Source organism: Neltuma alba, unplaced genomic scaffold (genome assembly GCF_004799145.2).
Source record: "Neltuma alba isolate B1F8T4 unplaced genomic scaffold, ASM479914v2 tig00011304_pilon, whole genome shotgun sequence".
NCBI lineage: Eukaryota > Viridiplantae > Streptophyta > Magnoliopsida > Fabales > Fabaceae > Neltuma > Neltuma alba.
Window position 1 is genome coordinate 1 of NW_021636013.1, and position 72,089 is coordinate 72,089.

At 31.4% G+C, this 72,089-nt stretch overlaps 5 protein-coding genes across 5 annotated transcripts; 3 read left to right on the forward strand and 2 right to left on the reverse strand.

The window, feature by feature from the left end:
* The first annotated feature begins 2,437 nt into the window (after positions 1-2,437).
* LOC114711631 (receptor-like protein EIX2) lies at positions 2,438-11,903 on the forward strand. Its single transcript, XM_028896052.1, has 2 exons — positions 2,438-2,534; positions 9,625-11,903. Exons 1-2 carry the CDS (start codon positions 2,438-2,440, stop codon positions 11,901-11,903), a joined length of 2,376 nt encoding a protein of 791 aa, XP_028751885.1.
* A 2,982-nt stretch (positions 11,904-14,885) lies between these two features.
* LOC114711632 (subtilisin-like protease Glyma18g48580) lies at positions 14,886-18,935 on the reverse strand. Its single transcript, XM_028896053.1, has 11 exons — positions 18,917-18,935; positions 18,585-18,670; positions 18,187-18,296; positions 17,881-17,978; positions 17,617-17,781; positions 17,342-17,459; positions 16,393-16,933; positions 16,240-16,274; positions 16,049-16,163; positions 15,752-15,965; positions 14,886-15,664 (listed from the first exon to the last, which is right to left on the reverse strand). Exons 1-11 carry the CDS (start codon positions 18,933-18,935, stop codon positions 15,105-15,107), a joined length of 2,061 nt encoding a protein of 686 aa, XP_028751886.1. The 3' UTR covers positions 14,886-15,104.
* A 17,341-nt stretch (positions 18,936-36,276) lies between these two features.
* Positions 36,277-37,487, forward strand: LOC114711633 (receptor-like protein EIX1). The gene is made up of 2 exons (XM_028896055.1): positions 36,277-37,315; positions 37,468-37,487. Exons 1-2 carry the CDS (start codon positions 36,277-36,279, stop codon positions 37,485-37,487), a joined length of 1,059 nt encoding a protein of 352 aa, XP_028751888.1.
* Positions 37,488-37,930: 443 nt separating this feature from the next.
* LOC114711614 (receptor-like protein EIX2) lies at positions 37,931-39,527 on the forward strand. The gene is made up of 2 exons (XM_028896034.1): positions 37,931-38,612; positions 39,408-39,527. The coding sequence occupies exon 1, from the start codon at positions 37,960-37,962 to the stop codon at positions 38,587-38,589; it is 630 nt and encodes a 209-aa protein (XP_028751867.1). The 5' UTR covers positions 37,931-37,959; the 3' UTR covers positions 38,590-38,612; positions 39,408-39,527.
* A 1,750-nt stretch (positions 39,528-41,277) lies between these two features.
* Positions 41,278-41,819, reverse strand: LOC114711634 (peroxisomal and mitochondrial division factor 1-like). Its single transcript, XM_028896056.1, has 2 exons — positions 41,697-41,819; positions 41,278-41,583 (listed from the first exon to the last, which is right to left on the reverse strand). The coding sequence occupies exons 1-2, from the start codon at positions 41,817-41,819 to the stop codon at positions 41,278-41,280; spliced, it is 429 nt and encodes a 142-aa protein (XP_028751889.1).
* Between the last annotated feature and the right edge of the window lie 30,270 nt (positions 41,820-72,089).

Sequence of the window (72,089 nt, forward strand, 5' to 3'; positions counted from 1 at the left end):
CTGCATTCTTTGATCCTTCATTAATTGGCTTCCCATAAAGCAATTGGTTTTAAGCCATCCCTCTTATACTAAGGTTTTCTTGTATTGGTTCACTCTCTTACTGTGTCAACCTTGAGGTATTGGCATCTATTTATCACATTTCAAAAAGAGTTCAGGTGTCTCTTTGTGCATGAAGATGGCTTATTATCATTTGTTAATTACCGAAAAGTTCCATCATCTTGTTCTTATATTTTTTTTCTATATAGGCATATTAATTAGAACTCCCTAATTTTAGTACAAAGTAATACGCTTTACTTTTATTTAAATATCACGTTCTTTTTGTAGTTATATATGAATATTTCTGAACATTTTAATCATGATTGATCTGATTACAGCTACACCATGATTGAATCACTAATTTTTAAACTACTTGGTGCTTTCAACGGTTTAATGATTGGTCCGGTTTGTGATCTGCATTACACTTCCTAGTGAGAATTATGGTATATTTCCAAATAGTTTATGAAAGACTGCTAAACAATGCTTCCATTGTAATTCACTGTCATGGAATTATGGAAATTTGGTCTTTTCCAGCAACTGGGAACCAAGTATTCGTGTGACGTTACAGTTTTCAAAATTGAAGAGATCAAGGTGCACCAATATCCTTGTTGGGAACAAAGTGTCACTTTCTCTATAGATGATGGTAATTAATGCATTATTTATGAAAACACTACTGCCATTGAAACAACAGAAGACTTGGACTTGGTCATAAGTCTTGTATAATGTAACCTAGACATGAATAGTCAAAGAATGACTTCACTTGTAGATAGTACTATAAACTACGGTGGAGAAATAACAAGAGCCTTCACTTACCGATCAAAACCTTTTGGAAAAACTTGATTTAAGACCATGGAAACTAGTTTCAGTTCAGTAACTTCTCTTGTTTAGTTGATGTTGCTATTTGCAGTGACATTGTTGTTAACCTTCAAACAAGGCATTGTTGATCCTTCAACCGCCTCTCTTCTTGGTCTACTGAAGATTGTTGTACATGGAAGGAGTTTCGTGTGATTACAACGACAGAGTCATATCCCTTCATCTGCAAAGTCCAAATCAAAAGAGTCCAAAATCCTTGAGAGGTGAAATCAACTTATCTTCATTGCTACAACTTGAATTTCTGGATTCCTTGTATTTGGACTACAATGACTTTGACCGCATAAGCACGCAACCTATCAATACTACTTCCCTTGCTGCAAATTTTTCTGAGCTTTCTACCCTGTCTTTTTCTTACAATCTTCATCTTCAATTTGATGATCTTCATTGGCTTCGACAACTCTCAAGATCAGTGGTTTTCGTCTTCTTATGGAGACCGTCATTTGACAGTCATTCAATTATTGGCTTCTCCATCTCTTGAGGAAGTAGTTCTAGTTGACTGTCATTTGACTAGCTTCAGTTTTCCTTCTGTTAAGAATGATGTCAACTTCAGCTCACTTTCTGGTGTTTATCCTAGTCTAATATGGACTACTTAGTTGGTTGTTCAATCTTAGTAAAGACTTGTCCTATAATTACTTCGACCAATGCAATTTAAGAGGTCCGATTCCAGATTTTTCAGGCTATCAAAACCTGCATACCATAAATCTATCTGACAACAAACTCGAAGGATCAATGCATGATTGGTTAGGTCAACACAAATACTTAAAAAATATAATTCTATCTAATAACTCACTCGGTAACAGCATTCCTTCAAGTCTTGGAAACACATAAGCTTTATCAGCTTTAGATCTTAGCTTCAATCACTTGAGTGATACACTTCCAAAAAGCCTTGTGAAGCCCTCTTTGGTTTTGGATTTGTCTCACAACTCAGTGGAGATATCTCAGACTTGTTGCTAACCGATGCATTCATATTTATGTCATTTAATAAATTAGAAGGCAACCTTCCTCATATATCAGCAAATGTCTCTGGTTTGGATTTGGTTCACAACTTTTTCTCTGGATCTTTATCGTCTCTGTTGTGTCACACTGAGGATGAGAAATATATGTAGTGGTATTTGGATATATCAAATAATTTTTTCACTGGAGAACTTCCAGATTGTTGGGACAATTTGCCATGCTTGTCTTACATATACTTAGAATACAATAAGCTATGTGGTGAAGTTCCTCCAACAATAGGTTTATTGAATGAGATTAAGATACTCGGTTTACATCATAATGGCTTTTATGTAGATATGCCATTGACTTTCCAGAACTTCAAATCTTTACTACTTATCAATCTGGAAGGAAACAATTTTTCTGAAGTATACCAAAATGGATCCCACAAAATGTATCAGCAGTGAAATTGAGATCTAATCAATGTAGAGGCAACATTCCTTCACAGCTATGTAGCCTCTCTAAGTTGATTGTTTTGGATCTCGCACATAACAAGCTTTCAGGATCAATACCTTATTACCTTCACAATTTAACCGGCATGGTTTTAGGATCTTTGAATGATCCGTTCATCACTCAAACAATACCTGCTGGTCTACCATTATCAGATGGCTTTGCAATCCCATTTAGACTCAGAAGTAATTTGCATACAAAGGGTCAAGAATTAGAATACGAGACAAGCCAATTCTCTATGCGCAGTATCGTCCCGGCAATATTAATAGTTTTCAAAGACTGACACATTCTTCAAATATTTTAAATGGACCTTCGGATCAAGAAATTAAAGAAGATACATGATTCCCACCAAATTCCTTGCTTCTCAGAAATACAAGTTTTAGTATTTGGATTCAGACTTCATAGCCTTCTCCCCCCAGCGATTTAGATTTCAAAGTCTACATTTCAGAATTTACATTCTTTTTCTTTTTTTATGAAAACGATCAACTATATTGAAGTACTAAAAAGTGTATATATATACATATATATTAAAACGCACTCTGGGGAATATAGCTCAAACAGGGGAAGACACAGAACAAACAGAGAACATGTGAACAAGTAAAAAAACAAACAGTGAGATATGAGTATTTATTTCAAAGATGAATATTTGTAACTTTGATGACTACTTCACGTTTCATACAAGCAAAGAAGAATTGGAAAAAAAAATAAGAAAGAAAGCAAAGGTCGTAAAACTTGACGATTATGTATAATGGCTCTGTTGGGCATTTATTTCACGGAGGGGAAAAAGTTGAGAAGGACTTGTCATGGATGATGATTTTTGGTAAGGCATAAGAGAGTATTTATTATCTTTTCAATTCATGTTTTTAAATAAGGATTGATTTGAAAATTTTTCATTCACAACATAGCTAATGATTCAAGACAAAAATGCAGATTTATTTTTTTTGACTTTATACAAGATTTCATTTTATTTCTTAATTTTATAAAATATTTTTCCCAGTACTTAACCCTAACCCAGTTAATCTTAGATAATGATATTTTTGTGCCAACCATTGTAATTTTAACCCTGATCCTATTTCTTAGTTATAATTTTAACTTTAATCTTTTTAATAGTACAGTTTTGACTCTGATTTTTTTGGGGTGCAGTTTTGATCCTGATGGGTAAAATTGCACTGAAAAATCAAAGGCAAAACTACACCCGAAAAAATCAAGAATAAAATTGTATTTGAAAAATAAGACTAAGGGCAAAATTACTTTACTAAAAGATTAGAGACAAAATTACACATAAAAAATAAGATCATGGTTAAAATTGCACTTGAACCCACAAACAATAAAAGGAGTGAGCTGTACAAATATTTTTTATTTATCTAAAATATCCTCTTTACTTATTTGTAATTGGAGCTACTTCTATATAAAGCCCTAATTTAATATTCGCAATAAATATGTATGGTTTGAGGATAAATTATAAATTTAAAAAATAAAATAAATTAGAGTCTTATATTTACAATCAAAACGAACATCTCAATAAGCTTTTGTATTAAAAACCGAATGGAGTAATATTATAAAGTTTAAGGTAGCTCAAAAAAATCTTTCAAACTAAATTTATGTTAATTTTTGCTGTAAGTTTTATTAATTTTGGGTGCTTAGCTTTGTTTCCAAACATTGGTCATGCTATAATTTCAATAAGATATTAATTATTTACTTGACAACTTTATCCTTCAATAAGGAGAGATGGAAAAAGAAAAAGATGTTACAGTATAGAATATTACATGGGTGAAATTAAACGGAGAAAATATCACATGCATGTATTTAACACCGCGGCATGCATGGATTGTGAGAGATATTTATTATTGCGTGGTGATGCTCAGGAATGAGGATACCTTGCCGCGGCAATCGATGGTGGTGATTGATTTGAAATTGAGGATGTTTTTTCCAATTACTTTGATGACGAATGATTCTTATTTCTTCTAATTTTTAACGTAAAAGCTACTTAACTAATTTTATATAGTTTAAAAAAATAAGATAAATTAGTTAATTTTTAGAAATGTGATGCAATCTCCCTGAAGTAATCCTGTATAAAATTAGATTCTATATTAACTTATAAGTTAGATAAATTAGTTTTAAAAAAAATGATATAGGAGACAAAATAAACTGAAATTTTATATTTTGAATTAAATTTAACCATTAACTAGCTCTTATATTAGCAATAAGAAAGAGTATTAATTAAAATTCATAAATTGAAGTACTCTTTCATCTTTGAAATATTCATTTAAATACTCAACTGCCGAGAACACTACTTCCTCCGTTGTTTATTATAAGAGACAATTAACCAAAACCCGTTGAACAGAAAATTAGTTAAAATTGGTTAAAAAATAATAAATAAGCAAAAAAATGTGATTTAATTATTTTTTAAAAAAATATCTTTAAAATTTCTCTTATAAAAAGAAACATGCCCTTTTCTCAGGGAAGTGTTTTTTATGAATAGAAATGGAGGGCGTAACATTCATGGAAAGTTGAATAATTATACAAATTTTTGTGTCATTTAGATTTTGCTGTTAATTATATAAATTCTAGCGCGGATGATGGGTGGGGTAGAAGCAATGAATGGAAGGAGAATAATTGTCTCCAAATCATTTTATATTTACTACATCCATTACTTAATATAAAAAAAAAAGTTAGTTGACTAATTTGAGTAAATTAAAAAAGTTTGTTGAATTAGTTATTTGTAATAAATATAAGTTAAATTCCTTAGAATACCATTAGCTAGAACTAATATTTGATGGAATCTTTAATATATGTAACTATCACAGTGACTGTTTTGAAACAAATAGATAAATATGAGGAACAAAATAGATTGGGATCTTATATTTAGAATCAAAATAAAACTCAAACCAGCTCTTATATTAAGGATTGAAACTACTATAATTCAGTCTTAACGCAGATAAAGACAAATAATTCAAAAGCAATGAGAACTGATAAGGAGTAATTCAAAAGTAATTCATAGCTATTCAAAGGGACCGTGGACGGGCCATTATATAGTTATTACCCATTTCACAGCAATTTCCTGAGAAAAAGTAGTTCAAAAGCAGTGGGAACTGCTGAAGATTCTTAAAAAATCACCAAGCTGTGTAAAATAATAAAGATCTATCAGTAGGGCCTCAAAAAGCTTAAACACAACCAAAAGCAAGTTAAACAGATGAAAATGACACGCGTAAACCCCAACAAACAAACAGAGAGAAAAACAAAAGCTTCATTATTTATTACAAAAACTCTGCAATCAGAGCTTCGTTATATATGAAGACTAATTAAGTTTATATAATATAATTTCATTTGGAAAAGCACAAAAACAAAAAATGTAGATAGTAATTATTTATTTAAGAAGAACAAGATTTCTGTTTTGGAATGGTTTGGATTACAAAGGAACAAATATCCTTAATAAAATCAAACGGTTCAATTTAATTAAATAATTAAAATTCGTTCAAAACAAACATTTTAACGTGTAAAAGTAAGAGGATAATAATTAAGTAAACAAAATTAAATTTCATGTTTAATAAATTATTTTCTATTAATAACATTACAAAACTTGTTAATCACGTTACTAAAGTTATAAAAATGCTACTTTTTGAATGTTTTTGGACAACTTATTATTCACTGTTATACCAAATTTATGAATAGTATTATAAATTTCATGATTCACTGTTATACCAAATTTATTAATAGTATTATAAATTTCATGATACATATATGATTCCCCCAATATTCCTTCTCAGATAGATACAAATTTTAGTATTTGCATTCAGATTTCATAGTCTTTTCCCCCTCAACGATTTAGAATTCGAAGTACATATTTCGGAATTTACATTTCTTTTTTTGAAGTATCATATATATATATATATATATATAAATATATACAGACACACACATTAGAACACATGCTGGGAAATACTTTCAGGTTCACTCGGCAAGAAAGATGGTAAGGGGGAAAAAAAAAGCATATTTAGTCATCTAACTTGAAATAAATTTTTAGTTTGGTCTCCTAATTTTATAAAATCTTTAGTCTCACATAATAATTTTGTGTGCCAAGAATTGTTATTTTTCAAAAATTAAATTTAATATTTTTAGCGTTTAAAAATATTTTATTAATTGCACGGAGAATAGCGTATCACTTGTAGCGTTTCGTGTTCGATGGGCATTAACTATTTACCCAATTCATAGCAATTTCCTGAGGAAAAAAGTAATAATTCAAAAGCAATGGGAACTCAACAAGGTTGTTGAGACAAAGTTATAATTAATGCAATTATTTTACTGTCTCTTTATGCTTATGGGTTGATGTTATATGTGTTGTCCACGTCTTTGTGATACTTTTATTGCAACAGTAATAGTCATCAATTATTAATCCCACTAACAAGGATTTGACGCGAAGACTGGGAAGAAAAAAAGGGTCAGAAGACTTGGAAAGAAGATTGGGAGACTCCTGTGAATTAGTCAAGAAAATAAAATTAAGAAAGTAACCTTTACAAATATATTTTTTATTTTGAGAAATTGGAAAGGTTAAAATCACCATCTTACCCTTATGGCTAGATTTTGTGCACAACAATGAGGAGATGGTTATTGTTTCGGGTTACAATGATAAGCACTATGGTATTGATTATTTTGTTAAGATCCAGACTGTGCAAAATTATTTTTTTATTAATGCAAATTTAAAATTTTAACTTATAATTTTGTATACGAAAAAAATAATTTTATTTGAGAGATAGCTGTAAATTTATTTCTTTATTTTAAATTCTCTATCTGTTAAACAATATTTCATTAAAAGCATACAAATAAAATCATATTAAAGTAGAATTAGAGAGTAGGCTTCTTAAAACAAATGAGTTAAACACAAAATGAAAACTTTAATTTGTATGCGTGATTATGAGTGACTTTTATGGCTTAATTTGTGTGGCCACATACTTGTTTCAGACAAACTTTGTCCTGAGTGTGTTGATGAAAACTTGGAAGCAAGCAACTGGGACTTCATTATTTCTGAAGATTAATTGAGTTTATATAACAAAATTTGGAAAAATACAGAAACAAAATAAGATAGATATTGAGGAGAATTTTTTTAATTTTAAAAAAGTTTAGATTCTAAAAGAAACAAACATTCTTAATTAAAAAAAAGGGTTCAATTTAGTTAAATAATTAAAATTCATTCAAAAGAATCACTTAATTAACGTCTAAAGTTAAGAGATTAATATTTAAATAAACAAAAATTAAATTTCATATTTAATTTTTATATAAATATAACCATATAATTAATGAAAATTTTAATTGTTAAACTACACAAAACTAACGAAAAAATTGAAACGTATGACCGGCGCAAAAAAAAAAACAAGTTTGTTAGGAATGGCTCCCAAAAAAGGTTGTTAGGAGTATTGTCTCCAAAAGCAAATTTCACTTAGTTTTCGAGTGCTCATTCCCTGCTCATCAAATTGATGAGCAAAGAGTGCCCATCCCTTTTGGCTTTGGGGGATGGATATCCAATATCCTAAATAATTTTTCAGTGACATTCAATATTGTAAATTTATTTTTCATTCATACTGAGTGTTATTGAAAAATATTTCAAGGTGTTGGATACGAAAAAAATTAGTTTAGCAATACTGAATGCTACTAAAAAAATACTTCAGAACATTAGATGTTTGTATTATAATTTTATATTATTCTATTTTTTGAAAATGAAAATAAAAAAAATCCGTGTACAAAAAGAAAAAGTGATAGACTTTGGAGCAAAGATATTGGAAAGAAGGTCGGAAGACTTGATGGCCCAAAAAAAGGGGATAGGAAGACTTGGCAAAAAGGTGGGAAGACATTTGTGGAAAAAAAAAAAAGACTCGAAAAAGTACGGCATCTTGAGTGAGAGTAACCTATACAAATATTGTTTGTATCTTGTATGTTGAATTAAAGACAATAAATATTGCCCAAAAAAAAGAATTAAAGATAATAAATGAAAATATTTTTTCCAAAAAAAAATCATCACTCATAAAAAAGAGAATGAGTAGAAAAAGTATGAGAGAGAGAGGGTATGTCTGGCAAAAAAAAAGCAGAGAATAAATGATTAATCAATATAATGAAGATAATATAAAAATAAGAAATTAGTTAAATAAAACCATGCTGATCCAAATACTTCTTCCATAGAACGAGAGGGAGCATTCTTGAGGTGGCGGAATATTTCACTACTTAAAAATTTTTCATAGACTAATGGGGGCATTAACTGATAACTATCACGGCCACTTCATAGCAATTTCTTGAGAAAAAGTAATTCAAAAGCAATGGGAAGGGATCCTGAGAAAAAGTTAACTAGCTGAACCCTTTTCCAATTTCTATGCTTGTGTTGGCTTTATGTCGTGGACGTCTTTGTAATTAGTATTTTATTACAAAAGTGAGTCATCAACTACTACTCCACTAACAAGGATTACTTTCTTTCCCCCACCGTGTCATTTACTTCTCTTTTTCTCATATCTTCCCATTTTTTATAGGGAGAGGCGATCATTTTGGATTTGCGGCAAATACGAGGAAAAGAAGATCGGAAGACTTGAAAAAAAGGTTGGAAGACTTCTGTGAAAAGGTTAAGAGAAAAAAACAAGAAAGAGTAAGCTATGCAAATATTTCTTGTATTTTGAGAAAATTACGCAGAGTTTTTCTTCTATTTTTGAGAATTATAGTAAATTCTCTTAAATTTTGCTAAACTTATACAAACATGCATTTTATTTTTAAGTGCTTTTGTACCTTCCTTAAAACAAAGATAATAATCATCATATCAATCTTCTTCAATTGTTTTTTAATCATAAAAACCTCCTATCCAGTCTCCACTTTCAAAAGTAACTTATCATGAAAATAGAAGGGAATTAAATCTTAAAAACCATTTAAAACAAGTCCGTGTATTTTATCTTTTGCTTTTTTTGGAATTTTTTATAGATTTTGAAAATAAAGAGAAATTTGTGAAAAAAATTGGAGGAAAAAATTCGTGCAATATATTTTTTTAAAATTTTAGCGCGCTGTACGTAAAATTTTTCCCCAAAAAAATATAGTTTCAACAAAATTACAAAAAAAAAATCATGTAATTCTCCCTTGAAATAAATAACCAAACATCAAGTTCACCATATATAAACATTGCTAGAGATATAGAACTTGAAGAAACAGATTTCATCGCTACTTCGTCTCTTAATCAAACAACCATCATGATCATTCTTCGTTTTACATCACAAATATGTCTCATTTTGTTGGTGTTGCTATGTGCAGTGAGATTCAACACAATCATTTGCTACCATGAGAGGGATCGAAGTTCACTGTTAAGCTTCAAAAAAGGCGTTGTTGATCCCTCCAACCGCCTCTCTTCTTGGTCCACTCTCCGAGATTGCTGTCAATGGGAAGGAGTTTCATGTGACTACGACAATAGAGTCGCAGCTCTTGATCTGTCAAGCTACAATCATCTAACATCCTTGAGAGGTGAAATCAACTTATCTTATTTACTTGCAATTGAATTTCTTGAAGTGTTGTATTTGGACTCCAATGACTTTGAACGCATAAGCATTCCGTCTATCAATAATTCCTTCGCAACTCGAAGTCATTTGCCAGCAAATTCTTCTAAGCTTTCTCAACTGAGTTTATCAGACAATATTCATCTTCACATGGATAATCTTCATTATTGGCCCTCTCGACTTCCCGCCCTAGCTAGTCTCGATCTCAGTGGTATTCATCTTCCTAGTGAAACAAATTGGGTGCAATCGTTGGCTTTGCTACCTCTGGAGAGATTATATTTGCATGATTGTAATTTGACCAGCTCTATTCGATCTCTCCAATATGCCAATTTTAGCTCAGTTTCATACCTTGGTCTTGGTCTAAATGATTTTGGACATGGATTACCTAATTGGTTGTTCAATCTCAGCAAAGATCTCTCCGATCTTCATCTCAGTCAATGCAACTTGAGAGGTCAAATTCCAGACTTTTCAGGCTATCGAAATATGAATTTCTTAGATCTATCTAACAACAAACTCGAAGGATCAATACCTGATTGGCTTGGCCAGCTTGATGGATTAAGTTACCTTGATCTATCTAATAACTCATTTAACAGCTCTATTCCTTCTAATATCGTAAACGAATCATCATCTTTACGATATTTGGATATTAGCTTCAATGAGTTGAGTGGTACACTCCCAAAAATCCTTGGCCATAATAATTCTCACAGCCCAATTAGAAAGCACATATCGGGCTTCTGGCTATCCGGTTTGAAAGTATTTATGTCATTTAATAAATTCACAGGACAGCTTCCTCGAGTATCAGATGGGGTCCAAGTTTTGGATTTATCTTCTAACTTTTTCTCGGGACCTTTATCTCCTTTGTTGTGTCACACTGAAAGTAACCAAACTGTTTTGGAGTATTTGGACCTATCAAATAATTTTCTCACCCAAGAACTTCCAGATTGTTGGGACAATTGGAAACTTTTGAATTGTATATACTTAGGGAATAATCAGCTATTTGGTCATGTTCCATCAACAATGGGCTCATCATTATATAATCTAAGGGCGCTAGATCTACATAATAACGGCTTTTCTGGTGATATATCTTGGACTTTCCATAGTTTCCCATTTTTGGTGCTGCTCAATTTAGGAGGAAACAACTTCTCTGGAAGTATACAAACATTGTGGTTGCCTGAAAATGTAATGGTTGTGGAATTGAGATCCAATCAATTTACGGGCAACATTCCATCACGGCTGTGTAGTCTCTCTTTGATTGTATTGGACCTTGCCAATAACAAACTTTCAGGGCCAATCCCTCCTTGTCTACTCAACACAACCAATTTTTTAGAATTTCCTGGTGAACGAGATTCAGCAAATGAATTAGCTTTTCCAGTATATGTCATCCCAACTTCACATGCATTCATGAAAATTGAGTTGCACACAAAGGGTCAACAACGAGAGTATGATAAAATTCTGAAGTTGGTTCGAAATATTGATCTTTCAGCTAACAATCTATCGGGAGAAATTCCTATACCATTAGCCAAGCTCATTAATTTACAATCTTTAAACTTGTCCTATAATAATTTGACAGGAGAGATGCCGGATCAAATTAGAGAGATGAAATATCTAGAATCTCTTGATTTATCCCATAACAACCTTCATGGGAATATTCCTCAGAGTCTGTCTGACCTTTCTTTTCTGAGTGTTTTGAATCTATCTTACAACCATTTTAGCGGACCAATTCCACTTGGAACTCAGATTCAGGGTTTTGATACATGGAGTTACATTGGAAATCCTAAGCTTTGTGGACCTCCTCTTCTAAAGAGCTGCACAGTAGAAGGAAAAACAAACAATACAGAGCAGGTTGAAGAAAATGATGATGGTGCTTTTTTGAAGTCATTGTATCTTGGAATGGGAGTGGGCTTTGCCATGGGATTCTGGGTAGTTTGTGGTTCTTTGTTCTTGAGCAGGACATGGAGGCACACTTATTTTCAATTTGTTAATGGTGTGTTCGATCGAATCTATGTCATCGTGGCCATAAAGCTACGAAGATTCCACTAAATGGAAATATGCTACAACTCCAGGTTGGTTATAAAGTTATTTTTTTTCCTATTTAAATTGAAAGTTTTCTTTTATAACAATTTTTATTTTTGTACACATTAGTAAGTGTTGTAATGATTTCATTGTTCTTTTTTATTTCTTCCTAAATCAAATGCATAATGAAAGTTAGGGCTTCGTTCATGTATTAATGCAATGTTAATTTCAACAGTTTAGATCGAACTATATTAATCTTTTATTCTAACACAATTAAAATGCCCAGATCTATCTTTAAAATATTTGGGTGTCCAAATTAAATTCATGTTCCTCATTTATCAAATGTTGTTGCTGTTTCAACAGCAGCATTTAGCTTTATGGTCTAAGGTTGCGTTTTCTTTTTGCTAGTTAATTGTCATTTAAAAAAGAAACTCATGCTTAGAAGATTCTTGTTGATGCTTGTTTTTGAAGTAATAGGTAGTTGATTCCAGATTTTCAAGACTCACGTGCACCCCAGACGCTTGATTCGATGCTTATGCACCTTTGATTGGAAGGAAGTTCTGATGAGGCTTTAGAACATTGTGGCAACTTTAAGTATTCAAATGTTTCGATTTGGTGATGTTTTGGAATCTCTGTGTAAATTTGTCATTGTGTTTATTGCTTGATTTGGTCGTTGAGACGAATTTTGTACGTTGGATTTTTCTAGGATGTGGTTACATGTTTTAGTCAATCTCCGAAGTGTTGTTTCTTAGTGAAAAAATGAGTTTGAAAGATGTTATGTTTATTTGAAGCATGTTATTCTTATTATGATGTTCACAATCCGTAGAATGCGACATATAATGAGTATTTAAAATTAAGGCTAATTGCCAGTTTTAAATTGTTGTTTTAGTTTTAAATTGCTTTTTGCCAGCAATTGCTAGTTCTCAATTAACCACCGTGTGCATCAAGAATATTATCCCAAGTTGGCATGTGATGAATTTCCCGAGACCCATTCGGTTGGGGGCTCAGCTTGAGATATTGGAAAAGCCAGGCAAGAAAAAATGACCATCTTATCCTTGTGGCTAGGCTTTATACAGACCAAGGCATTCCTGCAAGGGATATGATCATCTTTTTCATCACAGTATGAGATGTGAGCCATCTAAATTGATTTTAACGATCTGAATTTAAAATCTTTAACTTAAAATTTTTTATATAATTTTTTTTTATCAGAGTGGTTATTTCAAATGATATATCTATTAAAAGATATTTATAAAAAATATGAAAATAAAATCATATTAAATGCTCATCACTCATCCAAACTGATTTCCATCCTCATATGGAGCCATGGAGGGGAGCTCTCTAAAGGTCGGTTGCAAACTTTCATGAGATAGGGGATTCGCTGACGTGATTATTTTAATTTGAGGGATGTCAAAATAAAGGAAGGCCCTAATGAACAATGAAATAATCGAAGAATATAATATTTGGTGCAAGCAAGAACGTAACTGCCGAGGATTGCAATAATAATATTTATATGTGCAACAGAAATAAATCCTCCCCTCTCCCAGGAAACACATGCTTGGACGTGCTCTACTAGCTGAAACTGCGTGGAGACACTTGAATAACCCGTTAAAAAGTGTCTACTTCCCTAAAGATGAATTTGTGGATGCAAAAAATGGCCATATAAGGCCTCTTGGCGGTGGTCAAGTATACTAGAAGGTAGAGACTACCTCTCAAAAAGGACCTCTTCTGGGACCTTGGCAGAGGAAATTCTATAGGAATGTGGGAGGATTATTGGGTCCCAAATATTCTTTTTCCAGAGAAGCCGGCAGACAACCAAAGCTTTATTGTACAACATGGAAAAGCTTTATCTGTGTGTGTATTTAAATTATATAAAATAAAAAAAATATGATCGTAACTATATTTTGTTGGCCAAGTTCAACCTTTTCCTGCCCAATCGCAAAGTGAACATATAACAGAATTGGAAAAATTGCATAAAGCCTAATGTAGGACTAGCACAATATATATATATATATATATATTAATTACGATTCGTTATAAACTTCATATTTTATGTTGACTATGAATTTTTCTTTTATTATTATTTTTTTTATTCTCCTGAAAGGTAGAATATGCCCACCACGGAACTTCCAATATTTTGGAAAAGCAATCTCTTTCTGAAAGCAAACGAAGGGTTTTGCGCCCATCGGTCATCATAAGTATCTCAACATCCCAAGTATGCCTTTTTTCAAACAAAAAAGGAAATCATTTTGTGAAGATTTCTTGTGTTAGGACTGTGACCATGTTTGGCATCTTCCTAGAAACGTAAAATTAAAAAAAACAAAAGGAATCCATTAACAAATAATGTTTGGCGCATATAATATTGCAATACCGCAATATAATCAGGCATGGAGTATGGAACATAGTGTGCTTTCCCTCATGATTTGGTTAAATCTCTTTTGAAAAAGTACATGCATATATTTCTTTTTATACCATGCAAAATATGATTCATTTCATCCGTCCCATTCCTTTCATTGTTTCTTTTTCTTGGTCATTTATAACTTTCATTATTATTCTACATCCCACCCGACCAGCAACCTGTACATTTAGAGCCTTGAGAAACAAGCTATTTTATTTGCACTTCACAACATGTGAATAGTATGACATTATATATAAATATTATAGTCAACATTAATGACTAATTTTTAGATTACCAATTATATATCATTCCATATGATTCTCAGAGTGTCATTTTAAACTCTTTTGTTTATATCGTGCTTTCAATGAAAGTACCTTTGTTATAAATACAAGTTTAAAGGGAGAACTCAATTTCAGAAGACTAACCTATTAGAAGAGAGATTTTTTTGACTAATGGACCACACTACATTTGTGTGGCTCCTCAATGAGGAAATCCTTGTGCGTGCATCCATTTTTTTTTTTTTTTTGGCTCAAGGCTGAGTTCAAGGAGCTAGCAAAATTATAAAGTATAGAATATAAAAGCAGAAGTTAAGAAGCCGGTTGCGAGAGGTCCTATCGAATACGCTAGCCACTTTATTGTAAAATGACAAAGATGAGTACATCCACACACTGAGCACACATTTTTTTTATACTATCATCCGGCTAATCTGGTTCGAGATGCGTGGCTTTCCCTATTGACAAAGATGTCTCTTTTGGGACTCATATATGAGCACACACTAATTAACACTAGTACCTCACTATTTCGCAAAAACAAAGGATTGGACACATTGAATTCTATATAGCCATTTTCTCATATTGAGGGATTACTATGGGACTTCTCACTTTGTGCTTGCCATCAGTCCAAGTCAACTCTCCAAATGAAGGGTCTGAAGTTTGGGCTAAACTTGATGCCTGCAAAATAACCATATAGCTCTTCTTTTGGTTTGTCCTCTGAAAAGTCAAAGTTCTTGGAAGAACAACAACCTTAACTCCTCGAGGGGCTTTGACATTTACAGTGTACGTACTTGGAGGCCCAACATTTGTTACCATACGAGTAACATTTACAGGTTTCATACCCAGAAAAGGCAATGTGATAGAAGGGTAATTAAAATCTTCTAGTTTGTAAGACCTTGGACATCTGTATGGCCTATTATAATTAAAGACTTGAAGTAATACTCCCTCGTAACGAGAAAAGCATAAAAAGTTCAGGTAATCAGAAGGGCTGAGATCATAAACAAGTCCAGGGTCCATAGCAAGGTTGGGTCTGACAAAGCCTGCACCATAATGAAATGGAGTTGCTACTCGACCATCCTGTTGATCCAGAATCTGTCTAAAGGTGTTATCCAGTATGCTTGCTATATCAACATAGATTTTTTACACTCATTAGAAAAGGAGAGAAAGCAAATTGTAAACATGAAAACAGAGACTAATGCATGTTATACCAGTGGTCATGATTGCTGATTTGATCATTGCAGGACTCCAATTAGGATGATGATTTTTTAGAAGACCAGCAATACCAGAAACATGAGCACATGCCATGGAAGTTCCGGATAGAATATTATAGTCAAAGTGAGCTTCATCTGAATCTAGGCCTGTAGGACTTGCAACAGGTGAATAAGCAGCAATTATATCCTGGCCTGGTGCAGTTAGATCGGGCTGTAAAAATGTTTTAAAAAAAGAATGTTAAGAAGTTTAATACTTGATGAACGGGGGAATTAGACAATGTGAGAATGGATAACCTTGAGAATTGAGGGAAAAATCATGTTGGGTCCCCTTGCTGAGAATGCAGAAACTCTTGGAGCTGGTCTTACTGGTATAATTGTTTTTGCATTTTTCATAAATGCAAATGGGTTCCTGCAATATTGGAGAGCTTATAACACACTGGGCATCATGAATAGTGAAATTCATTCTTACGCGCACAGGAATTAACCTCTGAGATGACGAGTTCGGGGCAAGACTTGTGCCCTGATCAATATATAATTAATGTCAATAATCATAATATATAATTAATTTCATTAATCATAACACATAATTAATCTCAATAATAACCATAATAAATCTGAAAGAAGAGAAGCGATACGACCTTAAAGCGTTGGCCATTACTACGAGTAATATTACTGCTGAATTCTCTGTCTATGGAGCCAGCAGCAACAGTGAAGATCCAAGGCTCCACGGAGAAAACAGTCTGAAGTTTTGGCCCGTCATTGCCCGCCGGGACAACAACCACGATTCCTCTGGCAACCGCATGGAACGATCCTATGGAGATGCCACCCATGGACCAGTCATCAATATGCAGAGGAGTCGCCGAACCAAGCGAAACGCAGAGAATATCAACGCCATCATCGATGGCTTGATCAAAAGCATATATCAGATCTTCATCAGTGCAACGTTCAGAACCATGACTCCCCCAGCAAACCTTGTACACAGCAAGACGAGCTCTTGGAGATCCTCCCTTGGCTGTTCCATTCCCATTGTTGAGAACACTTACTTTTCGAACGAAGTTGCCGCCGGCCGTTGACAAAATATGGGTTCCGTGTCCGGCAAAGTCACGAGCGCTTGTATGGTCAAGGCTCCCGTGTTTTATCTGGTACCCTTTGTAGAAGGTTTTTGCTCCAAGGAGTTTCCTATTTCATATGCATACTAAATGTAATAAATCATTCTCGATCTCAACCGTTTAAACTTTACGTCCAGGTCATACTTCTCTTGTCCTGTTCACAGGGCAGAGGGAATTTTTTTTATTCCATTTACAAGTCACATTAAGATTTTTTTTACTCTATTTATAAGTTACGTTATTAAATTTGAAACATGAATATACTATTTTGTCTTTCATTTACTATAAGATAGATTGTTATTTCCTTAGAAAGTGTATGTATTAAACATGACTAAAATTAAAAAATTATTATATTTTAAAGTAGAGTTAATGTAATTTAAATTTTCTTTTTACTTATGTAAAAACATGTTAAAAATCTCCTATAAATAGGACCAGAGAAGTATATATTTTTAAATTATGAAAACTCAAGTTTTGATCAAACCTGTTGCAAAGAGTTCTGTTACGTGGACTATAAAGCTCGCATTTTGATCCACCGCGCCACTTCCTTGGAATGGGACCGTACCCATCATCTCTGAAGCTTCTGGATTCTGGCCAAACACCTATATATCCAATAAAACAACTCAATGGTAAAAATTCTCATTTTGGTTGCAAATGTTTCCAGATTTATAGGAACTTAAATAGCTTGGTCGTGAAATGGAGAGACATAGAGAAGTAATATATAGACAGACTTCATTTCATTTGCAAATAGTTAACTACCGGTGTCGAGACTGCCAATAATCACATTTTGACCAAATCTTCCTTTGACCCAAGCTGAGTCAGCTCTGACTCTTCCGTTTCTTTCTTGTCCTAGAAACTCCCATGACCTGGTTGTATGCACCTTATGCGATTGGCTCAAGAACACTGACACTACTTTTGGATTTTCTGCGTCCATTTTCCAACCATTTCATATCAATCATCACTTATCAATATTTAATATCGTATATGTGTACACACACACACACAAGGCTACGGGTCTCTCACTCTTGATCTCTGCTGCCTCATCATCTTCAAGTAATGCAGCAAAGCCATTGATGTGCCGGTTATATGAGTAAAAGATGGCTTCTTTGGCCCTTTCATGGCTGTCAAATCAAACATGTAACTGTTAAAATAAGTACTAAAAACATAGGATTCTCTAAAGAAAGAGAAAGGCTAATTATACCATTCAAAATAAATGAATTAGAGGTTGATTTAAAAAAAGAGAATGAGGATCCAAAAAACGAAAAGAAAGAGAGAAATAGTAACTTTGAAAATAAGTCAAACACAGAGATCTATGAAACTTGCATGCACCTTCCTAAGACCGAGGCAAGGAAATTATAATGGGAAGTTGTGGCAAAGTCCATATCAGCAGAGGAAGGTTTTGGACCATGAGAATGTGATCCCAAGTATACAATGTATGGCTGCAAGATGAAATTGATTAAGGTGATAAACAACCACAACAAGAATAACACCATGAGCATCCGATATCTTGGCCAACCCCACAAGTAATTACAAGTCAGACTAATTCAAATCCGGCCATAATAGGACCCATATGGGTGGCAACCTTACCAACTATACTACTGTGTTCTCAAAGGATTGAACCCATGACTTTTGATTGAGCTTGAAAAACTCCTCCTAGTTGATCCAGGTGCGTGGTAGTAGAATAATACTGCTGTTAATTAATTACAAACCAAACTATGCTTGCTTACCTTTTTAATGGCATAGGCAGGTTGTTGCAGGTGTACCAAGCTGCAGATCAGAAATGACGAAAGAAGAAGGTGAAACATAGTTGAGCCTGTCAATTTGCTTCAACCTGAATGCGTGAGAAAGGCGACTCTATTTCGTCCCTTTATATAAATCCGTTCTCACGTGTTTGTGGATGAGTGGAACTTTTCTTTCTTCTTTTGCTTTTGTTTTGTCTTTTTAAAAATGTAATAAACAAATGGGCAATCATGACTTTGACTTCAAGAACTATAACAACCCATCTTTTGACATATTTATCAATATCTAAGAATATATTTACCTAGTTTGTTTTAATCACCTTGAAGATTTAGACCCATCATTATTGGACATTACCATTTTTTGAATTTTCTTAAAAAACTGTTCTTAACTATTATACTAAACTTGTTGCTAGCATTACAAGGTTTATGATGCATATATGATTCCCCTATTATTCCTTCTCAGATAAATACAAATTTTAGTATTTGCATTCAGACTCCATAGTCTTTTCCCCCTCAACGATTTAGAATTCAAAGTATATATTTCGGAATTTACAATGCTTTTTTTTAATGAAATCGATCAACTTTTTTGAAGTATTTCATATATATATATATATATATATGTATGTATGTATGTATGTACACACACACAAACAGACACACACATTAAAACACATGCTGGGAAATACTTTCAGGTTCACTCGGCAGGGAAGGTTTTGGTCATAAAAAATTATACGAGTGTATATTTAGTCTTTGATAAAAAAAAAAAAAGAGTATATTTAGTCATCTAACTTGAAATAAATTTTTACTTTGGTCTCCTAACTTTATAAAATATCTTTCATCTTCTAACCCTAATTTTATAAAATCTTTGGTCTCACATAATAATTTTGTCTGCCAATTATTATTATTTTTAAAAAGTTAAACTTAATATTTTAGCGTTTAGAAATATTTTATTAATTGCACAAAGAATAGCGTATCGCTTGCAACGTTTCGTGTTCAATGGGCATTAACTATTTACCCATTTCATAGCAATTTCCTGAGAAAAAAGTAATAATTCAAAAGCTAAGGCAACTCATCAAGATTGTTGAGACAAAGTTATAATTAATGCAATTATTTTACTCTCTCTCTATTCTTATGGGTTTGTGTTATGTGGTCCACGTCTTTGTAATACTACCTCCGATCCTTAATTGACTAAGTTAAATAGATTAAGAAAGTTTGTCAAGTTAGTTATTTGTAATAAATATGTGTTATCTTTCTTAAAATACTTTCAGTAATTATGTGTATTAATTAAAACTACCACTTGATGGAACCTTTAACAAGTGCAACTACTATAAAGTCTACTTAAAAAAAAAATAAATAAATATGAAAGACAAAGTGGATTGGAATCTTATATTTATGATCAAATTAAATGTTAAATTAGTTCTCATATTAACACCAGGTAGTATTTTATTACAACAGTAATAGTCACCTCAATTATTAATCCCACTAACAAGAAATTTCCGTCCACAGCGTGTTATAGACTTCGTTCTCTTTTTCTCATATCTTCTATTTTTTTATTGGGAGAGACGATCCTCTTGGATTTGAGGCAGAAGACTTGGAAAAAAGATTGGAAGACTTCTGTGAATTGGTCAAGAAAATAAAATTAAGAAAGTAACCTTTACAAATATATTTTGTATTTTGAGAAAATTACGAGGATATTTTTCTTCTATTTTTGAGAATTAATGCAAATTATCTCAAATTTTGCTAAAATTATACAGATATTCATTTTATTTTTAAGTGTTTTTATAAACTTTCCATGAAACAAAGATTAAATTATATTAAATAATAACATTATAGAACTTGTTGACTGCATTACTAAAATTATAAAATGCTACTTTTTTGAATTTTCTGGACAACCTATTGTTAACTGTTATATCAAATTTGTTAATAATATTACAAATTTCTTGATACATATATGATCCCCCAATATTCCTTCTCAGATAAATACAAATTTTAGTATTTGCATTCAGACTTCGCAGTCTTTTCCCCCTCAACGATTTAGAATTCAAAGTATATATTTCGGAATTTACATTTCTTTTTTTGAAGTATCATACAAATATGTATATGTGTGTGTATCATACAATATGTGTGTGTGTGTGTGTAAACAGACACACACATTAGAACACATGCTGGGAAATACTTTCAGGTTCACTCAGCAAGAAAGATGGTAAGGGAAAAAAAAGTATATTTAGTCATCTAACTTGAAATAAATTTCTAGTTTGGTCTCCTAATTTTATAAAATCTTTAGTCTCACATAATAATTTTGTGTGCCAAGAATTATTATTTTTAAAAAATTAAACTTATATTTTTAGCGTTTAAAAATATTTTATTAATTGCACAGAGAATAGCGTATCACTTGTAGCGTTTCGTGTTCGATGGGCATTAACTAGTTACCTATTTCATAGCAATTTCCTGAGGAAAAAAGTAATAATTCAAAAGCAATGGGAACTCATCAAGGTTGTTGAGGCAAAGTTATATTGGTGTTATATATGTGGTGCACGTCTTTGTAATACTTCTATTACAACAGTAATAGTCATCAATTATTAATCCCACTAACAAGGATTTGAGGCAAAGACTGGGGGAAAAAAAGGTGAGAAGACTTGGAAAAAAGATTGGAAGACTTCCGTGAATTGGTCAAGAAAATAAAAATAAGAAAGTAACCTTTAGACATATATTTTGTATTTTGAGAAAATTGAAAGGATATTTTTCTTCTATTTTTGACAATAAATGTAAATTCTCTTAAATTTTGCAAAAACTATACAAATATTCATTTTATTTTTAAGTGCTTTTATAAACCTTCATATCAATCTCCTTTTTTTTTTTTTCCAATTTTCGCACAGCCAGATGAAACTCCAATCTATGAACTCTAGGCCCCTCCCTCTCAAGGTGTTGTATCTTAGTGAGAGATGTGAGTTTGATTTGAAGTATATGACATTCTTAATTATTGCGGTGTTCGTGATTTGGGGAATGTGACATATAACGCGTCTTTAAAATCAAGATTAGTAGCTAGTTTTAGGATCCGTATGATATAAAGAAAAATGAGAGCAGGGGAGGGGAAGGGGAAAATTTTTTTAATAAGCTCAATTTAAAAAATTAAAAAAATGGATTTAAAAGCTTTTCATTAATTTTTATTACTCTTTTATATTACTTCTTCTCTTTATTAAAATTTCAAAACTCCACTTCTTCAATTTTTCAAATAGAGTTCATTAAATTTTTTTTCCCCTTCCCTTTCCTTCCCTCTCATTTCTCTCGTACCAAATAGTACCATAAACTAACTCTGAGTATATGGATCAATATTGCACAAAGTTCGCATGGGATGAATTAATTCCCCCATATAGCTACAGATCCATTGGGTTGGGGACCCATCATGAGAAATTGGGAAATGTTAAAATCACCATCATACCCTTATGGCTAGATTTTGTATACAACATTGGGAGATGATTATTGTTTCGGGTTATAATGATGAGTAATATGGTATTGATTATTTTGTTGAGATCTGGACTGTGCAAAATTATTTTTTTATCAATGCAAATTTAAAATTTTAACTTATAATTTTGTATACAAAAAAATAATTTTATTTGAGAGATAGCTATAAAATTATTTTTTATTTTAAATTCTATATATATTTAAAAATAATTCATTAAAAGTACACAAATAAAATTATATTAAAGTAGAATTAGAGAGTAGGTTTCTTAAAACAAATAAGTTAAACACAAAATTTAAACTTTAATTTGTACGCGTGATTATCAGTGACTTTTATGATTTAATTTGTGTACCCACATACATACTTGTTTTAGACAACCTTTTTGTCTTTTATGTATAGAAAAACTTTGTCCTGAGTATGTTGAGGCAAAGTTGGAAGCGAACAATAGGGACTTCATTATCTCTGAAGATTAATTAAGTTCATATAATATAATGTGCAAAAATACAGAAACAAAATAAGATATATATTAATTATTTATTTAAGAAGAAATTTTTTTAAAAAAAATAGTTAGATTCCAAAAGAAACAAATTTAGAAATACCTTGTATGACTTTCCATCTATATTGAAGCGGTTGTTGTATGTCTTTCTCCCATAATTTAAAATTTAGTTAATGTGCCACTGGCTGTTTGGCCGAGTGGCGTGTGTGTTGGGTGGGTGTGTTGCGGGTTCGATCCCGCCTTAATGTAACCAAAAAAAAAAAAATAAGTTAATGTGTTTGAAAATTTGCTTTCAATTTTTATACTAACTAAAACTTGACGTATCCATGCATATTGAAAAAAAAAAAAAATAAATAAACGGACTTAATGACCCCAAAAAAACAAACTCACATCTCAATTATTATCTTCTTTATAATTTTCTATACTCCCATCTTAAGTTGATCATAATAAATATGAAAGGTTTGAAATTGCCTTTTTTATAATTATTTTTTTGAATTTTGAGGATGCAATGTGCATAATAAAATAAAGTTTGAAATCAACAACTGAAGCATCATAGTTGAACCAATATCCTTTTGGTCAAATGAAAAGAACTCGAAGCTGAAATGAAAGGAATATTAAAGAATATTTATTCATGATTTGATTTTTTTAATAATATTATTTTTAAATTATAAAGGGCCATTTTGATCCTTTAACAATATTCATAAATCCCTAATTAGGCTCATTGGCCTGATTAAAAATTTGTTAAAAGTGTAAACCTTAATTTAAATTTTAATATTTTAGCCAGATTTAATTAGGATTCTCCCAGTTCAATATAATAGTTATAAGAAACTGGATCTCTATTTTTTCTTAAATTTAATATATCAGCATTTATGAATGTTTTGTAAATGTTTAAAATTTTAATACCAGTATTTTTTTTGGCTAATAAAGTTAACGATGTTAGAAATAAAAGACAAAAAAGTTATTTTATTAAATTAAGAGATGAAAATGAAATCTTACATAAAATTAAAAATGAACAAAAATTCATCTTTGACATGGCTTAAATATCTCTTCTTCATTTTAATAAGATGGTTAGAAATGATTTAGATGCAGAAGTTGAGGAAGTACAGTCGGAAAGTAGTGAAGCTGCTTAGAAAAGAGCTGAAAGACCGTAAAAGCAATCTCCAAGTTTGATTGATGCAATTTCGCAGAAGCAGAATTAAGTATGAATAAGCCTTTACACTCTTTGCATAAAGTGATAGCCAGGCTGTTATGTGGGGCAAAGGCGTGGGAAAGAAAACAGGAAGACTTGAAAAGGTCGAAAGAATTTTGTTTAATGGTGATGAAGAGGGGAAAAAACAATAAAAAGAGTAAGCTATATAAATATTTTTTGTTTATTTAAAATATCCACTTTAATCATTTGTAATTGAAACTACTATATAAAGTCCTCATTTAATATATGCAATAAATATGTATGATTTGAGGAGAAGTTATAAAATTAAAAGATAAAATAAATTGGGATTTTACATTTACCACCAAAACAAACATCAATTGAATAAAGTAATATTATAAAGTTTAAAGTAGCTTAGAAAAATCTTTTGAACTAAATTTCTGTTAATTTTTGCTGTAAGTTTTATTAAAGGAAAATCTCAATAAAATCCAGCCAAACTACATAAATCCAAATTAAGATCTATATTTTTAACAAATTCCCAATCAAGCCATAAGGCCCAATTTAAGATTTTTAAATGTTGTCAAATGACTAAAATGCCTTTCTTCAATTAAGAAAATGATTATTTTGTCCTTTATAAATCTCTCATCTCTTATGATTATTTTTTAGGAATAAAAAAACAAGTAATTTTATAGTGTTCAAAATCTGTATGTATAACTAAGCTTAAAATAATATTTTAATTACATGAAATATTTAATATTATATTCCTATAATTTACATCAGTTTTATTGACTAAACATTCGATTCAGAAAATATAAAATATATTTTATTTTATTTTTCTGTGAAATATTATTTATATCAATTACAAATATTTTTTAAACATAATATTTTTTTTCTAAATGTTTATTTAAAGGGTACTTATGTTGTAATTTAAAGTGTTTGATTAAAATATTTTTGAAAGTTTTAGTTATATATATACAAATTTTAGACATTGTAAAAATTACTTATGTATTTTTTAGTCTCAAAAAATAATCATAAGATATGAAAGACCATTTTAAAGGGATAAAATATTCAATTTTTCTTTCTAATTAAAGAAAGTATTATGGTTATTTAGCAACATTCATAAATCCCTAATAAGATGGCATGACTTAATTAAAAATTTATTAAAAGTGTAAACTAGTACTATATATTCATGTTTGTTCTAGAGTGGCATCCATCCCCAAGGTATGGCTACTTATGTCATTTGGTTGATGGAAGTTAGGGTGAAGCTCTAGTGTGGCAGCTTTAAGTGTTCAAATGTCGTAAGCTGTTAGTACAACAATGTTTTTTCTTCGGATTTTGTGAGGTATGCTTGATTTGGTTGTTCATATGAATTTGGTGTGTCCAATTAATTATTACTCCTTCGATCCTAAATATAAAACCCTTATACACACTAATATAAGGGTCATATATTTAGAAGCGGAGGAGTATTAGTTAATCTCCCAAGTGTTGTTAGTGAATCATGAGATTTGGAGGATTTTATAATTTGAAGTGTGTTGTTCTTCAGTATGATTTTTAGAATGTGATATGTGTGTCTTAAGATAAACTAGTTTTAAATTAACTTCTTTTACACGTCAACCGGAGATTTTATATTGTAGTAACAAAACAAAAAATTGTTAATGTAAGTTTCTTGTCTTTGCTGGTTCAACTTTTTGACAACAACATATAATTTAAAGAATCCTGATAAAATTTAAAACAAATAAAACAAATATTATTTAATGCATATTTTAAAATGAGTAAAAAAAAATTCTTACACTTGCTATTGATGATGAATTAAAGTATTAAACTGGAAAAAAAAACCTGATAATTCGCCCCACCCCAGCTGCCAATGGTTTTGGTTTTTAAAATTTTGACCCATCTTACCAAAATTAAATGGGCTTCTGCATTGGTTCTCTCGTTCGTGGGCCCAAAATCCTCGCTTCTGAAAAATACAAATCGAAATTCCCGGGGGAAGGTTCGCGGGGACTTCTTCTGGTGTTTTTTTTTTGGGGGGGGGGGACAAGTAAAAAAACAAGGTTTGGCATTTTGACTGGTTTAGTTGTATGAAACTCTCTAGAGACAGCCTTTTTTTTTTTTTAAGGGAAAAGTAATTTAGAAGTCCTCGTAGTTTTTATTGATTTTGAATTAGATTCTTAATTTTTTTTCCTCTTTATTGAGTCCTTAAACTTTCCACTGTCAAATCTGTCAGCCCTTGCCATTAAATAAGGACTATCTTAAAATTTTCAGTTTAGAAAGCAGCGATACAACTTTGAAACATCTCCCTCACCATTCAGCTTGACCTTGTTTGGAGCATCTTGATGCTTGAGTCATCTCTTGCCCAGGAGGCACAATGAGGGTCACCCGTTAAAAATTTTCTAACAACATCCCACACTCATCAGTTCCTGCGACTGCAACTTGGCCCTTTCACTGCAACTCGACCCTACCCTTCCACCATAGTGGAACTTAATTACAGTACGTACGGTGTTTATTGATTTTCCAGGCAAGGCATGAAAAATGTTAAGAAGCCCACATGAGCTTTTAATATATATAATTGCAATTGGGAAATCAAAAGCAAGATCAGGTCCACCATTGACTACTCTAGCCATATGCATGTTAATGGTTCGATGAAAATTACAAATTTCACAATCATATAATGTAATATTATATATACATACATATATATAGTGAAGATTTCAGGAAATATTAATTGATTCTTGAAGGGGTGGGAGACTGCAATAGTAGTCGGATCATTAGCAAAGGCCTTGTTTTGCTAGTGGGCGGTTCAGTTTACTTTGTTTTTTTTTAATTATTACTAAAACAGAGGAGGCTCTCCTACTTTTGTCACTTTTTTTTTATCTCACTCCTCACACAAAAAGATGTTGGGGTTGGGTCCTTCTGTCTCTAGTTCAGTTCCAACATGAGCGTAAGGGTCGAGGCGTCGTGGCATGAACGGAAGGGGAAGGAGATGTGTTGAGAGGTGTATCGCTGCTCCTTAGCGAAAACTTACAACAGAGTTAGTACTTATTTAACAACAAGGACTAATGAATTTAACAGTTAAAAGTTTAAGGATCTAATAATAAAAAGAAAAAAAAAACTTAATGATTTAATTCAAAATCAATGAAAACTATATAGAGACCTCCAAATTAGTTTTCTCTTTTTTGTATAACTAAGCATAGGTATTCTCTTATTAGAGATAATCATAATTACAGCATTCTCAGGTGCTAAATATAGGCATGATTCTCTTATTCTCTTATCAGAATCAATCGTAATTGAAGCATTCTCAAGCACTAAATATGGGCATGGTTCTCTTGTTTATATAATCATATATATTAGATAGAACTATCATTTGATGAAACTTTTAACAAGTGCAACTACTATGAAGACCACCTTAAAAAAAAAAAGATAAATATGAGAAATAAAGTAGATTGAGGTTTTATATTTAAAACCAAAATGAATACCAAACTAATTTCTTATATCAAGTATTCAAAGTAGTCATTTAATTTGTAGCCCAAAGAACTATTATTAATTAATAATGTAAATACATGCTAGTAGTAATAGGTACGGAGATTGTTTTCTCTGTTACTTAGTTTTGGTTGTGCTGAATAATTCTGAGTTTCTAAACAAATTGTTATTCCACAAGATTAATTTTGATGGAAAAACCGGAAAACTTGGGCAAATATTTCCCAACGTCCTAAATATAAAACTTAGGGAAAATCTCAAAAAAGGTCATTGGAATATGGGAAATGCCAGACTGGGTCTTTAAATTTCGAAAATGACAGAATGGGTCATTGACCCAATCTGTCATTTATGAAATTCAGGCGAATTGACAATTTTGCCCTCATTTATTCGTTCACTACAATGATTCAAGGAATCACTATAAGAGTTTAGGTGTTACCTAGATTCGTGTAACGAATAACTACTCACTTTTTCATAGTCAGGTGTCTTGTTATTAACTACAACTAATGCTGTAATCACTAGAACACTGTAAGCATTACCTAGATTTGTGTAGAGAATAACTACTCATTTTTTCATAGTCAGGTATCTTATTATTGTCAGGTACCTTATTATTAACTACAACAAATCTTGTAATCACTAGAACAGTGTAAGCGTTACCTAGATTTGTTTAGAAAATAACTACTCACTTTTGCTTAGGGGCAAAATTGTCAATTTGCCTGAATTTTACAAATGACAGATTGGGTCAATGACCCATTCTGTCATTTTCGAAATTTAAGGACCCAATCTGGGATTTGGTATATTCCAAGGACTTTTTCTGGGATTTTCCCTAAAACTTATTGAAGGCTTTATTTTATCTTTTAAAAAGATAAAATGATTCAAATTCTTATTAAAATTTAGGGACTGATATTTTAGATAAAAGGAAACCTTAAGAACTAATTAAAACTCATGGTTTAAAAATATACAGACCAAAACCAAAATAAAAATAAATTACTATATAGGCTTATCAGCTCTGGTTTATACAATTATATGACAATATTATGGTAATTCTTTGTTTATTTTTCTTATCATATTATTTTTAAAAAAAATTAGTGATTCATATTTTATAAAATAATCTTGTATTAATTAGAAACACTTAAAAATGACTTACAAATAAGAGATCACAAATTTAAGTTATATTTAAAAAAAACAGAAAAAGAAAGAGAGGGCATACGTTTACAAAAAAATAATAATAACTATTATATGTATAATAACTTAATGACAATATATCTTTGATCAATCCATCTTCTCTATCTTGTTATAAGGGGGAATGGGGTTCTTCATTTGTTTCAGCTTTCCTTTCAGTTTTTTGTTTTTGTAGTTTTGTTCCCTTTTCATCTCTATACATTTAAAAAAATCTATTGTACTTTATGTCTTAAAAAACTGTAGTCCTTACATAAACCTTTTATACTTTTTGACGAGTTCAAATATTGTATTTCAAAATTAAAAAAATTAAAAATAAAAAAGATTTTTCAAGCATGAGTCACTCAGTGTGTTCTTATCCCAAAAATTTTTGTGGTGTTGGTTTGAGCACATATATAGGTAACGGTGGCGATTGATTGACTTATCACACGGCCATTAAATTAGACTGGAATTATTAGAAGACTTCACAAAACTAACATAGAGACCACAATTGAGTGTGATTTGGGCAAAGACGTGGGAAATAAGGTTGGGAAGACTCGGAAAAGAAGCTACAGGACACTTGGGAAAAGGTCATTTTAAAAGAAAAATTAAATAAATAAAAAGAGTAAGCCATACTAATGGCAAAATTATATTTTCCTTTTCAACCTAAGCACCCAATCGACCATCTATTACCATAATATGTTTATTGTAATGTTTAATCTTGAAGTTTCTTTAATTATCACAATATTGATCATGGAATGTACATTTTTATTTCAATTTCTTTTTTTTTTTTGCGGCGAAATTTTTATTTACAATTTCTTTGTTATAGTGAAAGACGGAAAAACACAACACATGAGAGACCCATATACTCAGTTAATAAGAATAATTTTAAAAAAACCCTAAAAAACAATGTTGAAATCTTATTAGAACTAAAATAATGCCTTCAATAAGCTTCCAAATTTAGAAGATGAGGAAATATTTGTTAAGTTCTAAGGTTTCTTTCCCCTCAAAATTAATTTTTTATGGAATAAATACCAATCGAGTCATTTATAAAAATATTTTTTAAAAGTATTTTTATGACAAAATTTTTCTGACATATTTATTTTGTATTCTGTAAAATTACTTTTAAAATAATGATTTGGTTTTCACTTAAATACTCATTAAGTCAATATGTTTGTGATAGGTTAATTAAGTCTTTAGACCTTTTTTTATTATTATTGTTTTCTTTTTCAAAATCGTTTTATTTGTCGTCGGTACGACGGTAAGGATATCTTCTATTGGTTTTTAAACGTGGTTTTCATCTATTTTAATATTATTCATTAAATTAATTTTCCTGATAATCAATTTGACTCAATTTCAAATCTAAAATTTCTATAATTTAACGTTTTTTTTTTTGGTACTTGTATAATTCAACAATTTGAAACTAAACTGTATTCATTATTTTGTCGTGGCCTTGACTTCTTTCTGTTTCCTTTCATTTTTGCTTTTTTCTGTTAGAGTTTTCTTCCCTTTTCTTCTCTATCAGGGAAAAAAATATATTGTACTTTGTCTTAAAAAATTTAGTCCTTGCATAAACCACTTATAATTTTTGACGAGTTCAAATATATTATTTTAAAATTAAAAAATTAAAAAAAAATTTCAAGCATGAGCCTCTCGTGTGTTCTTATCCCTAAGATTTTTGTGGTGTTAGTTTGAGCTTATATGGATAATGGCAGTGATTCACTGATTTATCACACGCCAGCCATCAAATAAGATTGGAATTATTAGAAGACTTCAGAAAACTAATATAGAGACTGCAATTGAGCGTGATTTGCGCAAAGACGGGGAAATAAGGTCGGAATACTTGGGGGAAAAAAGGTTGCAAGACTTTTCCACGGAGAAATAACAACAAAAAAAACTACTGAAATAAAAAATTACACATGGGGACCGGTTTGTAAAAATTATTGTCAAAATCCATACTATTGTTGTCAAAACCAATAATAATATTGTTATGAATCTTTATTTGTAATTTTTTTATTTTAGTCGTCTTTTTTTGCAAAATAATCTTGTATTAATTAGAAACACTTAAAAATGACTTACAAATAAGAGATCACAAATTTAAGTTATATTAAAAAAAACAGAAAAAAGAAAGAGAGGGCATGAGTTTACAAACAAATAATAATAACTATTATATGTATAATAACTTAATGACAATATGTCTTTGATCAATCCATCTTCTCTAGCTTGTTATAAGGGGGATTGGGGTTCTTCATTTGTTTCAGCTTTCCTTTCAGTTTTTTGTTTTTGTAGTTTTGTTCCCTTTTCATCTCTATACATTTAAAAAAATCTATTGTACTTTATGTCTTAAAAAATGTAGTCCTTACATAAACCTTCTATACTTTTTGACGAGTTCAAACATTGTATTTCAAAATTAAAAAAAATTAAAAATAAAAAAGATTTTTCAAGCATGAGTCACTCAGTGTGTTCTTATCCCAAAAATTTTTGTGGTGTTGGTTTGAGCATATATATAGGTAACGGTGGCGATTGATTGACTTATCACACGACCATTAAATTAGACTGGAATTATTAGAAGACTTCACAAAACTAATATAGAGACTGCAATTGAGCGTGATTTGCGCAAAGACGGGGAAATAAGGTCGGAATACTTGGGGAAAAAAGGTTGCAAGACTTTTCCATGGAGAAATAACAAAAAAAGACTACTGAAATAAAAAAATTACACATGGGGACTGGTTTGTAAAAATTATTGTCAAAATCCAAACTGTTGTTGTCAAAACCAATAATAATATTGTTATGAGTCTTTATTTGTAATTTTTTTATTTTAGCTGTCTTTTTTTGCCATTTTTCTTTTTGGAAAAGAGATCATTAAAAAATAAAAAGAGTAAGCTATATAAATATTTTTGAGAAAATTGTAGATTTTTCCTTCTATTTTTGAGCATTAATGTAAATTCTTTTCAATTTTGCTAAAATTTTACTAACTTTCATTCTATTTTTAAGTGCTTTTATCAGCCATCCTTGAAAAAAAAAACAGAGAGATTTAATTATATCATTCTCCTTCAAATTTTTTTTTCCTTTTAAATCATACAAAGCTCCTATCCGCTTTCAAAATTAACTTGTCATGAAAATGGAAAGAACTAAATCTTGAAAAACATTTAGAACAAGTCCATATATGTTATGTTTTGTTTTGCTTGGAATATTTTTATAGATTTTGAGAATAAAGAGAAATATGTTTTAATAACTGAAGGAAAAAATAACGCAATTTATTTTTTCTTTTTAATTTTAGCGAGGTGGATGTACAATTTTCTAGTAAAAAAATTAATAGTAAAAAAATATATTTAGTCTTTAACTATATATAAAATTTCAGTTTGATCTCTTAATTAACTTTAAAAAGTATATTTTTGGTTATTTAATTTTAATTTTTAGTTTTAAATGATAATTTTTTGTAATAATCATGATTATTTGGAAAATTAAACATGATATATTATCATTTTAGAAGTTTTTATCAATATTTGAGATCCTAATATTATCATTTTTTGTTAATGATTTTAGAACTAAATAGCTAAAAGTATACTTTTTAAAGATAAAGATAAGGTACCAAAATAAAACCTTATATAGACTAAATATACTTTAACCAAAAATTAATATGGTTTCAAAAAAATTTTAAATTAAAAAAAATCCACAGGAGCTCATACAAATATTTCAAGGAACCGTTTCGATCACTACTTCATCACTTCAAGAAACAGTTTCATGATGATTCTTCATTGGACGTCACAAATGCCTCTGATTCTGTTGGTGTTGCTATGTGCAGTGAGATTCAACACAATCAGTTGCTGCCATGAGAGGGATCGACGTTCACTGTTAAGCTTCAAACAAGGCGTTGTTGATCCCTCCAATCTCCTCTCTTCTTGGTCTTCTCTCCAAGATTGCAGCCAATGGGTTGGGGTTAAGTGTGATCGCAATAACAGAGTCGCAGGCCTTTTTATGTTAGTTTTTTGCTGTAAGTTTTATTAATTTTGGGTGCTTAGCTTTGTTTCCAAACAATGGTCATTCTATAATTTCAATAAAATATTAATTATTTACTTGACAACTTTATCCTTCACTAAGGAGAGATAGGAAAAGAAAAAGACGTTACGGTGTAAAATATTATATGGGTGAAATTAAACGGAGAAAATATCACATGCACGTATTTAATACAGCGGCATGGACTGTGAGAGATGTTTATCATTGTGCGCGGACACTCAGGAATCAGGATACCTTGCCACGGTAATCGACGGTGGTGATTCATTTGATATCACGGATGTTTTATCCAATTACTTTGATGACAAATAAATCTTACTTCTTCTAATTTTTTTATATAAGAGCTGTTTAACTAATTTATATAGCTTAAAAAAAAGATAAATTAGTTAATTTTTAGAAATGTGATGTAATCCCTCCAAAATAATCCTCTGTAAAATTAGACTCTATATCAACTTATAAGTTAGATAAATTAGCTAGGAAAAAATGATATAAAAGACAAAATAAACTGAAATTTTATATTTTGAACTAAATTTGACCCTTAACTAGCTCTTATGTTAGCAAGGAGAGATGGAAAAAGAAAAAGACATTACGGTGTAAAATATTATATGGGTGAAATTAAACGGAGAAAATATCACATGCCTGTATTTAATACAGCGGCATGGATTGTTAGAGATGTTTATCATTGTGCGCGGACACTCAAGAATCTGGATACCTTGCCGCGGCAATCGACGGTGGCGATTCATTTGATATAAAAGACAAAATAAACTGAAATTTTATATTTTGAACTAAATTTGACTCTTAAATTTGACCCTCATCTTTAAAATACTCATTTAAACACTCAATTGCCAAAAATACTATTCCCTTCATTTTTTATTATAAGAGACAATTAATCAAAACATGTTGGTCAGAAAATTAGTTAAAAACAATAAATAAGCAAAAAATGTAATTTATTTTTTTTAAAAATATCTTCAAAGTGTCTCGTATAAAAGAAACATGCCCTTTTCGGGGAAGTGTTTTTTATAAATAGAAATGGAGGGGGTAACATTCATGGAAAGTTGAATCGAGCTATAGCGTGTCAATGTATGCGTCTGTCCCTTTTGATTACCAATTGTTCGTGTCATTTCGATTTTGCTGTTAATTATATAAATTCGAGCGCGGATGATGGGTGGGGTAGAAGCAATGAATGGAAGAGAATAATTGTCTCCAAATCAATCCAAATCATGTTATATTTATTACATCCGTTACTTCTTACTTGATATAAAAGTTAGTTAATTAATTCGAGTAAATTAAAAAAGTTTGTTAAGTTAGTTATTTATAATAAATATAAGTTGAATATCCTAGAATACCAATTATTAGTAGAACTACTATTTGATAGAATTTTTAATATGTGTAACTATTACAGTGACTGCTTTGAAACAAATAGATAAATATAAGAGATAAAATGGATTGGAATCTTATATTTAGAACCAAAATCAAAGTCAAACTAACTCTTATATTAGTGATCGAAGCTAGTATAATTCAGTCTTAACGCAGATAAAAACAAATAATTCAAAAGCAATGAGAACTGATCAGGAGTAATTCATAGCAATCCAAAAAGGCGGTGGACGGGGCATTATACAATTATTACTCATTTCACAGCAATTTCTTGAGAAAAAGTAATTCAAAAGCAATGGGAACTGCTGAAGATTCTTAAAAAATTCATGAAGCTATATAAAATAATAAAGATCGATCAGTAAGGCCTCAAAAAGCTTAAACACAACCAAAAAGCAAGTTCACCACATAAAAATGACACACGTATACCCCAACAAACAAACAGAGAGAAAAACAAAAGCTTCATTATTTATTCCAAAAACTCTGCAATATGTGTTTAGGAAAATGTGGGAGCGAGCAATGAGAACTTCATTATATATGAAGACTAATTAAGTTTATATAATATAATTTTGGAAAAAGCAAAAAAAAAACAATATAGATATTAATTATTTATTTAAGAAGAACAAGATTTCTATTTTAGAATGGTTTGGATTCCAAAGGAACAAATATTCTTAATAAAACCAAACGGTTCAATTTAATTAAATAATTAAAATTCGTTCAAAATAAACATTTTAACGTCTAAAAGTAAGAGGATAATATTTAAGTAAAAAAGAAATCAAATTTCATATTTAATATATTATTTTGTACTAATAGCATTATAGAACTTGTTAATCGCGTTATTAAAGTTGTAAAAGTGCTATTTTTTAAATTTTTTGGATAACTTATTATTAACTGTTATACCAAATTTGTTAATAGCATTACAAATTTCATGATAAGTGTATGATTCCCCTAGTATTCCTTTTCAAATAAATACAAATTTTAGTATTTACATTCAGACTTCATAGTCTTTTCCCCCTCAACGATTTAGAATTCATATAATATATTTCAGAATTTACATTTCTTTTTTTTTTTTAAATGAAATCGATCAACTTTATTGAAGTATCTCTCTCTCACACACACACACACATATATAAACAGACACACACATTAAAACACATGCTGGGAAATACTTTCAGGTTCACTCGGCAGGGAAGATTTTAGTGATGAAAAATTATAAGAGTGTATATTTAATCTTTGGTAAAAAAAAGAAAAAGAAAGTATATTTAGTCATCTGACTTGAAATAAAATTTTAGTTTGGTCTCCTAATTTTATAAAATATCTTTAACCTTCTAATCCTAATTTAATAAAATCTTAGGTCTCACATAATAATTTTGTATGCCAATTATTATTATTTTAAAAAAACTAAACTTAATATTTTAGCGTTTAGAAATATTTTATTAATTGCACAAAGAATAGCGAGTCACTTGTAGCGTTTCGTGTTCGATGGGTATTAACTATTTACCCATTTCATAGCAATTTCCTGAGAAAAAAGTCATAACTGAAAAGCAACGGGAACTCATCAAGATTTTTCTTCTATTTTTGAGAACTAAATGTAAAGTCTCTTAAATTTTGCTGAAATTATACAAATATTCATTTTATTTTTAAGTGCTTTTATAAACCTTCATATCAATCTCCTTCTATTCTCTTTTTTTAAAAAAAAAAAACTTCATATCAATCTCCATCTATTCTCTTTTAAAAAAAAATAAAAAGAGTAAGCTATACAAATATTTTTGAGAAAATTGTAGAGTGTTTCCTTCTATTTTTTAGCATTAATGTAAATTCTTTTAAATTTTGCAAAAATTTTATAACTTTCATTCTATTTTTAAGTGCTTTTATCAGCCTTACTCCCAAAAAAAGAAAACAGAATTAATTTTATCATTCTCCTTCAATATTTTTTTGTTTTAAATCATGCAAACCTCCCATCCACCTTCAAAATCAACTTATCATAAAAATGGGAAGAACTAAATCTTCAAAAACATTTAGAACAAGTTGTTGTATTTTATGTTTTTTGTTTGGCATAGTTTTTTAGATTTTGAGAATAAAGAGAAATTTGTCTTAATAACTGAAGGAAAAAAAATCACGCAATTTATTTTTAATTAGGGAAAAAAACAATTTAATGTAAAATTTTCTATAAAAAAATTAATGGCTAAAGAATATGTCTAATGCTTTAACTATATACATAATTTTAGTTTAGTCCTTTAATTAAATTTAAAAAGTATAGTTTTAGTCATCTAATAATCGTTAGTTTTAAATGATAATCTTTTGTAATAAGTATGATTGTTTTGAAAATTATATTAAATTTTAGAATTTCTTATGAATATTTAAAATCCCAATATTATTATTTTTTGTTAATGGTTTTAGAACTAAATAACTGAAAATATGTTTTTTAAATTTCAAGTACTAAAATGAAACTTCACGTAAATTTAAAAAAAATTAAAATTAAAAAAAATCCACGGGTGCTTATATAAATATTTCAAGGAACCGTTTCGATCGCTGCTTCATCACTTCAAGATACAGTTTCATGATGTCACAACTGTCTCTGATTCTGATTCTGTTGGCGTTGCTATGTGCAGTGAGATTCAACACAATCACTTGCTGCCATGAGAGGGACCGACGTTCACTTTTAAGCTTCAAACAAGGCGTTGTTGATCCCTCCAACCGCCTCTCTTCTTGGTCCACTCTCCCAGATTGCTGCCAATGGCATGGAGTTCAGTGTGATCGCAACAACAGAGTCGTTGGCCTTTCTCTGTGGGACGACGGGGATTCAGAATTACTGAGAGGTGAAATCAACTTATCTTCTTTACTTGCTATTGAATCTCTCGAATGGTTGTATTTGGACGGCAATGACTTTGAACGCATAAGCATGGCGCCTATCAATAATTCTGTTGCAACTCATACCCATTTGCTACCCAATTCTTCTAAGCTTTCTTATCTGGATTTATCACACAATATTCATCTCCACGCTGATAATCTTCATTATTGGCTCTCTCGACTTCCGTCCCTGATATTTCTCGACCTCGGTGGCATTCATCTTCCTAGTGAAACCAATTGGGTTCAATCATTGGCCTCGCTGCCTCTGGTGGAACTATTTTTGATTGATTGTAATTTGACCACCTCTATTCTGTCTTTCCAGCTTGCCAATTTTACCTCACTTTCATCTCTTGATCTTAGTCTGAATGATTTTGCATTTGGATTACCTAAATGGTTGTTCAATCTTAGCAAAGATCATGATGGCTTTGATCTTCAACTCAGTCAATGCAATTTGAGAGGTCAAATTCCAGATCTTTCAGGCTATCGAAATCTATGGCGGTTAGATCTATCTAACAACAAACTCAAGGGGTCAATACCTGAGTGGCTTGGCCAGCTTGATAGCCTAACTATCCTTGATCTATCTAATAACTCGTTTCACAGTTCCATTCCTTCTAATCTCCTAAACGCATCAGCTTCATTAGACTATTTAGATATTAGCATCAACCACTTGAGTGGTCCGCTCCCAAACATTCTTGGCCAAAATAAGTCTGCCACCTCAAATAGAGCGGAAACGTTAGAAAATTGGCGGAAAGGTTTGAAAATATTTATGTCATTTAATAAATTTAAAGGAAGGCTTCCTCGAGTATCAAATTGGGTCCAAGCTTTGGATTTATCTTACAACTATTTCTCGGGACCTTTAGATACTTTATTATGTCACTCTGAGATTAATCAGTTTGTTTTACAGTATTTGGACCTATCAAATAATTATCTCACTCAAAAACTTCCAGATTGTTGGAACAAATGGGGGAACTTGTCTTACATATACTTGGGGAATAATCAGTTGACCGGTCGAGTTCCACCAATGATGGGTTCATCATTACCTCTCTTAGAGGCGCTAGATCTACATAATAATAGCTTTTTGGGTGATATACCTTCGACTTTCAATAATTGCATGTCTTTGGTGCTTCTCAATTTAGAAGGAAACAACTTCTCTGGAGGTATACAAACATGGATGCCCCAAGATATATCAATTCTAAAATTGAGATCCAATCAATTTACGGGGAACATTCCGCCACAACTATGTTGTCTCTTGAACTTGACGATATTGGACCTTGCTAATAATGAATTTTCTGGATCAATCCCTCACTGTCTACACAACGCGACCAGTTTGCCTTCATTTACAAATGTTTTACCCGGTCTAGTATCAAATGATTTCTTTACAACTGCAAAAGAATTCATGAAAATTGATTTGCACACAAAGGGTCAACAATTAGAGTATGGGAAAACTCTAAAGTTCGTGAGAAGTGTTGACCTATCAGCTAATAAGCTATCAGGAGAAATTCCTGTACAGTTGTTCAAGCTCACCGAGTTACAATCACTGAACTTGTCCTACAATTACTTGATAGGAGAGATACCAGAGCAGATTGGAGAGATGAAAGATCTAGAATCTCTTGATTTGTCCCACAACAATCTTCATGGGAATATTCCTCAGAGCATGTCCGGTCTATCTTTTCTCGATGTTTTGAATCTGTCGTACAACCATTTCAGCGGCCAAATTCCACTGGGCACTCAGCTTCAGAGTTTTGATGCATGGAGTTACGCCGGAAATCCTGATCTTTGTGGGCCTCCTCTTCAAAAGCACTGCACAATACCAGATAATACAGAGAAAGTTGAAGAAAATGAGGATGATGGTTTTTTGAAGTCATTGTATCTTGGAATGGGAGTTGGCTTTGCTGTAGGATTCTGGGTAGTTTGTGGTTCACTAGTCCTGAACAGAGCATGGAGGCACTCTTATTTTCGATTTTTTAATGGTGTGGTTGATCGAATCTATGTTATTGTCGCCATAAAGCTTCAAAAATTCCGCTGAATGGGAATATGCTGCAACTCCAGGTTGGTTATAAAATTATACTTCTATCTATTTAAATCTAAAGTTATTTTTCATAATAACTTTTATTTCTACACAAATTCATCAGTAGTGTTGTAATGATTTCATTTTTTTGTTTGTTGCTTCCTAAATCAAATGCATGATGCAAGTTAAGGCTCCGCCCATGTATGAATGCAACGACTAATTTCAACTGTTTAAAAGAAATTAAGTTGTTAGTCTTTTATTCTAAAACAATTAAAATGCCCAAATCAATCTTTAAAATATTTAAGTGTCCGTATATCATGTTCGTCATTTTTCAAAGGCAGAATTATATGACTGGTTCTTTAATTTTATGCAAGACTTTAAGTTGGTTCTTTAACTTTAAAAAGTATATTTTTAACACTAAAATCTTATATGATAATTCTTTTTGTAACAATCATAGTTATTAAACTTCGTATATTAACATTTAAGAATGTTATTTCAGCATTCCAGATCTCAATATCATTATTTTTTTTCTTTGTTAAAAGTTTTAGGGTTAACAAACTAAAAATATAATTTATAATGTTAAGGTACAAAATTAAAATCTTACATAAAGTTAAAGGGCCAAAAATATACTTTAACTTTTTTTAAAAGTTATTGATATTTCAAAACAACATTTAGATTTATGATCCAAAAGTTTAGATTTTCATTTTCTCTTTACAAGTTAATTGTCATTTTAAAAAGAAACTCACACTCAAAAGATCTTTTTCAGTTCTGATTGTGGCAGAATGAACTCATATTATTCATGCTTGTTATTCTAAGCAATAGGTGGTTGATTCTAGATTTTCAAGACTCGCATGAGTCCCAAAAGATTCGGCGCTTAAGCCCTTTGATCAATGGAATTTTAGATGAAGCTTTGATAAATGGCCGCAACTTCAATAAGTATTCAAAAGTTTGGGGCTGTCCAAGTTTGGTGATTTTCTGTAATATGTGTGTCTGTCTCTGTACTTGCTGCTTGATTTGGTAATTTACGCAAATTTGGTATGTCGGATTTTTCTATGATGTGGTTTCATGTTCCTAGTCAATCTCCCAATTGTGCTATTTTTTAGTGAAAAATATGAGTTCAGATATAATTTTGATTTGAAGTATGCTATTCTTGTTATGATGTTCATGATTCGTAGAATGTGACATATAATGAGCCTTTAAGATTAAGGTTAATTGCTAGTTCTAAATTAACCTCAATTATGCATCATCTCAAAAATATTGTACAAAGTTGGCTTGCGATATATTCCCTAGACCCATTCGGTTGGGATCCCAGCTCGACAAATTGGAAATGCCTGGCAAGATATAATGATCATCTAGTCTTTGGGGTTAGATTTCACATAGAGCATGGCATTCTTGCAAGGAGATTTCAAGTGCCGAAATAAACTAGTTCTGATATAATATCTTTCTACCTTGTCCAATCTAAATTAAGAATATTGTTTTAATTATAAACACAAGATGTTAATGTTTTTTTATCTCACGTATTTACTATATTTTTTTTCAAAATATCGCTATAGCTATGTTGATTACACTCTAATATAAATATGTAACAGGATAAGTGTTTTAAAAAAATCAACACATTTTTTTACAAATAATTAATTGAATTAATTTTTTTAATTCATGCAAACTAGTTAATTTTATATTTAGCATCAAGAGAATATATTTCATGGTATTGCACAAAGTTAGCACACATTGAATTCCTTGAAGAGGTCCACTGAGGATGCAATCATGCATCTTGAGAATATTTTGTGGTTGGAACTTTTTTAGGGCTATAGAACAAGAAAAGCCATTCAAAGGAAAATGATCATCTTGCCCTTATACGCCCAAAATTCATATCACAGACCAGATCATCCATTTTGTTAATAAATTTGGCAGTGTGAATAACAATGTTTTTTATACAAGGAAAAAAAAACAATATTTTAATAGCATGGAATGAACCCCAAAAAAAAGAAGAATTTTTTTACCAGTCTATCAATAACTACAAGCATTTTTTATCAAAACATAATATTCTTAGTGGAAGGGACTAGTCCACCAAGGTTTGAATCTCCTATATTAGGAGAAGTGCCCCTTTTTGTGCTCAATAAGGCCTCAAACACCAGCACCAAAAGCCAAATTTAAAAAAAAAATTATTTAATGTGAAAAACTATACTAATAGAAGATGACTTTAAAAACTGAAGAGACTGATAAAGAGGTGATGCAAGCATAGATTACTTACACCTTCATTATGCTTCCAACCAAGCTCAATATTTGGCTACACTAGATAAGGCATATAATTACTAGTTTAATTTAATCTCAAATGGTCGTATGACCGCCATTATTACTGAAGCAAACCTACGGATTAGAAAGCACATCATCGTGCTCTTCTTCAGCAGGACGAAAACCTACTGCTTGCTGTAAGTCAAGGCAGGGCATTCTTCCTGTACGCAAATGGTTTTAGTTCTCTCAACCACCAACTAACATGCAGATATGAATCAAAATTTTATTAGCTCAAGGAAAAAAAATAAAAACCAGAAAGCATTAGTTCTTTTTCCCCTGTTGAATAAAAGCATTAGATTTATGAATAACAAAATTGAAGTATTCTTCTTACTAGAAATGGAAAATCCTTACTTGGGCTGACCTTGGTCATCCAATTCCTAGTTCCTCCTTCCTCTATTCCTCTGCTCAGGGAAATCACCTACGCTTTCCATAGCAGACAAAGATAACAACAGCTGCTGCAGCAATAGCTCCAGTAGATGCTGCAACCACAGGCCACTGCGGCTTCAACCCATTCAACCCATTTGCCTTTGCTTCATTATCCATTCCATTCACAGCTTCATTGACTGCCTCATTAGTTTTCTCCGTCAAAGATTTGATAATGTCTTTTGCTTCCTTAACTGTCTCCTGCAGTTTCAAAATATTTGATTCCATGCTTCTTGTTTTCTCCTCTGATTCTCTCAGTGCCTCCTCCAGATTTAGCTGTTCTTCCAATACAGATCCCTGCTCTGGGACAACCCTTTGCAACTCCTCAAGCCTGTGTCTAAAACCACAAATTTCCTTCTCTTTCTCCCCAATTTCCTCTCTCAACTCCTCCAACACCCTAATTTTCTTGCCTTTTCCTCAGTTTCCTTCATCTCAACAACCCCAGTTTTCCTCTCTAAGTCCTTCGCCTTCTTGTCGATTTCTAATTTTGCTTGCTTTAACCCTTCTAATTCACACTCTAAATCCAACACCATTGATTCTCTCTCTTCCAAAACGCTCCTCAATTTAGCGCACTCTGTTCTAGATCCCTCAGCAGCACTCTTTACAGATATTTAATCACGATTAAGCCTGAAAACCTCGGCCTCGAGGTCGGCCCTTCTCGCCGCCATAGCTTGCACTGGCTTCTTGGCCACCTCAGACCGTTCGAACCCTCTCTCCAAACCTTCAATCTTCTCTCGCATCTTCGATTCATCTTCTCTCAAGCCGTCAATCTCTTGCGTCAGTTTATTGATTTCGGTCTTCCTACCTGCAATTTCATTCGCCAATCCACCTCTCTCACATTCCAATGCATCGATCCTTTTCATCAATTCCTCGACGTGACCGTCGCTCTGGCGTACGTCAAGATCAGAAAATTCCCCGCCGGTTTGATCATCAACCGTATCATCCGCCACTGTTAGTTCTGGAAGAACAAGGAACGGCAACCTGAGCGATAAATCGGCTAAGATACTAAAAATAGTAAAACGACAATGCTAATTGGTTAATTTGCCAAATCTTTTTTTTGGGAGGGGGGGTTATGGGGGCATGAAAGAGATTTACATAAAGGTGAGAGTAAGAAGAATCACACATCTCACCATCCAAACAACAACGATGAAGTATTTCTTACGAGAAACTAATAAAACCGGAGGACAGCGTCGGTGTTCAAACTCGAAAAGAATGAGTCACTGATAAATGCTTCAGTCTCCGAGAAAATCAAGGACGGACAAGATTTTCCCAGAATTCAGCAAATTATGAAACTCCCCATTTCTCATTGTCCCAAAAGTCGAGTCTCGAATGCATTGCCAGACGCTAAATTCAGAAGTCGATCTCCTTAGTCATATGATCACATCTCCGTAATCACAATTCACAAAAGACTCAAAAATCTATAAATTACATGTCTCTCGTTCATGCATGATAATAGAATCGTTATCTATAAAAGTTACATTATTCTGTCCTAATAAACTAGGCCAATCGATCATGGAGAGTCTAGACTCGTCCAAGATTTTCAGACATCTATCGCGGCCCAATTCATTTAATCATCATAACTGTTGGTTAATTATGTCTTCGTACCGCTAATCTTCACAATTTACAATTGACATTTGATGATTTTTAGGAACTCAAGACTCCAACTTCATAGAAATCATGAACATCTCTTTTTTAAAATTTATAACTGATATCCTGTAATTTGCAACTTATATTTAGCAATTCACAATTCATTTGTAAGGATTTACAACTCGTTTAGCTAAGACTGAGGTCCTTGACCTTCAATGTATTCCAATTTTCATCTCCTTTTGAGGCCACTTAATCTCATTTTCTCAAGCGAGAATGACTGGAAAATACCCTAACAATATGCAAATCTCCATTTACATCTTAAGATGGACAAATTGCTCTGAAGTTCTTAATACTCCCTCTAGGTAATAAGGTGACTTGAATTTTATAACAAATTTAATGTTTTTAATTATTTTTAAGGAAAACCATATTGAACCTACCTATGCTTTCTCTCAATTTTTAATTTGGTATCTATTTGTTTTTTTCCTCTTAATTAAATTATTTAATTTCTCTTTTTTAGCAACATAAGCTTTTATGACTTTGTTCTATTAATATTTTTAGTCTCTATGCAGAGGTTAACATTGTTAACAGAGCAAAATTAAAAATTTATCATTATCATTGTCATTTGTTATGCAAAAAGTTTATTCCCTAAGATGTTCCTGTCATCCTTGAGCAATTTTCTACTTAATCTTGTCATTGCAAAAGCATATAGAACTTGTCATTAGCTATATTGTTCTTGTCATTGGTTATACAAAAATTGTTATTTGTTATGAAATTCAAGGATTTCAAATGAAAGGCGCATATGTAATCTTGCTCTCTGTAATCTCAAATAAACTCTGAAACACTTCAAAGTAGTCAGGTCATCATTTCAGGATCCTAAATTAAAATTTATATATTTTTAGAGTTTTTTTTGTTTTGGGTCTTTCTCCCTTTTATCAGCTATTAAGTAGTTAATGCAATATTTGTTTTATCCAGCCCAATAAAAATAATCTGAGTAAAATAAATGGACAAATATTTAATCTTTTTCCTCACTTAAATATTTTATTTTATTACTAGCTTCCACACTTAAATATACCAAATCCTCCCTCTACACATCATTTGTTTGAAGGAAAATTTTATGAAAAGAAGTTCGGAACGATTAAATTTTAAATCAGATTTAGTAATAATATTTTAATAGGTTTTCACAACACTAAACTTATATAATAATATGCTTTTGTAAAAAATTTCTTATAAATATGCCAAAAGAAATTAAAAAAAAAAATTCCCATGACATTTCTTGAGGAGACATCCATGTTGGCCATTTCAAGAGTGATGGGACCGAACCCAAAGACGAAAGTCACAGAACGTCGCTTTTTTGAAGCATCCTTGATGCACTAATACCGTAACACGCAACCACACTACTTTTGGTTAGGAAAAAACAAAAAAGTTTCCTATTTTTGAAGTTCATTTGATCTCCTAAGAAAATTGGACATAAATAAAAATAATAATAATTTTCAATTATTTTATTGACACCATGACGATGAAGTGTTGGAGAAGAGCAAATGTACAATAATGAGTCAGTCAGTCACTCAATTTCATTCCTAAAGCACAATTACACTAATTGCCCACAATATAAGCTTAATGTACCCCGGAAATCTCCAAATACTCCTACATAATTCCCAATCCCAAGTCCATAAACACCAACACCGACATTAATTTTTGTTATAAAATGACATATCGACCACAATTTTTTTTCCAAATAAAAAAAAAGAAGAGATTCTTGAGATCAATAACTGCTTCCCTTTAATGTCACCCCCTTCTCAATAATTTACAATCACTGACGTTGGCCGATGCCAGATTCTGACCGCTGAAACGTCGCCACCAGTGGCAACTGGCAGTCAACGGAGGCTTTTCTTTTTGTGTTTTTTTTTTGGGGGGGTTCAGATAATATGGTCATCTGGCGATAAAATCTAATGTCTAAGAAGTCCCTTGGGGAAAAAAATAAAAAATTATGCCACGGAACTATTTTGAAAATTTCACATTTCAGTGATTTATCTTTCTTGCTAATAAACTAATTTTAAAGAGTCAAACATAGTTCTTAGTAGAATACATAAAACTCCAAGGAAAAAACACAGATTAAATTTTCCTGACACTCTTTAGGGAACTTCATAACAAATACTAAAGATTTGCATACGATTCATCCATCTTATTAATCATAATTGAGTGGAGAGAGGGAAGGGGGGATATGAAAGAGGATCTCAATAAGTAGGAGTCAATTCTAATTATGCAGCTTCTTACCAAATTCTAAAGCATCTCTTGACCAAAGAAACCAGGCTCTTCGAAGGGAATGGCTGCCTCACGGCCTCGCTCACCCTTATTTTACAGAACCTATGAGAGACCTAAGTGCCTTCCCCCATAAAGGACTTTTCTCTACAACGATTTCTCCCTCATTAGCTGAAATATCCACTTGATAACTCCTAAAACATAGCAGTCGTGCCATACTGAACAGGACCAACCTTTCTATGAGCAGTAGTTGCCATTGTGGTGGCACCAATCTGACCATATTGAGCCTTTGTCGGTATTAAATTCGTGTCCATAGCTATTTGATTATCCTGTTCGATGCCGCTCACTCCTGCCCGTGTCATAAAAAAGGGTTTTTATCAATATTAATAGCTATATTTGGAGCTATTTTGGCACGAACTTCAGAATGCGCATGTTTGGCTTGCACAGATACACCCTTATCAGACTCTGTTGTAGCTGACCTTTCTTGATTTCCAGAGCTCGATCTGTGGTAACAATAAGCAAGGTGAACAGCTTGAGAAGGAAGCATGGGACCTCTGATAAATGTACTTGGATCACAAGAGTCCTTGACCACACTCGCGTACTCGTAAAGAACAACCGGCCCAGCTACTTTTCCGAGTTTTGCTGAGAAGTAAGACAATGTCAGCAATTCAGTTATTCATAAATGTAAAACATTAACTGAACACAACAATAGCAATTCCATACCCATTGGGACTCTCAGCTGCCCCTGCATTGACCTTGTAACAGAAATTTCTATGTCTCAGATCCAATCCTAACATCCAGAGGTCATAAACCGTTTAGGATTCAACCCACAGTACAAATATTTCATATATAGATTATTTGACACGTAATACCCAAAAAAAAAATCACTAACTAAACGAGTTAATTGAAGGAAGCCCCAGCCAAAAGATTATTTGCAAACTTTCGTAAGAGTGGAAATTATAGTTGATATATGACTTTAATTTGAGGAATATCTAAAATACAAGGAAGTTGTGACTGCTAATGAAAGAATTATAGAAGATAAATATATCGTCCCGGCAATATTAATAGTGTTTAAAGACTGACACATTCTTCAAATATTTTAAATGGGCCTTCGGATCAAGAAATTAAAGAAGATACATGATTCCCGCCAAATTCCTTGCTTCTCAGAAATACAAGTTTTAGTATTTGGATTCAGACTTCAGAGTTTTCTTCCCCCGACGATTTATTCCCATCAATCTGGAAGGAAACAATTTTTCTGGGAGCATACCAAAATGGATGCCGCAAAATGTATCAATAGTGAAATTGAGATCTAATCAATTTACAGGCAACATTCCTTCACAGCTATGTAGCCTCTCTATGTTGATTATTTTGGATCTCGCACATAACAAGCTTTCAGGATCAATACCTTATTGCCTTCACAATTTAACCAGCATGGTTTTAGCATCTTTGAATGATCCGTTGATCATCAAACGATGCCTGCCAGTCTACCATTATCAGATGGCTTTGCAATCCCATTTAAACTCAGAAGTAATTTGCATACAAAGGGTCAAGAATTAGAATACTAGACAAGCCAATTCTTTATGCGGAGTATTGACCTTTCAGCAAACAAACTATCTGGGAGAATTCCTAAGCAGTTGTTCAGGCTCAAACTGATACAATCAATCATTGAACTTGTCGTATAATGATTTGACAAGAGAAATACAAAGGAAATAGGAGAGATGAAAGACCTAGAGTATCTTGATTTCTCCCATAATAGTCTTCATGGGAATATTCCTCAAAGCATGTCTAGTTTGTCTTTTCTAGGTGTTTTGAATTTGTCATATAACAAATTTATGGGACAATTTTCACTGGGGACTCAGCTTCAAAATTTTGATGCATGGAGTTACATAGGAAATCCTAAGCTTTGTGGACCTCCTCTTCAAAAGAATTGCACAACAAAAGAAAAAGCAGACAACACAAAGCATGTTGAAGGAAATGAGGATGATGCTTTTTTGACGTCATTTTATCTTGGTCTAGGAAGTGACTTTGCTGTGGGATTCTGGATAGTCTGTGGTTCTTTATTCCTGAAGAGAGCATATGGAGACGCACTTATTTTCGGTTCTCTAATGGCGTGGTATACCAAATCTATGTTGCTGTGGCCACAAAGCTTCAATGATCCCACTAAATGGAAATAAGTTATAGTTCAGGTTAGTGATGAAGTAATTTTTTTCTTTATTTAAATTCAAAGTTCTTGTTCCCAGTATGATATGCTAATTGCGTCTCAATGCTGAGAAAAGGTTACATTATTATAGGTTTATTGCAATTGTATCTGAAATGTTTATCATTTAGCTATAATTGAGTCAGCGGTGAACTCATGCCATTCTATGAACCGTATAGTCTACTCATTTTAATTCTACTATGGTAGAAAAGAATGTGAACTATTAAGCACTGTATTACAGTAAAAAAGAATTTCACTGGTTAATATAAAAGTTAATCATGATATTTTAAAAAAAAGTACAGCCAATCAATAAAGATTGTTTTATGGTTATAAAAAGTTCAAGGTATAGATATATAAGACTCGATATCATATTTTCATAGTACAAAAGTGCCTTTTGTAGAGTAGAAAAGGATTAAATCTTATCTTTACTAAAAGCATTAGGCAAACCTTACAAGCTAACAAGTGGGTTGAGGCACTTTGACACCCACAACATCACAATTCATCCATAAACCTATAATTAGTTATTTCAAACATATAACATACCCGTTCATTCATAATCAATCATACTCATTTTAAAATATCTAAAATGATCAATCTAATTATCCAGAATATCATCAGCCAACTGTTAGGCTCAACTCACAGATAAAATTTTTCCTAAAAACATAATTCATAAGCTTCTATTTGCAGTATTTAAATAGATCCTAACATCCAGAGGTCATAAACCGTTTAGGATTCAACCCACAGTGCAAATATTTCATATATAGATTATTTGACAATAAACTTGACAATATCACTAACTGCACGTAATACCAAAAAAAAAGTCACTAACTAAACGAGTCAATTGAAGGAAGCCCCAGCCAAAAGATTATTTGTAAACATTCGTAAGAGTGGAAATTATAGTTGATATATGACTTTAATTTGAGGAATATCTAAAATACAATAAAGTAGTGATTGCTAATGAAAGAATTATAGACGAGAAATATATCGTCCCATCGATATTAATAGTGTTTAAAGCCTGACACATTTTTCAAACATTTTAAATGGGCCTCCGGATCAAGAAATTAAAGAAGATGCATGATTGCCACCAAATTCCTTGCTTCTCAGAAATGCAAGTTTTAGTATTTGGACTCAGATTTCATTCTCTTCTTCCCCCAACGATTTAGACTTCAAAGTCTATATTTCAGAATTTACATTCTTTTTCTTTTTTTTTTTAATGAAAACGATCAACTATATTGAAGTACTAAAGAGTGCGTGTGTGTATACATACATATATATATTAAAACGCACGTTGGGGAATATAGCTCAAACAGGGAAGACACAGAAGAAACAGAGAACATGTGAACAAGTGAAAAACAAACTGTGAGATATGAGTATTTATTTCAAAGATAAATATTTGTAATATTGATGACTACTCCACGTTTCATACAAGCAAAGAAGAATTGGAAAAAAAAAATAAGGGAGATGATTATGTATAATGACTCGTTTGGGCATTTATTATCTTTTCAATTCATGTTTTGTAATAAGGATTGATTTGGAAAATTTTTCATTTGCAACAAAGTTAATTATTCAAAGCAAAAATATGCTTTTAATCTTTTAATTTTATATAAGATGTCGTGCATTTTGATTTCTTAAGTTTATAAAATTATTTGTTTAGTTCTCTGGCCCTATTACAATTAGTATTAAATAATGATAATTTTTGGCGCAAATTATTGGAATTTTAAGAAATTAAATTTAATATATCAGCATTTGTGAATATTCTGTTAGCGTCTAAAATTTTAATTTTGCCAGTTTTTGTTAACAAAACTAATAGTATTAAGGTTAAAAGACTGAAACTATATTTTATATGATGAAAAATTCTTGCCTAATTAAAGTTAAAGCAACAAAAATTCACTTTGCGATGATTTAAATATCTCTTCTTACTTTGAATATATAGGATGGTTAGAAATGATTTATACATAGAAGTTGAAGCAGTACTGAAGTTGCTTGGAAAAGGACTGAAATTTGTTGATGCAATTTTGTAGAAGCAGATGAGAAGGGACGCTTTCCTCTGTGAGTTCCATTAATCCAGAGGAATTGAAGACGAAGACTTTACAATCTTTGCATAAAGTGATAGACTGTGATTTGGGGCAGAGACCTGGGAAAGAAGGACGGAAGACTTGACAAAAAAGTGGGAAGTATTTTGTTTGGGGGGGGGGGGAACAAGAACAGAAGACGGGAGAAAAGGACGGAAGCTTGAGAAAGAGCAAGCTATACAATACATACATACATATATATAACTTAATACGCAGTCCTTATATAAAAATTGCTAGAAATATGCATAGCAAGCCTTCACTTGAAGAAAAACCTTTTCATAATGATGCTTCCTTTCACATCACAAATCGCTCTTATAGTGTTGGTGTTGCTATGTGCAGCGCAATTCAACAGAGTTACTTGTTGCCTGAAAGGGATCGAAGCCTACTACTAATCTCCAAACAAGGCATTGTTGATCCTTCCAACCGCCTCTCTTCTTGGTCTAATCTGCCAGATTGCTGTCAATGGCATGGGTTGAGTGTGATCGTAACACCAGCAGAATCATATATATCTTAACCTAGCAAATTTGAATCGAAATCGTTCAGAATCCTTGAGAGGTGAAATCAACTTATCTTCTTTACTTGCACTTCAATTTCTACGAGTGTTGGATTTGTCCCTCAATGACTTTGAACGCATAAGCATGGCGTCTATCAATAATCCTGTTGCAACTCATCTTCTAAGCTTTCTGCACTGAGTTTATCAAACAGTATTCATCTTCAAATTGATAATCTTTCATTATTGGCTCTCTCGACTCCCTTCCCTGACAACTCCCAATTCTGGTGACATTCGTCTTCCTAGTGAAATCGTTTGGGTCCAATCATTGGCTTTGCCACCTTTGGAGATATTAGATTTGCATGATTGTAATTTGACCAGCTCTATTCTGTCTCGCCGATATGCCAATTTTAGCTCACTTTCATATCTTGATCTTGGTCTAAAGGATTTTACAAATGGATTAGCTAATTGGTTGTTCAATCTTAGCAAAGATCATCTCTCTGATCTTTTTCTCAGACAATGCAATTTGAGAGGTCGAATGCCAGATTTTTCAGGCTATCGGAATCTAATGTACTTAGATCTATCTACCAGTAGACTCAGAGGATCAATACCTGATTGGCTTGGCCAGCTTGATATATTAGCTTACCTTGATGTATCTAATAACTTGTTGCACAACACCATTCCATCTGATCTCCTTAATGCATCAACTTTAGGATATTCAGATATTAGTTTCAATGACTTGAGTGGTGCACTCCCAAAGGTCCTTGGAGACAATAAGTCTCCCAGCTCAATTAATGGGGACATAGCGAACTTATTTCCAATAGGTTTAAATATATTTACATCATCGAATAAATTTAAAGAACGGCTTCCCCAAATATCAGATGCGGTCCTGGCTTTGTGGACCCCCTCTTCAAAAGAACTGCCCAATACCAGAAAAAACAAACAATATGGGACAGATTGAAGGAAATGAGGATGATGTGTTTTTGAAGTCACCGCATCTTGGAATGGGAGTTGGCTTCGCTGTGGGGTTTTGGTTAGTTTGTGGTTCTCCGCTCCTGAACAAAGTATAGGGGCACTCTTATTTTCGATTCTTTCATGGTGTGGTGGACAAAGTATATGTTGCTGTGGCTATAAAACTTCGAAGATTCTGCCGAATTGGAATACAAGAGTCAAGACACCACCAGGTCGGTTAGGAGGTTTTTGTTTTTTGTTTTTTTTGTTTTTGCTTTTAACTTAAATTCAAAGTTTTCTTCTGCAATAATTTTTATTTCTTACCATATTATTCATCAGTGCTGCGATGATTTCCTTTGCCTCTTGTTGCCCAATAAATAAGATGCATGATACAAGTGAAGTCTCCGTTTATGTAATGAAACGACCCTCTCCCAGGAATCTTTAACAAACCTATAGGATATGCACTGTTGGATTTCACCCTATATTAAAATTTATTAATTTTCTATTGTCATCTTTTTAAACTGGAAATTAAATTAAATTTATGCCTTTCATACATCTTTAAAATTGCTGTTGTTTCATCAAACAGCAGTACTCTCGGAATTATTTGGTAAAAAAAAAATCTCAGAATTATATGGCCTCAATTTTGTATTTATCCATAGTTAGTTATCATTCAATAAGGAGGAAAAAACTCATTCTTATGTAAGTTTTCTTTCTTTGTTTTTCAAATGTTTTTAATTAAAATATTAAATTATGTATCTTTGTTTTTCTATTTACTGATTGAGTTGGCAGTAAACTGGGATTATTCACGTTTGGCTTTCAGGGTATGGAAAGAATTTCTAGAGTGCCATCCGTTCCAAAAGCTTCACTCCTTTGAGCTCTCCGTGTGGCGGCTTTAAAGTGTCCAAATGCTTTTGTGGTAATCTGTTTGTACGTATTTGTGATTACTGCAATGTGTCCAATTATATGAACTTCACGTGTCCATTCATTATTAAATGGTGTCGTTATATTTTAGTTACTTCACCAAATGTTGTTAGGGAAACATCATATTTAAAAGAATTTATTCTGAACTTTGTTTTTCTCATCATTATGTTCGTGATATACTAACTCCGGTATTTAATATAAGAGTTAGTTAATTAATTTGGATAAATTACAAAAATTAGTTAAGTTATTTATAATAAATAAGTATTGTCTTTAATAAAATATCCTTACTAATCAAATGTATTGGTTGGAACTACTATTATTACAAGAATTACTTTAAAAAATAGATAAATATGAGAAATAAAGTGGATTAAATTTTTATATTTAAGATCAAAATAAAATTTAAATAAACTCTTATATTAAAAATCAGATGTGGTATGACTCTTGCTATAAATACTGTGTTTTTCTACTTCCTTTACGAATATGTTGGAGATTTTATATTGTTGTGAAATAACTGTTAGTGTAATTCATACATCCTTCTCAATATCTTCGGTCCCATTTGGAATCATGTTTAAAATTATTTATAAGTATTTTTCACATAAATCAAGACAAAATTTCTGTCACATATTTACCTTATATTTCATAAATTATTATTAAAAAGCTGCTTATAAGTTTTTTTAAATGGGTCCTTCGCCTTTATGTCATTAGGCTATCAGATCATTGATATTTTCCTAATTATGTTAAAAGCAAAGCATGCAAATAAAGTAGTCCCATGGGAAGCATTAGACTACCACTGAGTCTAGTTTGTAGTAAAATTAAAAGTAAAATACTCTCACCTCCCTTCTGTTTTACCTTAATTACATAGACCTCCCCTCTATTTTGATAACATACATTTTAGTCCAAACCATTAACACCGTTAAGGAATATTCTAAAAAAAATTTTACGCATATTTTTTAATTAAAAAATATTAGAATAAACCTTGTTTCCTCCTTTACCCCTTATTATATTAAATATATAGTTATCTTTTAATATTAATATTTATTAATAATCTATTTAATATTTTTACTAAATTTAATAAATTAAGACATAACTTTATAATTATATTAAAAATACATATATACAATTACAAAACATTTTTTACTAATATATATTTAAAAAATGACATCACAAGTAAGTTTAAATAAATAAACAAGATTTTTTGTAAAATAAAAATTTGTATTTATAAAATTAATAAAATTTATAATATGTAATCAATTCAATAGTATAACAAAAAATATTAAAATATTTATTAAAATTATTTTTTAATTTCAAATAAAGATATATGATATATCATTAAATAATAATTATTAAGTAATATTTGCATTAAGAAGGGATAATTTGGTCAAAATAATATATCAATCCTATCATTTAACGATCAACTAATTGATGGGTGAATAGGAGTTGAATCTCAAAACTAGAAAGGAGGTTTGTGTAATATATATTTTGATTTTAAGGGAGGTCCATATACGTTTCCAAAATAAAAGAGTGATCTTTGTAATTTAGATTAAATAGAGGAGAGGTTGCTGTATTTTACTCTAAAATTAAACTATAAATTAGATTTTATATTAAGGACTGAATGTAGTATTATACTCTCTCCATGCATCCTGAGCGGCTGGTCCGCCATATATTGTTATATGTAATTTAATTTTGAACTCTCTTTAATCGCAACAACATTGATTGATGGAATGTACATTTTTATTTATAGTTATAGTGAAAGACGGAAAAACTCAAACACAAACACATTACGAACGCCTTAGAAATAATATATTTTCTTCAAGGCCACGAAAATGATAATAAAAGTACTTTATAGTTTCAAATTGTTAAATTATAAAATTACCAAAAGATGTTAAACTATTGAAATTAAGATTTAAAATTCGGTCAAATTAATTATAGGGGAAAACTAATTTAATCAATAATAAAATAGATAATGTCACATTTAAAAAGTAATAAAATGCATTCTTAACCATGACGTCAGCACAAATATAACGACTTTGAAAAATAAAACTTGGAAAAAAATTTATTAGACTTGGGTTAAGGTGTGCCCAGCGCCCCGAACTATTTTCCCAGGTGCGTCCAGTATTCTAAAATAATTTTTAGTACATCCAGTGTCTCAAACTAATTAAAATGATGTGTCTATATTCCAGGCTAACAGAAAAGTTAAGTTTGACCGTTACCTTGCTGACTCAGCTGAAAATTGACCAAAAAATCCTACATGACGGACAAACAGACGTCTGATGTGTATTATTTTGATTGAAACTCCCGAGACGAGCCCGGTGGCGGTAGGTGTTTTCTCGAGAGGTGATGGTGATGTAAACGGAGTGACCAAAGGAAAGTTTACTGTGTTCTACGAGGAGGAAAGCAAATGGGAGTCGAATGAGGAGTTAATAGAGACGGAGACTGAAGTGTGCTATAACGGTGGTTGCTGTTTCAAATCGGAGTAGTGAAAGAAATGAGATAAAATGTTAAAGACGAGAATGAGATTAAATATGTGGTACATGTACCGGATTTAAGAGGATGGATTGGTGGTCTTTTTTTAAAAAAAAATAAAATTGGCAGAAGATAAACGTAAGAAGAGGAAATAAATTAAATTTTTAGTGAAAATAATACACATCAAATGCCTGAGTGTCTGTCATGTAAGATTTTTCGGTCAACTTTTAGCTGAGTTAGCAAAATAACGGTCAAACTTAACATTTATATTAGCCTGGGATATGAATGCATCATTTTAATCAGCAGTAAGCTCATGTCATCCTATGAACCGTAAAGTCTAATCATTTTCATGAAGTCTTTTAATTCTGCTAAGGTAGAAAAGAATGTAACCTATTAAACACAGTATTACAGTAAAAAAAAATTTCACTAGTTAATATAAAAGTTAATCATGATAAAAAAAAAAAGTACAACTAATCAATAAAGATCGTGTTATGTTATAAAAAGTTCAAGGTATAGATGTACAAGACACAATATCACATTTTCATGGTAGAAAAGTGCCTTTTATAGAGTAGAAAAGGATTCAATTTTATCTTTACTAAAAGCATTAGGTAAAACCTTACGAGCTAACAAGTGGGTTGAGGCTTTTTTTTTTTTTTTTGGAATGATAGTTACTGGATACAACTAGAATAAAAACAAAACGAACGAGAGAAACAAGGTTGAAGCACTTTGAAACCCACAACATCACAATTTATCCCTAAACCTATAATTATTTCAAACATATAACATACCTGTTCATTCATAATCAATCATACTCATTTTAAAACATCCAAAATGATCAACCCAATTATCCAGGATATCACCAGCCAACTGTTGGGCTCAACTCAGAGATAAAATTTTTCCTAAAAACATGATTCATAAGCTTCTATTTGCGGTATTCAAATAGATCCAATCCTAACATCCAGGGGTCATAAACCGTTTAGGATTCAACCCCCAGTACAAATATTTCATATATAGATTATTTGACACGTAATAACCAAAAAAAATCACTAACTAAACGAGTTAATTGAAGGAAGCCCCAGCCAAAAGTTTATTTGTAAACTTTCGTAAGATTGGAAATTATAGTTGATATGACTTTAATTTGAGGAATATCTAAAATACAATAAAGTTGTGATTGCCTATGAAAGAATTGGAGAGGATAAATATATCGTTCCGGCAATACTAATAGTGTTTAAAGCCTCTTCAAATATTTTAAATGTGCCTCTAGATCAAGAAATTAAAGAAGATACATGATTCTCACCAAATTCCTTGCTTCTCAGAAATACAAGTTTTAGTATTTGGATTCAGACTTCATAGTCTTCTTCCCCCAACGATTTGAAGTACTAAAAAGTGTGCGCGCGCGTGTGTATCTGTGTGTGTGTGTTAAAACGCACGTTGGGGAATAGAGCTCAAACAGGGGAAGACACAGAACGAACGGAGAACATGTGAACAAGTAAAAAACAAACAGTGAGATATGAGTATTTATTTCAAAGATTAATATTTGTAATATTGATGACTATTTCACGTTTCATACAAGCAAAGAAGAATTGGGGAAAAAAAAATAAGAGAGAAAGAAAGGTCGTAAAACTTGATGATTATGTATACTGAAGATTGTTGTGCATGGGAAGGAGTTTCGTGTGATTACAACGACAGAGTCATATCCCTTCTACTGCAAGGTCAAAATCAAAAGAGTCCAAAATCCTTGAGAGGTGAAATCAACTTATCTTCATTGCTTCAACTTGAATTTCTGGATTCCTTGTATTTGTACTACAATGACTTTGACCGCATAAGCACGCAACCTATCAATACTACTTACCTTGCTGCAAATTTTTCTGAGCTTTCTACCTTGTCTTTTTCTTACAATCTTCATCTTCAAATTGATGATCTTCATTGGCTTTCCTGACTGCTTTCCCTGACAATTCTCAATCTCTGTGGGGTTTGTCTTCTTATGGAGAATGTCATTTGACAGTCATTCAATTATTGGCTTCTCTATCTCTTGAGGAATTAGTTCTACTTGACTGTCATTTGATCAGCTTCAATGTTCCTTCTGTTAAGAATGATATCAATTTCGGCTCACTTTCTGGTATTTATCTTAGTCTTAATATGGACTACTTAGTTGGTTGTTCAATCTTAGTAAAGACTTGTCCTTTATTTATGTCGACCAATGCAATTTAAGAGGTCCGATTCCAGATTTTTCAAAAACCTGCATACCATAAATCTATCTGACAACAAACTCGAAGGATCAATGCATGATTGGTTAGGTCAACACAAATACTTGAAAAATATAATTCTATCTAATAATTCACTCAGTAACAGCATTCCTTCAAGTCTTGGAAACTCACCAGCTTTATCAGCTCTAGTTCTTAGCTTCAATCACACGAGTGGTACCCTTCCAAAAAGCCTTGTGAAGCCCTTTTTGGTTTTGTATTTGTCTCACAACTCAGTGGAGATAGCTCAGACTTTTTGCATTCATATTTATGTCATTTAATAAATTAGAAGGCAACCTTCCTCATATATCAGCAAATGTCTCTGGTTTGGATTTGGCTCACAACTTTTTCTCTGGATCTTTATCGTCTCTGTTGTGTCACACTGAGGATGAGAAATTTATGTTGTGGTATTTGGATATATCAAATAATTTTTTGACTGGAGTGCTTCCACATTGTTGGGGGAATTTGCCATACTTGTCCTCCACATACTTAGAGTATAATAAGTTATGTGGTGAAGTTCCTCCAACAATAGGTTTATTGAATGAGGTTTTTTTTTTTTTTTAAACCAAAGAATGAGATTAAGTTACCAGGTTTACATCATAATGGCTTTTATGGAGATATGCCATTGACTTTCGAGAACTTCACATCTTCACTACTCATCAATCAGGAAGGAAACAATTTTTCTGGGAGCATACCAAAATGGATGCCGCAAAATGTATCAGTAGTGAAATTGAGATCTAAATCAATTTACAGGCAACCTTCCTTCACAGCTATGTACCCTCTCTAAGTTGATTGTTTTGGATCTCGCACATAACAAGCTTTCAGGATCAATACCTTATTGCCTTAACAATTTAACGAGCATGGTTTTAGGATCTTTGAATGATTCGTTCATCACTCAAACAATACCTGCTGGTCTATCATTATCAGATGGCTTTGCAATCCCATTTAAACTCAGAAGTAATTTGCATACAAGGGGTCAAGAATTAGAATACTAGACAAGCCAATTCTTTATGTAGAGTATTGACCTTTCAGCAAACAAACTATTTGGGAGAATTCCTAAGAAGTTGTTCAGGTTCAAACCAATATAATCAATCATTGAACTTGTCGTATAATGATTTGACAGGAGAAATACCAGAGGAAATAGGAGAGATGAAAGACCTGGAGTATCTTGATTTCTCCTATGATAGTCTTCATGGGAATTAATATTCCTCAAAGCATGTCTAGTTTGTCTCTTCTAGGTGTTTTGAATTTGTTATATAACAAATTCATGGGACAATTTCCACTGGGGACTCCACTTCAAAATTTTGATGCACGGAGTTACATAGGAAATCCTAAGCTTTGTGGACCTCCTCTTCAAAAGAACTGCACAACAGAAGAAAAGGCAGATAATACAAAGCATGTTGAAGAAAATGAGGATGATGCTTTTTTGAAATCATTGTATCTTGGTCTGGGAATTGGCTTTACTGTGGGATTCTGGGTAGTCTGTGGTTCTCTGTTCCTGAACAAAGCATGAAGACACACTTATTTTCGGTTCTCTAATGGTGTGGTAAACCAAATCTATGTTGTTGTGGCTACAAAGCTTCGATGATCCCACTAAAAGGAAATAAGTTACAGCTCATATCAGTGATGAAGTAATTCTTTTCTTTATTTAAATTCAAAGTTCTTCTTCCCATTATGATATACTAATTTTTTCTCAATACAGAGTAAAAGTTACATTACTATAGGTTTATAGCAAGAGTATCTGACATGTTTATCACGTATCTATAATTGAGTCAGCAGTAAACTCATTCCATTCTATAAACCATAAAGTCTAATCATTTTCATAAAATCTTTTAATCCTACTATGGTAGAAAAGAATGTGACCTATTAAGCACAGTATTACAGTAAAAAGAATTTCACCGGTTGATATAAAAGTTAAATATTAAAAAAAAACAAGTACAACTAATGAATAAAGGTCGTTTTATGGTTATAAAAAGTTCAAGGTATAGATATACAAAACTCGATATCACATTTTCATAGTAGAAAAGTGCCTTTTATGGAGTAGAAAAGGATTAAATCTTATCTTTAACTAAAGCATTGGGCAAAACCTTCCAAGCTAACAAGTGGGGTGAGGCACTTTGAAACCCACGACATCACAATTTATCCATAAACCTACATAATTATTTCAAACATATACCTGTTCATTCATAATCAATCATACTGAATTTAAAATATCCAAAATGATCAACCTAATTATCCAGAATATCATCAACCCACTGTTCGGCTCAACTCACAGACAAACTTTTTCCTTAAAACATAATTCATAAGCTTCTATTTGCAGTATTTAAATAGATCCAATCCTATGTGATGAGTCAAGATTCGAATTCTCGTTAGGAGAAGTGTCCACATTTACTGCCTGACAATGCCTCGAATAGGATTGCCTCCAATAGGAGGATACCTATATGCTTTAACATTTAAAAAAAAAAAAAAGATCCAATGCAGAGGTCATAAACCGTTTAGGGATCAGCCCACAGTACAAATATTTCATATATAGATTATTGGGAAAATTTCACTGTAGGACCGCACAAGACAATTAATCTCAAAGAGCCCCAAAACTTTCTGAAATCTCACTGCAGGACCAAGGGGCCAATCTGATATTAATTCCACAAACGAAATGACGCCACTACCCTTAGCATCAGGTGAACCAGTCCACATGTGAACGGACTGATTCCACGTGTGAATATATGTATTTATTCTGCAAATTGGCTAGTTTCCCTTACAAATGCGCTCTCCCGCACTCGTTCTCTCACGGACGCATGCATCAGGTGAACCAGTCCACATGTGAACAGACTGTTTCCACATGTGAATATATGTATTTATTCTGCAAATTGGCTAATTCCCCTTGCAAATGCGCTCTTCCGCACTTATTCCTTCACGGACGCATGCATCAGATGAACCAGTCTACATGTGAACGGACTAATTTCACGTGTGAATATATGTATTTCATCTGCAAATTGGCTAGTTCTCCTTGCAAATGTGTCTCCCACACTTGTTCCCTCACGGATGCATGCATCAGGTGAACCAGTCCACATGTGAACGGACTGATTCCACGTGTGAACATATGTATTTATTCTGCAAATTGGCTAGTTCCCATTGCAAATGTACTCTCCCGCACTTGTTCCCTCCTACTAGGGGCAGTGGCGTCATTTCATTTGTGGAATTAATATCAAATTGACCCCTTGGTCCTGCAGTGAGGTTTCAGAAAGTTTTGGGGGCTCTTTGAGATTAATTGTCTTCTGCGGTCCTACAGTGAAATTTTCCCTAGATTATTTGACAATAAACTTGACAATATCACCAACCATACGTAATACCAAAATTAAAAAAATCACTAAATAAACGAGTCAATTGAAGGAAGCCCCAGCCAAAAGATTATTTGTAAACTTTCGTAAGAGTGGAAATTATAGTTGATATGACTTTAATTCGAGGAATATCTAAAATACAATAAAGTTGTGATTGCCAATGAAAGAATTATAGAAGATAAGTGTGGCAATATTAATAGCGTTTAAAGCCTGACACATTCTTCAAAATTTTAAATGGGCTTCCGGATCAAGAAATTAAAGAAGACACATTCTTCCCCAAACGATTTAGACTTCAAAGTCTAAATTTCGGAATTTACATTCTTTTTTTTTTTAAATGAAAACGATCAACTATATTGAAGTACTAAAAATATATATACACATTCAAACGCACGTTGGGGGAATAGAGCTCAAACAGGGGAAGACACAGAACAAACAGAGAACATGTGAACAAGTGAAAAACAAACAGTGAGATATGAGTATTTATTTCAAAGATAAATATTTGTAATACTGATGACTACTCCACGTTTTATCCAAGCAAAGAAGAATTGGGGCAAAAAAAAAAAAGTCGTAAAACTTGATGATTATGTATAATGACTCGGTTGGGCATTTATTTCACGGGCAAAGACTTGAGGGGGAAAAGTTGAGAAGGACTTGACATGGACGATGCTTTTTGTAAGGCATAAGAGAGTATTTGTTATCTTTTCAATTCTAAGGATTTGAAAAAATTTTCATTCACAACATGGTTAATGATTCAAGGCAAAAATGCAGATTGGTTTTTTAACTTTACACAAGGTTTCATTTTTGTTTGTTAATTTTATAAAATACTTTTCCCAATTCTTGACCCTAACAAAATTAATCTTAAATAATGATATTTTTGTGCCAATCATTGTGATTTTAAGAAATCAAATTTAATACATCAGCATCTGTGAATGTTTTGTCAACTATTAAAATCTTGATGTGGGTATTTTTTGTTGATAAAACTAGCTGTGTTAGAGTTAAAAGATTAAAAAATATTTTATAAAATTAAATCATCAAAATAAAACATTGTGTAAAGTTAAAAAAGAATAAAAACTTTTGCCATCATTTATATTTCTCATCTTAATTTTAGTTAGATGGTTAGACATGATTTACATATAGAAGTTGAAAGAAGCGTAGTTGGAAAGTAGTGGAGTTGCTTGAGAAAAAAAAATGGAAAGACCGTAAAAGCATTCTCCAACTTTAATTGATGCAATTTCGCGGAAGCATATAAGAAGGGACGCTCCTCTATGAGTTCCATTAATGACGGAGCAGAATTAAGTATGAATCTGCGATTCCAGGGGAACTGAACACGAAGACTTTGGACTCTTTGAATAAAGTGATAGGCTGTTATCTGGAGCAAAGACGTGGGAAAGAGAGCCGGAAGACTTGAAAAGGTTGAAAGAATTTTGTTTAATGGTGATGAAGAAAACAACAAGGCTTAAGATACTATTTTAACCCTAAAAAATCATAGGTAACATTGCACGCGAAAAAAAAAATCGGGAATAGAATTACACCTGAAAAATAAGATCGGGAGTAAAATTACTCCACTGAAAGATTAGAACAAAATTACATATGAAAATAAAATCAGGGTCAAAATTATATAATATAATTTCATTTGAAAAAACACAAAAACAATACAATATAGATATTAATTATTTATATAAGAAGTACAAGATTTCTATTTTAGAATGGTTGGTTTGGATTCCAAAGGAACAAATATTCTTAACAAAATCAAACGGTTCAATTTAATTAAATAATTAAAATTCGTTCAAAATAAACATTTTAAAGTCTGACAGTAAGAGGATAATATTTAAGTAAACAAAATTAAATTTCATATTTAATAAATTATTTTGTGTTAATATCATTATAGAACTTGTTAACCGCGTTATTAAAATTGTAAAAATGCTACCTTTTAAATTTTCTAGACAACCTATTGTTAACTGTTATACCAAATTTGTTAATAGTATTACAAATTTCATGATACATATCTGATTTCCCCCAATATTCCTTCTCAGATAAATACAAATTTTAGTATTTGCATTGAGACTTCATAGTCTTTTCCCCGCCACAATTTAGAATTCAAAGTATATACTCATCCGTTTCTATAAATAAGACCCATTTTGTGGTGTAAGTTATACTATACTCCTCTGGTCCTATTTATAAGGCACTTTCAACATGTTTCACACAGACCAAGGAAAACCTTAAACTTCATTAACTCTCATTTAAAATTTAATGACTTTCCAACTTTATCCTTATTTAATATACATTATACCTCATATAAACAAAGTCAACACAATAATAAATGAGGGGTAAAATTGTACATCCATACAAAAAATTTCTCTCAATGCCCTATAAATAGGACCAAAAAATACATTCTCTCTCTGCCCTATAAATAGGACCAGAGGAGTAAAATATATCTTATATTTGGGACCAAAGGACTATTTCAGAATTTACATTTCTTTCTTGGTAATGAAATCGATCAACTTTATTGAAATATCATATACATATACATATACATATATATGTGTGTGTGTGTGTATAAACAGACACATACATTAGAACACATACTGGGAAATACTTTCAGGTTCACTCGGCCAGGAAATGGTTACAAAAAAAAAAAAAAAAAGTATATTTAGTCATCTGACTTGAAGTAAATTTTTACTTTGGTCTCCTAATTTTATAAAATATCTTTAATCTTCTAACCCTAATTTTATAAAATCTTTAGTCTCACATAATAATTTTGTATGCCAATTATTATTATTTTTAAAAATTAAATTTAATATTTTAGCGTTGAAAAATATTTTGTTAATTGCAAAAAGAATCGTGTATCACTTGTAGCGTTTAGTGTTCGATGGGTATTAACTATTTACCAATTTCATAGCAATTTCCTGAGGAAAAAAGCAATAATTCAAAAGCAATGAGAGCTCATCAAGGTTGTTGAGACAAAGTTATAATTAATGCAATTATTTTATTATCTCTCTATGCGATGATGGGTTGGTGCTATATATGTGGTACACGTCTTTGTAGTGATTTTATTACAACAGTAATAGTCATCAATTATTAATCCCAGTAGCAAGGATTTGAGGCAAAGACGGGGGAAAAAAGGTGAGAAGACTTGGAAAAAAGATTGGAAGACTTCTGTGCATTGGTCCAGAAAATAAAATTAAGAAAGTAACCTTTAGACATATATTTTGTATTTTGAGAAAATTAAAAGGATATTTTTCTTCTATTTTTGGGAACTAAATGTAAATTCTCTTAAATTTTGCTAAAATTATACAAATATTCATTTTATTTTTAAGTGCTTTTAGAAACCTTCATATCAATCTCCTTCTATTCTCTTTTTAAAAAAAAAAAAATTCGCACGACCAGATGAAACTTCGATCTATGAACTCTAGGCCCCTCCCTCTCAAAGTGTTGTATCTTGGTGAGAGATGTGAGTTTGATTTGAAGTATGACATTCTTAATTACTGTGGTGTTCGTGATTTGGGGAATGTGACATATAACGCGTCTTTAAAATCAAGATTAGTAGCTAGTTTTAGGATATGTTTGATATGAGGAAAAATAAGCAGATGGAAAAGGAGAAAATTTTTTAATAAGTTTAATTTAAAAAATTAAAAAAATAAGGTTAAAAGATTTTAATTAATTTTATTATTTTTATATTATTTTTTCTTCATTAAAATTTCAAAACCCCACTTTTTAAATTTTTTAAATAAAGTTTATTAAAAATTTTATTCCCTTCCCTTCGCTTCCCTTTCTCTCGTATCAAACACTATCTTAAACTAACTTTGACTATATGCATCAATATTGCACAAAGTTCGATTGGGATGAAATTAATTCCCCTATATAGCTACAGATCCATTGGGTGGGGACGAGAAATTGGAAAGGTTAAAATCACCATCTTACCCTTATGGCTAGATTTTGTATACGGCAATGGGGAGATGATTATTGTTTCAGGTTACAATGATGAGTAATATGGTGTTGATTATTTTGTTGACATCTAGAGTGTGCAAAATTATTTTGTTATTAATTCAAATTTAAAATTTTAACTTATAATTTTGTATACAAAAAAAAAATTTATTTGAGAGATAGCTATAAAATTATTTTTATTTTAAATTCTATATCTATTAAAAAATAATTCATTAAAAGTACACAAATAAAATTATATTAAACCATTAAAACAAATAATTTAAACACAAAATGAAAACTTTAATTTGTTTGTATGAGTGACTTTTATGATTTAATTTGTGTGCCCACATACATACTTGTTTTAGACAGCCTTTTTGTCTTTTATGAATAGAAAAACTTTGTCCTGAGTATGTTGAGGAAAAGGTGAAAGCGAACAATAGGGACTTCATTATTTCTGAAGATTAATTAAGTTTATATAATATAATTTGGAAGAATACAGAAACAAAATAAGATATATATTAATTATTTATTTAAGAAGAATTTTTTTAATTTTAAAATAATTTAGATTCCCAAAAAAAAACAAATATTCTTATAAAATCAAAGGTTTCAATTTAGTTGAATAATTAAAATTCATTCAAAAGAATCACTTTAACGTCTAAAGTTAAGAGATTAATATTTAAATGGACAAAAATTAAATTTTATATTTAATTTTTATATAAATTAACCATATCATTAATGAAAATTTAATTGTTAAACTACACAAAACTAACGAAAAAATTGAAACGTATCAACAACACAAAAAAGAACAAGTTTGTTAGGAATAGCTCCCGAAAAGAGTTGTTAGGATTATTGTCTCCAAAAGTAAATGTCACTTAGTTTTCCCTGCTCGTCAAATTGATGAGCAAAGAATGCTGATCCCTTTGGGCTTTGGGGGATGCGTATCCAGTATCCTAGAAAAAAATTTTTAGTGACACCCAATATTTTAAATTTGTTTTTAGTGCATATTGGGCGTTAGTAAAAAAATATTTTAGGATGTTTGATGCATAAAATATTAGTTTAGAGATACTCAGAGATTTAGATATTTGTATCATAATTTTGTATTATTCTATTTTTTAAAAATAAAAAAAATCCTTGTACGAAAAAATAAAGTGATAGCCTGTTATTTGGAACAAAGATATTGGCAAGAAGGTCGGAAGACTTGATGGCCAAAATTGAAGCCGGTGTCATTCATTTACTGCCTATACGAAGTTCCCAACAATTGGCCAATGTTCTTACCAAGCCTCTTGATCCACAACCTTTTTCTACTTTAATGTCTAAATTTGGCATGATTAGTACTCCTCCGGTTTTTAATATAGGACTCAATTCTTAAGTTATTTTTTATTCTAAATATAAAACCCATTTCTCATATTTATTAATTTTCTCTAAATTACCTCTATGGATACTCCCTCAACCATAATCAAGTAAAAGAGGAAGATGGGGTATTAAAAAAGATGATATATTATTTTAAGAAAAATATGTCACTTTTCTTATAATTAACTAAATTACTTAACTTTTTTAATTTAATCAAATTAGTTAAATATGTCTTATATTTAGAACAGAAAAAAAAAGATATATACTCACCAGCTCGCTGGGGTGACAGATTAATTATTTAAATAATAGCTTAGCCAGAATTCAGTTAGTGTACAGCCGTAAAGTAGCGAACATCACCATGTGGCTCACTGTATATAAACACTTCTGTTACCCATTTTGCGAATAAGACAAAATCTTTCAGTCCCTCTCTTTCTCTCTCTTTCTTTTTCCGCATTAATCCAGACAGTTATGTCTTTTATTTTGTGAGCTATATCCCAAAAAAAACATTGTACAGACTTAAAATCTAACTTGTGCTTATTATAAGGTCTGATTAGTGGAAAACATTTACAACCAACGACTTTGAGAATTGAATAATCTGGTTTAGTATTGTCCATCTTCTCAAATGGTGTCATACCATTAATAGCAGAACAAGGAAGGCGATTAGGCAGAATGACAACAGTACAGAAAGCATCAGATTGTAGGAAATGAAGATGGTCATTGTCTCTTGCAATGGGAATTGGCTTTGCTGTGGGATTCTGGGAAGTTTGTGGTCCTCTGTTCCTGAACAGAGCATGGAGTCACTCTTATTTTTTATTCTTTGATGGCATGGTTGATTGAATCCATGTCATTGCGGCCATAAAACTCCGAGGATTCTGCTAAATAGGAATATGCTACAGCTCCAGGTTCGCTATAAAGTTATTTTATTGTCTGTTTAAATTCAAAGCTTTTCTCTTACAAGAATTTTTATTTCAACACTCATATTCATTAGTTTTGTACTCCTTTGGTCCTAAATATAAGACCTTTATACTAGTGTGTATAATTTATATACACTAGTATAAGGGTCTTATATTGAGGACCGGAAGAGTAATGATGTCATTATTCTTTTTGTTACTTTCTATATCAAATGCAAAATGCAAGTTAAGCCTCCGTTCATGTATTAATGCAACGACGAAACCGTTCAAAACAAATTTCATTATGAATCTTCTATTCTAATACAATTAAACCGCCCCAATCTATGTTTAAAATATTAGAGTGAACCCATATGATTCATGCCTGTTTTTCAAAACAATAGGTGGTTGGTTTCAGATGTTCAAGAAGCACAAGCGTCCCAGATGGCTTGGTGCTTATGCTCTTTGATGAATGGAAATTAGGATGAAGCTTCAGTGAATGGTCGCAACTTTAAAAGTATTTAAAAGTATTCAGATGTGTGAGGTTATAGAACTTTGGTGATGTTTGTAATATGTGTTTCTGATGCCGACTTCATTATACTGGGGAAGTCCATATTTCTCACCCTATTCTTGCTTAACTCAAACGTTATAAGTATGTGTCTCGGATGCATTTAGGTCACGCGCACACATATATAAATGTCATTGAAAAAAGATTGAAAGACTTTTTTTTTTAAAGAAGACTTGACAAGAAATATGACATGCATGGAAATTTTTCAAGCTTTTAAATCAGTTTTTCTTTACTTACAAGCCCATAAGTGGGTTAACCATAAGGTACTTTTCCAAAACAACAGAATTCATAAGCTTTCATTAATTCACAAGATTCAAATAGATCCAATCCAAACATCCAAAGGTCATAAACTGTTTCAATAATACATACTTGAAGGAAGCAAGAGCTATCTAAAAGGTCATTTGTAAACTTTCATAATTAAGAGTGAAATTAATTACTCGACATGACTTTAATTTTTCAGTCCTCTAACCCTAATGCGGTTAATGTCAAATAGTGATAATTTTTTGTACCAATCATTGTAATTTAAAGGAATTGAATTTAAGACAATACTTAAATCAAGTTTCTTATGTTTATTAATGTTAAGTTTTTCAATCACACTTTACCATGTACTCCCTCCGTCCCTAATTATAAGATCCTCTTTTATGAATGGATTTGTTTTTTTTTATAAAGTCCTTTTTGAGTTTGTCTGAACATTTAATATATTGTTACCCCTAATAAATTCTCATGTAATTCTCTCTCCATACATTCTCTCTCTATTTATCTCATTATTACTCTCTTACATTTATTAGGGGTATATTTGGAGAAAAATTATATTTGTTACATATTAATTACTTTTAACTAATTTCAACTATTTTCTTGAAAAATACAATTTGGTCACAAGGTTCTTATAATTAGGGATGGGGTGGTAACTTTTTTTAATATCATCATTTAATGCTAAACTCATATAAAACGGGAACCCATGGCAAAGTATGATTGGAGAATTTGATGTGAAGGATCCTAATTAAATCAAGTTGAAATACTAAAATTTTACCTAAGGTCTATATTTTTAACAAATTCTCAATCAGACCAAGAGGTCTAATTAGAAATTTTTGAATGTTATTAAAAGACCAAAATGCCCTTTATAATTAAAATTAATTTTTTAAAAAATAAACCATGAAAACTTGGAATCGGACAATATTTACTCATAAAAAACATTTACTTCGGAAAAATTTAGAAATACCTTATATGATTTACATCTACATTGAAGTGGTTGTTATATGTCTTTCTCCCATAATTTAAAATTTAGTTAATGTGTTTGAAAATTTGCATGACGTATCCATGCATATTGAAAAAATAAATAAACCGCCTTAATGACCCCAAAAAAATTGACGAACTCACATCTCAATTATTATCTTCTTTATAATTTTCTATCCTCCTATCTTAAGTTGATCAGAATAAATATGAAAGGTTTTAAATTTCCTTTTTTATAGTTCTTTTCTCGAATTTTGAGGCTGCAATATGCGTAAGAAAATGAAGTTTGAAATCAACAACTGAAACATCATAGTTGAACCAATATCCTTTTTGTCAGATGAAAAGAACTCGAAGCTGAAATGAAAGGAATATTAGAGAATATTTATTCATGACTCGATTTTTTTAATAGTAGTATTTTTTTAATTATAAAGGGCCATTTTCGTCCTTTAACAATATTTATAAATCCCTAGTTAGACTTTTTGGCCTGATTAATAACTTGTTAAAAGTGTAAGCCCTAATTTAAATTTTAATATTTTAATCAGATTTAATTAGAATTCTTCCAATTCAATATAATAATTATAAGAAATTCGACCTCAATTTTTTTTCCAAATTTAATATATTAGCATTTATGAATGTTTTGTAAATGTTTAAAATTTCAATACCAGTATTTTTTTTTGCTAATAAAATTAACGGTGTTAAAAATACAAAAGAAAAGAAAAGATATCTTATTAAATTAAGAGATGAAAATAAAATCTTACGTAAAGTTAAATATGAATAAAAATTCATTTTTGCCGTTACTTAAATATCTCTTCCTAATTTTAATAGGAAAAATTTCGATTAAGGACCGAAGATGGGAATTAATTTCGAACAATTCCCAAAAAATATAAAATTTCAGTTAAGGATCCTGAAATTTCATTGAAGGACTCAGGGGTAACCTGAAATTAATTGCTGAAGCCATTTTACTGAAATGCTTTGTGTACTATACCTGCTCAAAAAGAAGAAGAAAGAGGGAAAACGAACAGCTTCATGCGTTGGGTAAACATTTTTCCCAAAATTTCGCTCTGTTGAGCTGATTGTTGGATTGTAATAGTTGAATAATATAGAAATAAGTGTTTAAATACCTGGGTAAGTAGATAGTGAGGGTGAAAAAAAATATGATATAGCTTTTCAGTTTAGAGAGAGATTGTTATCTTCTTCTTCTTTAGAGAGATTGTTATCTTCTTCTTCTCTGGAGTTAATAAACATGAGGCATTAGTGATTTTTGAAAAGTATGTGAGAATAGGAGAACACTGACTGTAATACATTGTTGAAGGAGAACAGGAAGGGAGAACTAAAAGGAAAATGGGTGAATGTGCTGAAATCACTGATCTAAAAATGAAATGTGCAGAAAATGGTAACTTGCAATTGTGAAAACATGTATTTGGATTGTAAATTTGCAAATTAGACTTGTACAGAAAAATGACAATTTAATGCTATGAAAACCAGTATTTCTGTTGTAAACCAACAAACTCCTGTTGTTAACGCATACTGTCTATTATTATTGAAAGTTTATTGAAATTGATAGTTGAATGATGTGCAGTAATAGGTTATAAATAGCTCTTGGTGGCGGGAAACAATTATTTTGCAGAAGTATGAGTTGTCGCATCCCAAAAATTTTCATTTGGCAATAAAGGATCAAAAATTGGAATGAGGATCAATGTAGGAACTAGATGGGGAGATGAAGCAACTTTTGATATGAAAACCCCAAAAGGTCTGGGCTGGTATTTTTGTAATTATCAGTCTAGGAAGGGCAAAACAGAAAAATTTGAGAAAAATTCTAGAAAATCCCTAAAAAATGGAAATAGTGTAGAGTAGAGGTTTTAAAAACTCAGTTGAAGCCCAAAAGGTGAAATTTCAGTGAAAATGAATTATTACGGAATTTCCCGTAAATAGAGGTTTTTCGCGAAATTATTGAAAAAATGAAAGAAAATAATTATTTTAACGAGTTAGAGGCCTCAATAAATTTGGAAGATTGATGAAAAATTCATCTAAATGTTTATTTGAATTTATAAAATTATTTTTAGGCCTTGAAAAATCAGGAATTAATTTTAGAGAATTTATTTTCTCTCAGATTTACCGATAAAGGCTTAATCGGAGAAAATTCAAAATAAATATCTAGAGGTAGTGAAAAATTATAAAAATTTTCAGATCATATTTTCATATTAAAAGGTGAATTATCATGGAGAGAAATGAATTTTTGGAGTTCTGAAAAAAATTATGGAATGTTACTAGTGAATAGTAAGCGATAAAGTTTCAAATTGATTTGGGATAGTAATTTGATTTGTGGGCCATCTTTTTGGGCCAATCCAAACCATTTGTAGGGCCCACAATAGACCCATTAAAGGCCCAATTTCGTGCACTTTTCAGATTCTACCATTTTTATTAAATAAAATGCAAAATTAAAGGATATTTGTGTGGAAAAATCTAGAGAAATGCCACATGGTGAAATCTGAAGGTTTGAGTCACTCTATGGCTGCCAACACACCTCCTTGTCTATCATTTGGGCATGCAAATTAGGAGGAAGAGGGCAGATGGATCTTTTTATATATATACCCCTTGAAAATACAATGAAAATGTTAGAAAATTAGGAAAAATAAGGAAAAACTTTGTCACTGTTCATCTAGCCCTGTTGCACGAAATTCTTGAGGAGTTTTAGGCAAGAAATGATCCAACAAATACCAAGAAAACACTAAGGTATGTCTAAGCATCAATATCCCTAAGTTTTACATTGATTAAACAAGGATTTTTGCTAGGAAAAATGTTGAAAAATTCTGAGAAATTTAGTTGAGATGTGTAATGCTTAGGGAATGATAGAAACCTTAATAATCAAGTGGAATAAGGAAGATTAAGTGGTGCATGGATTGATTTTGGATGAAATCAAGTTAGGGTTTAAGGGGGATGATTTCAATTTGCTGCTGTTCATACAGAACCAATTTGATTTTGCTTGATTTGATGATCCCAATGGCTTTAAAACATGTTTTTGTGTAGAGATATGTTGTTGAAAACTGTTTAAAATCATGAGAATCAAAAATAGAATTTTTAGAAATTTAAGGACCCATATTCAGCCAAACCAGGTTCATGGGGAAGGAGTTTGAATTTCAAAAATCTGATTGCACCATTAGATTCCTTATAAAAATTTGTGTAGGATTGAGTCATGAGATAATTACTTCTAAAGGAAGAATCATATTGTTAAAAATAAAAAAAATAAAAAAAGAGACAGAAATTGTTGAGTAAATGTTTAAATATTAGAATTAAGTTGTTTTGTGATTAATATAGCCTAAACTGTAACATCCTAAATATTATTATAAAAAATTATTACTAAAAAAATTAATTAAATAATATAAAATAATATTTGATTATAAAAAATAAACATTAAAAAAAAATTTGACCCAGCTTTCCCACCGACTTCGGTGGAAAAGCTAGGGGGTTATTAAGAGGAGGGAGAAAAGGTGGTAGTGCATTTAAGAGAAGAAGAAAATTGAGGAGATTAGTAAATGAAAGATAAATAGAGGAGGAAGTGTTATGTAGAGGAGAGAATGAGAGGATGAGAGACGCAGGAAGAAAAAGAACAAGAAAGTGGATGAAGAGTTCTGTAAGTACATGTTAGTATTTGTGAATCATTTAGGTACATAAAAACACTTCTTTCTATTAAATTTTTTTAATGAATATTTTCTATATATTTAGAGTTTTATATTAGTAGTATCATTATAATATTTAAAGAAAATTTTGTGAGTTGGGTACAGAGTAAGTAATGATTTTTGACAATATATGAGTGTAGAAATTTAGAGATAAATAATTAGTTAATGCTAACTGGCTTAGATTTGTCCATTTATTACCTATGGTATTTAAAATCAAATTTATTTTGTTAAAAAAATCTGTCATTTATGATATATATTATATTTATACCAATTAAAACTAAGTCAAATAATTTATTTGGATTGTTTGATATATTATTAAAATTTTAATCGGTTTATATTTGTTTATTGATTGTTTTGAGAATTGTAAACTAAGATTTTAGTTGGAAAATGTATTATTCAAGATATATAGAATGTTTTTACTAATTAAATTTAAGTTAAATAACTTATTTGGGTTACTTAATATATTATTGATATTTTAATCAGTTTAAAATGTAAAATTGGTTAAGACTATATTATTAGAAAAATTTTGAAACTGGAAACTTAAGTTATAAATTGAGATTCTTACAATATTAGATAAAAAGATATTTTATAAATATTTATAATTTAAATGAGTTATTTGGGTAGAGAAAAAAATTGTTATTTGAAG

Excerpts from the sequence above, each read along its gene's own strand:
- LOC114711631 (XM_028896052.1), top strand. The coding sequence starts at position 2,438 with ATGGTTTTAGGATCTTTGAATGATCCGTTCATCACTCAAACAATACCT. Across the intron at positions 2,535-9,624 it reads AATCCCATTTAGACTCAGAA|TGAGATTCAACACAATCATT; the intron begins GTAATTTGCATA and ends TGCTATGTGCAG.
- LOC114711632 (XM_028896053.1), bottom strand. Across the intron at positions 17,979-18,186 it reads CTTGCCTCGGTCTTAGGAAG|CCATGAAAGGGCCAAAGAAG; the intron begins GTGCATGCAAGT and ends TTGATTTGACAG. Across the intron at positions 15,665-15,751 it reads ATCAGCAATCATGACCACTG|CAAGCATACTGGATAACACC; the intron begins GTATAACATGCA and ends ATGTTGATATAG.
- LOC114711633 (XM_028896055.1), top strand. The coding sequence starts at position 36,277 with ATGTCACAACTGTCTCTGATTCTGATTCTGTTGGCGTTGCTATGTGCA. Across the intron at positions 37,316-37,467 it reads GTTAGAAAATTGGCGGAAAG|TATTTGGACCTATCAAATAA; the intron begins GTTTGAAAATAT and ends TTTGTTTTACAG.
- LOC114711614 (XM_028896034.1), top strand. The coding sequence starts at position 37,960 with ATGAAAATTGATTTGCACACAAAGGGTCAACAATTAGAGTATGGGAAA.
- LOC114711634 (XM_028896056.1), bottom strand. The coding sequence starts at position 41,819 with ATGGTGTTGGATTTAGAGTGTGAATTAGAAGGGTTAAAGCAAGCAAAA. Across the intron at positions 41,584-41,696 it reads TGAAGGAAACTGAGGAAAAG|GGATCTGTATTGGAAGAACA; the intron begins GCAAGAAAATTA and ends GTCCCAGAGCAG.